Here is a 72,089-nt window from a genome sequence, read left to right on the forward strand (position 1 = left end):
CCCCTTTGCCCTGCCCTTTCTTCATTTTGGGCCCTTTTCCTATGGCCTTTGTTGGGGGAGTGCTACCTTACAAACCTTCAGTGTTGAAATCCTTAGAGGTCTTGCCCATTTCAGGGGGATGCTCAGTGGGTTGATCTGTAGGGGATGCCCAAAGCTTTCTCTGGATTGACTGTGCTGTTGATGAGTGGTCCACTCCCTAGGCCTGGGGGGCCCATGGAGGCAGGGAGAACCAGGATCTGGGTTATACTCAAACAATGTGCGCTGAGCCCTCTAATTAGATAGTTAATCTACTTAATCCTCAATCAGTTGAGGGAGATCTGTTGCCCAGAGCTGAAGTTTGGGGCAAAGGACAAACACCAGGGTGGGTGTGCTCACCCACAGGAATGGAAGTGGGGGAAGGTGACTCTGCTGAAAACACAGGGCTCATGCTCAGGTCTTCCAGACCAGACAATCTGACCAGATAGATGTCTAGTTCTCTTGCTATAACTTTCCCCACCTGTCATGCACATAGCAAATGCTTCCAAGTTGTTCTCAGATTAGTTCCCTGGTCTCTTCTTCCTCCCCTACCCCAACACACACCCCTGCATTAGGTCTTTGCTCTCTGGCCCTGCACACCCTATGAGAGACCTTATTGGTAGATGTTCTCTCCAGTTCTTGTCTGAGTTCTGTGGTTCCAAAATCTGTTGAATTATATTTGTTCTAATGGCAAGTCAGGAGAGCTCAAGAGTGACTGGTGTCTCTGCCATCTTGGCCTTAAGTTTCACATGTCATTTCTTACAGTACTGTAATAGTCTATTGTATTCATGTAGCACAATTAGTTTAATCAATCAATTTGTCTCTATTTTGATTCCAATTCTTTACTATCACAAAAATGCCCCTATAAATCTTTTGGTGTATGTTGTGTGTGCATTTTTTTGCTTTTTTATCAATAGCCTACTTAGGAATAGAGTGTTTAGCTGAAAGGATATAGACAATTCAATCACTTTATTTGGATAATGCCAAATTGCTTATCAAAATGGTTATATGATTTCACAGTATCACTGAAAATCTATGAGTGTACGAATTAGTCCACATTCACTTCATCATTAAATATTGCCATTTTCACCATCTTTGCTTGTTTTCATGGTATGAGGTGAAAATTAAGGGATTATATGATTTTCATTTGCCTTATTACAGATTTGGAACGTTTTTTTCATGTACTGTGAATTCTTAGCAATTCTTTTCTTTTTTTTCTATTGATAGTTTCTTTTTTTCCAAATATGTTTTATGAAAGTTTTTCAACATTCATCCATATGCCTATGAATATTTTTAAGTTACAAAATTTCCTTCTACCTCCTCTTCCCACCCCCTTCCCCTCAGCATTGAACAGTCAGGTTAATATTGTACATGCACATTTGTGTTAAGGATATTTACAGATTAGTTATTTTTGGTATGCAGAATTAGGATTAAGGGAATGAAATACATGAGATATTTTTTTTAATTGAATGTAGTGTTCATTAGATTCTGAAGGATTTTTTTATATAAATATTTTATTTGTTTTGTTTTTCTTTCTCTGGATGGAGAATCCTTTTCATATTAAAACTTAATTTCCTATGCAGAAATGATATTGGCCTTACTAAGAAGAGCCAATACTGGTTCTACAGGATTTACTAACTCATTCATTGAAGTTTGCATTCAACTTTTCCCAAATGAAATATCTGTTTAGGAATGTGAAGAGTAGAGACAGCATCTGGATATTTGACCATTTTAGGAAGAGATGATATCCCTATGTGTCTCACCTGGATTAAGTGCTGTCCTCTGTACATGCAGGAGGATGGATGATATACCAGGCCTGGCTCTTGTTCCTGAAACTACAGAAAACAAGAGGTGACCTTGAGGACATCCAGGCTACTGGGGAGTTAGAAAAAGCATACATTCTGACCCTTATGATGGAGAGTAAAATTTATAATATTCTGTACTGGAGACCTTGATTTTGTTATTATTAGCTGTATGACTTGGTCAAGTTACTTGATATCACATCCTCATATTCCTTCTTGATAAAACTAGGAGCATGTACTGATTTTTGTGTCCTATTCCAAATTTAAAACATTGATGCTGTGAATTATGAAGTGACTCCTCTGCAGATGGAGTTAAGACTTGGAAACAGTTAAAAGTCTTACAAAGCTAACACTGTTAAGTAAATCTAGAGGATAGCAATTTGGGTAAGAAATGCAGTAAAGCTACAATGCCATGAGAATAATTTTCCTGGGTGATCTTTCAGGATAATATTCACAGAATAACATGATCAATGAATATACAAAGATTGATTGTTCTTTGGGTATAGATCCAAATTGCTCTCCAGAATGGTTGGATCAGTTCACAACTACCTCAACAATGCATTAGTATTCCACATTTCCAACATTCCCTCTAATATTAGTCATTTTTTATGCTCATGTGAAATCTCTCAGCTTCTTCTTCATCTGCTTTTCCTTCCTTCCAGTACTTTCCCCCATTGCCCACTGACTTTACCACATTATGCCATTATATTCCACTCCTTCCTTTGTCCTGTCTATATATGCTCCTTCTAACTGTTCTTATAAATGAGAAAGTTCATATGAGTTATCAATAACTTCTTTCTGTGCAGGAATACAAACAGTTCAACATCATCAAGGTCCTCATAGTCAGTCCCTCTCTTCCACTCCCTTTATTGTTCACCAGAGTCCTGTACTTGGAGATCAAACTTTCTGTTCAGCTCTGGTCATCTCGTTAGGAAAGTTTGAAATTCCCATTTCATTGAAAATCAATCTTTTCCCCTGAAAGAGGATGTTCAGTTTTGCTGGGTAATTGATTCCCGGTTGTAAACAAAGATCTTCTGCCTTCTGCAATATCATATTCCAATCCCTACAAGCCCTTAATGTAGATGCTGCCAGATCCTGTGTAATCCTGACTATGGAGCCTTGATAGTTGAATTGTCTATTTCTGGCAGCTTTTAGAATTTTCTCTTTGATTTGGGAGATTTGGAATTTGGCTATAATATTCCTGGAAGTTTTTCTTTTGGGATCCCTTTCAGGTGGTGATGGGTGAATTCTCTTAATTTCTATTTTACCCTCAGCTTCTAGGATCTCTGGGCAATTTTGCTGTATTATTTCTTGAAAAATGAAGTTTAGGCTCTTTTCCTGGTCTTGGCTTTCAGATAGTCCAATAATTTTGAAATTATTTCTTCTGGGTCTGTTTTCAAGGTCAGTTGTTTTTCCAATGAGATATTTCACATTTTCTTCCAATGTTTGTTTTTTGGGGGAAGAGTCTTATTTCTTCCTGATTTCTTGCAAAGTCATCAGCTTCCTTTAGTTTCATTTTGCATTTGAAGGAGTTACTTTCTTCAGAGAGCTTTTTTATCTCTTTTTCCAGCTAGCCAATTCTGCTTTTTAAGGCATTCTTCTCCTCATTTGCCTTTTGTTTTATTTTTTTCCATTAGGCCTAAACTGGTTTTTAACATATTATTTTCTTCAGTATTTTTTTGTATTTCTTTCACCAAGCTTTTGATTTGGTTTTCATGATTTTTCTGCATTGCTCTCATTTCTCCTCCCAATTTTTCCTCCACCTCCCTGAATTGCTTTTCAAAGTCTTTTTTGAGCTCATCCACAGTCTGAGCCCATTTTCTATTTCTCTTGGAGGTTTTGGATACAGAAGCTTCGATTTTGTCATCATCATTGTATGTGTTTTGATCTTCCATATGACTGAAGTAATTCTCTATGGTCAGGTCCTTCTTTTTCTGTTGTTTACTCATTTCCTCAGCCCAAGCAAAATTTACAGCACTTCCAAGACTTTGGGGTTGTTTTGGGGGGACACCCCACTGGGACCTTTATTCTTTCAAGGTCTTAAGCTCTCTAGCCTGTGCTTTGATATGTAGATGACCACATCACAGCCCTCTGCCCTGAGGCTATAAGGCAGGATCCAGCTATCTTAGTAAGGAAACCTAAACTGCACCCTGAGTCTGAGTGTAGGCAAACAGCAGATTCCTGCCCCAGGAAGAGCAGAGAGACCTCTGCAGACTTCCCTTCCCTTCTCTTGGGGTGCAGGATGCTTTCTCCTGATTCTCACTGCAGGTTCTGTGGTGGTGCTTCTCATGCCACACTCACCCAGGTGCAGCAGAGTTCTCTCCTCTCCCCTTCAAGCTGTTGCTGGTGATCATTGGGCTGGACTGGGCTTTGCTGAGCTGGGCTGGGCTGAGCAGTGGCTTTTTTTCCCCACCCCAGGTCCTGGTGAAGTACACCCTTCCTGTGGAGGTTCTAAGTTATCTTGGACTGGGAAAATGTATCACTTAGTCTTTCTGTGGGTTCTGCCCCTCTAAATTTTGGCTACAGCCCTCATTTGTTTGTTTTTGGGGGGTTTAGAGGCAGAGTTTTGGGGAATGGTGCCTTCCCCACCACCATGGCTCCGCCCCCCAATTCTGCTTTTTAAAGCATTCTTTTCCTCAGTAACTTTTTTGAGCTGTTTTATCCATTTGACCTAAATTGGCTTTTAATATGTTATTTTCTTTACCACTTTTTTGGATCTCTTTGACTAAACTGTTGACTTTATTTTCATGTTTTTCCTGCATCTATCTCATTTCTTTTCCCAATTTTTCTTCTACCTCCCTTACTTTTCAAAATCTTTTTTGAGCTCTATCATAGCCTGAGCCCAACTTTTATATTTCTTGAAGTCTTTAAATACAGAACCTTGGACTTTCTCATCTTCAAATTGTATATTTTGGTCCTCCATGGGACCAAAGTAATTGTCTATGGTCAGGTTCTTTTTTTTTTTTTTTTTTCTGTTTAATTCATTTCCCCAGCTTGTGCCTGGTTTGGGGGTGCTTCCTGAGCTTTTGAAATCCCTGCAAGGACTTCAGTATGGGAGGCTCTGACTGTTCTCCTGGTCTGTTGAATGGCCACAAGCTCAACCCTCTGGGGCCCCAGACTGCAACCAGGGTCTGAAAGTGGTCAGAGCCCCAGAGTCCTGTCCCAGGGACAGAGGACAGACCTCGGCAGTCTCCCTCCACTCCTTTACCTTCCATGGGCTGAGCAATCAGGGAGCAGCTTGCAGGTGGCTCCCACTGGGCAGCTCCACATGCCTGCTTCCATTCCCTGGGACCTGGGCTGCGCTGAGGGCTGCAGCCGTGCTGAGGAGGACTCCTGAGAAAGCAATTTTGATCAGAAATATATGATTAAAGAAATATGAAACTTTGACATTCCCCTATTTTGATCAAAGGTGATACTTGTAGTGTTAACTGGAGATCAATGAAATATTAAGGCAGATGATAGGCATATTGGAGAGAGAATAACAGATCTTTGGACCTAGAGTTGTCAAGAAATATGGGTGGGCAATATAAGGTTCTAAAATAAAAGGAATATTCAGATCCATGTCTTCTGGAGTCCTTTGATGCAGTTCTGTGTCTTTAGATATTGTTCCAGAGGTTCTGTTCAGTTCAGGTTACCTGTAGATATCTTCCTTTCTAATAAAAGAATTTCTTACTTCAAATTTTAAACAGATCAAAATTCATATTTTCATCACTAGAAAAAACTCAAAAACTTCTTAGATCACAACAATTTACAATTTGATATGCCCATTATCATGCTGATATTCACAGAAAATTCAGTTACAAATAGAAATTAATCTAATTTCATTTTTACATAATATTATTCATTTATTTATTTATTCCCCCATGTGTAGAATGCTATTCCACTTAACAAAATAAACTTTCATAAAAAACAGAATTCTACTACAAAAGAAAATTCTTTAAAGATTGACAAATTAAGGGGAAGCTAGGTGGCACAGTCAATAAGCACCAGCTCTGGGGTCAAGAGGACCTAAGTTCAAATCCAGCCTCAGACACTTCATACTTAGTTGTGTGACCTTGGCAAGTCACTTAACCTCACTGCCATGCAAAAAAAAAAATTGGTGAATTAAATTGAACTTGTAATATACACATTTGATAATCAGTTTAGCACAGAGTGTATCCAGTGACTGACAAATGCAGAAATTTTAATCTTTTCATAATATTTCAAAATGAGTTTAAAAAAATCATCAACTGAAAATGTATTTTCTCTTTAAAATATTTTTAAAATAGACCACAGATCATCCTTTTCTTATAAACTGAGGCTGTTATAACAAAAAATCATATCTGGATGTTACAAAACTCATTAATTTGTTTAAAATATCCCTTTAGTAGTGGTATTGCTGGGTCAAAGGGTATGCACATTTTTGTTGCCCTTTGGGCATAGTTCCAAATAGCTCTCCAGAAGGGTTGGATGAGTTCACAGCTCCACCAACAGTGTAATAGTGTCCCAGATTTCCCACATCCCTTCCAACAATGATCATTATCCTTCCTGGTCATACTGGCCAATCTGAGGAGGTGTGAGGTGGTACCTCAGAGAAGCTTTAATTTGCATTTCTCTAATAATTAATGATTTAGAGCATTTTTTCATATGGCTATGGATTACTTTGATCTCCTCATCTGTAAATTGCCTTTTCATATCCTTTGGCCATTTGTCAATTGGGGAATGGCTTTTTGTTTTAAAAATATGACTCAGTTCTCTGTATAGTTTAGAAATGAGTCCTTTGTCAGAATCATTAGTTGTAAAGATTGTTTTCCAATTTACTACATTTCTTTTGATCTTGGTTACATCTTAAAAGAAATCCCAACCAGGAAACCCAGAAAGAAAAGCCAGGAGAGGAACATTTACCTCAGGATTTGTCTCCCGCAGCAGCCTTGGCTGAGTACCGTCGGGTGAGTCTGGTCTCCGGATCAACCAGATTAACAGCTGAACTGGAACCGGGAGTCTGAGGGCCCGAAAGCCAGACCTGCTGGATCAGCAGTGGGGCTGGACGAAAGGGGCTTGGGTCTGCAGGGAAGCAGAGATGCTGGTGTTGGTGCTGTCCCCCTGGAGCTTGGGTAAGGGGCTGCGGGGAGAGGTCTGGTGCAGGAGAGCTGCAGACACCATCCCTGGGCTCCTCAGGTCTGAGAAACTCTGAGTCCACGCCTCCATTGCACTGAATCCAAAACAAAAAATTGCAAACTACTTCTGCCTCAGGCCCAGGTGTGTGAGCAAAAGAACATTGAAGAGAAAAAAAGCCTGGACTTAATATTACAGGATCTAGTGATGGAAAACTGCCCTGATATCATGGAATCGGAGGGCAAAGTAGTTATTGAAAGAGTACATCGATCCCCACCAGAAAAAGATCCTAAAATGAAAACACCAAGGAATGTTGTGGCCAAACTCCAGAACTATCAGATAAAAGAGAAAATCCTGCAAGCAGCCAGAAAGAAACAAAATACAGCATCCATTCCTATTAAAAACACTAGAGTGTAGGAATTAATGGACTGTTCCTTAAAATAATTAGCAGTATCTATCTGAAACCATCAACTAGCATTATACTCAATGGGGAGAGGCTAGAGGCATTCCCAATAAGATCAGGGGTGAAACAAGGGTGCCCATTATCACCACTACTATTCAATATTTTATTAGAAATGTTAGCATCAGCAATTAGAGAAGAAAAAGAAATTGAAGGAATTAGAATTGGGAAGGAAGAGACAAAACTCTCATTCTTTGCAGATGACATGATGGTCTACCTAGAGAATCCCAAGAAATCATCTAAAAAACTACTGGAAACAATTAGCAATTTTAGCAAAGTTGCAGGTTATAAAATAAACCCTCATAAATCCTCAACTTTTCTATATATATCTAGCAAGAAACAGCAGGAAGAGCTAGAAAGAGAAATCCCATTCAAAGTAACCTCAGACAGTGTAAAATATTTGGGAGTCTATTTGCCAAGACAGACTCAGAATGTTTTTGAAAACAATTATAAAACACTTCTCACACAAATTAAATCAGATTTAAATAACTGGGAAAATATCAACTGCTCATGGATAGGTAGAGCTAATATAATAAAAATGACAATTCTACCAAAACTAAACTATCTGTTTAGTGCCCTACCAATCAAAATTCCAAAAAATTACTTTAATGAGTTAGAAAAAAATGTAAGTAAATCCATATGGAGAAATAAAAAGTCAAGAATTGCCAGGAGCTTAATGAAAAAAAGTGCAAACGAAGGTGGTTTAGCACTACTCGATCTAAAATTACATTATAAAGCATCAGTCATCAAAACTGTTTGGTATTGGCTAAGAAAGAGTGGTGGACCAGTGGAATAGACTAGGTGTAAAAGCAGGAGAGCATTATAGTAATCTGCTGTTTCATAAACCCAAAGAGTCCGGCCACTGGGATAAAAACTCCCTCTTTGATAAAAACTGCTGGGATAATTAGAAGTTAGTATGGAAGAAACTTAGATTAGACCAACACCTCACACCCTTTACCAAAATAAGATCCAAATGGTTACAGGACATAGACACAAAAAACAATACTATAAGCAAATTAGAAGATCAAGGACTAGTCTACCTGTCAGATCTATGGAAAGGGGAACAGTTTATGACTAAGGAAGAGTTAGAGAACATCACCAAAAACCAATTAGATGATTTCAATTACATTAAATTAAAAAGCTTTTGCACAGATAAAACCAATGTAATTAAGATCAAAAGAAATGTAGGAAATTGGGAAACAATCTTTACAACTAATGATTCTGACAAAGGACTCATTTCTAAACTATACAGAGAACTGAGTCATATTTTTAAAACAAAAAGCCATTCCCCAATTGACAAATGGTCAAAGAATATGCAAAGGCAATTTACAGATGAGATCAAAGCAATCCATAGCCATATGAAAAAATGATCTAAATCATTATTAGAGAAATGCAAATTAAAGCTTCTCTGAGGTACCACCTCACACCTCTCAGATTGGCCAGTATGACCAGGAAGGATAATGATCATTGTTGGAAGGGATGTGGGAAATCTGGGACACTATTACACTGTTGGTGGAGCTGTGAACTCATCCAACCCTTCTGGAGAGCTATTTGGAACTATGCCCAAAGGGCAACAAAAATGTGCATACCCTTTGAAGCAGAAATACCAGTACTGGGTCTATATCCTGAAGAGATGATAAAAAAGGGTAAAAACATTACTTGTACAAAAATATTTATAACAGCCCTGTTTCTGGTGGCAAAGAATTGGAAATCAAGTAAATGCCCTTCACTTGGGGAATGCCTTAGCAAACTGTGGTATATGTATGTCATGGAACACCATTGTTCTATTAGAAATCAGGAGGGACAGGATTTCAGGGAAGCGTGGAGGGATTTGCATGAACTGAGGCTGAGTGAGATGAGCAGAACCAGAGAAACACTGTATACCCTAACAGCAACATGGGGGTGATGATCAACCTTGAAGGCTTGCTCATTCCATTAGTGCAACAATGTGGAACAATTTTAGGCTGTCTGCAAAGGAGAGTACCATCTGTATCCAGATAAGGAGCTGTGGAGTTTGAACAAAGTTCAAGGACTATTCCCTTTAATTTAGAAAAAAAACAGGTATCTTATTGTCTGATCTTGTTACCTCTGAGAATTCTGTTCTCTTTAAGGATATGATTTCTCTCTCATCACACCCAATTTGGATCAAGGTACAAATATGGAAACAAAGTAAAGACTGACAGAGTGCTATCTGTGGGGTGGGGTGGGGGGAGGGAAGCAAGATTGGGGGAAAAATTGTAAAACCCAAATAATCTTTAATAAAAATAAAAAAAATGACACCCCCAATGCATTTCTTGATCCGTCCATCAGTGCTGAACAGGACCTGATGATACTGCCTGTGGTTCTCCTCTGTATTCTCCACCCCAATCCGGCTCAGCCGCCTGGCCATGCTACCTATGGACTCATCAGCTGCCAAGATGCCCTTGCCCCGAGTCATAATATGAAGAGCAATGTCCAACAGTTCCTTCTTTTGCTCAGCCATCTGGGCTGGGTATAACTGAGGCATGGTGGTGGTCTTCCCTCCACTTGGTTAGATGAAATAAAATGGTTTCTTTCTCTGCTGTGTGATGCATGGGATGTGGGCATCTCGAAAATAATTTATACAGTAGCAATATTACAATATATACAACCAAAAATGGTATATATTTTATGGTCAATGCATTCCAGAAGATTAATTATGAGACATTGCTACCCACCTCATAAGACTCAAAGAACAGAGCAAGATAAATATTTTATGACATGGCCAATGTGGAATTTTGACATGACAATGCATTTTTTTTTTTAGGTTTTTGCAAGGCAAACAGGGGAGTTAAGTGGCTTGCCCAAGGCCACACAGCTAGGTCATTATTAAGTGTCTGAGACTGGATTTGAACCCAGGTACTCCTGACTCCAAGGCCAGTGCTTTATCCACTTCACCACCTAGCCGCCCCAGACAATGCATTTTTGATTATAGAATTTAGTTTTCCTTTTAATTGTGGCAGAGGGGTGGCTAGGTGGCGTAGTGGATAAAGCACTGGCCTTGGAGTCAGGAGTACCTGGGTTCAAATCCAGTCTCAGACACTTAATAATGACCTAGCTGTGTGGCCTTGGGCAAGCCACTTAACTCCCCTGTTTGCCTTGCAAAAACCTAAAAAAAAAATTAATTGTGGTGGAAAAGGATACAAACCATAGAATTACCAAACTAAAAAGGAAAGTTTAAAAAGAGGATCATAATTATTGGTTGCTTAACAAAATGTTTTATTTTTATTGTGACAAATTTAAAAAGTCACTTTTTTAGAAATTAAAATGTGTAACCCTGAAATGCTGAGGTTCTCTTTTGATTCACTTTAAAAATGTAATTTAAAAAAATGTAAAAAAAGGAAAGAAAAAATCAACCCACAAAACTTCTAAAAAACGTATTTTTTCTTGGTAGAAAGCTCTAAAAGTTAGCCTGCTGCAAGTTGACTTATTGTGAAGAAATTCAGAGATCACTGGAGAAATGTTTAATCATTTCATTTTTATTTGGGTTTCAAAAACATCCTTGGTGATAATGCTGACTTCAGGGCTTCTGATACTAGTTAACTCTGCTGTCACGGATCAGAGTCCCGAGATTGATTTTTGTAGCCATGCTTATTTCCTTGGTCTCTATAGTTCTGGTTCTAGTTCCCCCTGCTGGGCATTCCACGTCTGTTGCAGTTGCCTCTGAATAACCCACATCCGCTGACAAGACCAAAGGGATCAATTCTTTCATTTCCTCCTTCACCACACTGTGGCATATTTTCCCTCCTATTACAACCATTCATGATTTCCAGGAGCACTGCACTTCCTCTAAAGTTTCCACCACACATGTTAAACTTTCCAAGATTTGTATGACAACTTCCTCTAAACTGTTTTTTGCCACTTAAAAAGAGGGTCATTAAAACTTTTTTAAATACTCAGAATAGGAAGAAAGTCAGCAGGAAACAGACAAGTGGGACTGCTTTGAAAAGGGCATGCTAACTATAACATCTATGTTATAAGAAAAGTAACCTATATACTATATAGAGTTGCAGTTTCCCATACAATTCTCATTTTATTTGGGGTTAAATCAGAAATAAAAATAAAAACATAAACTAAGTACAGTATATTTGGAAATGAATGTGATTTAAATAAGTTATAAATAAAAATAAAGGTTTTTCTAAATCAAGTAAAATAATTTACAAACGAATTGTATTGTAGTAGTTACTTTCATTGCTTATTTTAAATCCAAGGATCTCCATATACTGAAACTGTACTTGATATAGAATAAACTGATGTGGGGCAACCTGGAGTCAGGACCTGAATTCAAAATTGGCCTTAAACACATACTAGCTAGATGTCCCTGGACAAGTCACTGAACTTTGTTTGCCTTAGTTTCCCTCATCTATAAAATAAGTTGGAGAAAGAAACATCAAATCATGCTAGGATCTTTGTTAAAAAAACTCAAATAGGGACATGAAGAGTTGGACACAACTGAACAAAAGCAGTTGCATTTTAGTCAAATCTGTTATATACATTTTTATTAATATACAAGTATTCTGCTTGAAGAGAGAACAAGAATTACACTTGCTAATCAGAAAATCCTGTCTAAGAAATTTCCAAATCATATTTTGTAGTAAACACGGTGAAAATGATGCAGTTAGATAACACTTTTCATAATAGAATCTGCATTATTTCCACAAGGGGAACAATAGTAATGTGTGACTACCTTCAGGTGAACATCAGCCTAGAAATCAGCCTAGAAAACAAAGCAATTCATCCTTAGTTTGACCAAAAAGAGAACACTCTCAACCATAATAATAGCATTCTCCCATTCACAGTTTGGTAAAAAAATAAAGCCCTTTTCCCATTTTATTAGTCATCAATAAATTCCCTCTGTTGCTCTAGTCACAGGGTTCCAAGTTCTGACTTCTCCTAGAATTAAAAATACTCCCAAAATTGAAAAAGTCGTGTTCTCAAGGAAGACTGCTTAGATCTTCCAATTCAGTAAGACTAAAGACTTTAAACCAAGGATGCTGTCACACCAATAATTCTTAATTTTTAAAACATGGTGGAAGCTGTGTGGTAAGCACTAAAGGAGGCAATAAAAGGCAATATTATCCTCTTAAACACCATTCACCATATTAAGATCATCCTTGATTCCTATTCAAATTCACCCCACTTGGCCAATTGAAGTCTAATCATAGTGATCTTCACAATATCTCTTTCTCTGCATTCAAACAGCCATTCTTCCAGGGCAGACTGTAATCAGCTCACATGTGGACCGGTGCAGTAGCCTTCTGATCCATTTCCCTGATTTGTCTGTTCCCACTCTAGTTCATCCTTCACTCTGCTGCCAAATTGATCTTCCTAAAGTTTAGGTCTAACCATATCATTCTCTACTCAATAAATTCCAGTTGCTCCATATTATCTCCAGGTTCAAATCCTTTTGCAACTCTAGTTCTTTTTTATGTACTCTATAACCTAGCAATACTGACCTGCTTGCTGCTCTTTACATATAAGGCTCAACTCCTGAGTGCCTTTTCAATAGCTATCCCCCATTTGTAGAATGAGCATTCTCACCTCTATTTCCAGCTTTCCTGAAGGCTCAGTTCAAATCTTACCTTCTGCAAGAAGCCTTCTTGATCCTCTACCAATACTGCTTGTGTCTTCTGAGATCGCTTCTCATTTATGATATACTGTATTAAACTATACATAATATATTTTAAAATTAGATATTTATGTTTATATAAAAATTAGTTCAATTGGCAATAATTCTTAGAGGGGAGACAGCATGTAAATAACTAGATTTAACTGACCTAATTTCAGAATCTACTACCTATATGTTAGAAGAGTCAATAACCTCCCTGGGCCCAAATTTCCTCATCTGAAAACTTTGAGAGTTATCTTTTAGGGTCTCAGGTACCTTTAAGCTCTAGACCTATGATTCTATGGCTTCCACATCTCTCCCTCAATTTGTGCTTAGAAATATAACATATATTTTTTTAATCCTAGAATCTTACTTTTGCATATCCTTCTGTCCCTTGGGTTGCATATAACTAGCAAGAAGATACATTATTTTAGTTGATATATTATAAATATGGAGTACAAGATCAATGGATGGGGTCTTTGATGTTAAATTGCTTTCTACAAAAACTGGTACTCCCAGCTGATCCAGTGAAAATGGTGGTCCAATAAAAACCAGACATGAAGTAGCTAGGACTAGCCTAAAGAGCTTAATTGATTATTAGCACTGAGGTTATGACCTTAGGGCATAGCAAATACAGTTAACTGTGGTGTGGTTAGTAACACCTGACACATTCCTTTCTAGCAAAGTTCTAAAGTTGACTTTCTTTGATGGATTTTAAGGTAGACCCTATTTTCAGGTTGTATTTATGTCCAGTGAGCTCTGGGCAGTGCCTCCAGAATCTATGAAAGCAAAACCTTAAAACACCTCATCTAAGTCCAGCAATAATTCAGATTGTCATCAGTCAAATGAACACTAGGGACGCTGGACTTCTTAAGGGTCTTTCCATGACTACTTCATGTTCACGTAGATTAAGGTCAGTTTTTCTGTTTAGGCCCCAAAAAGGAGTTAAAAGCACCATCCATTTCAGACTGCTTTTGGTATCTAGTCTGGTCAGGTAATTTTTCAGAATACCAATAAAACTTGCTGTTGCTCTTCCTGAATAAGGGTAGCAAGAGCTGTGAGGGGATTATTGGTTTTGGAAAGCTTTAGATTCCCTTTGTTACCTGGCTTGTGAAATGACACCCTGGGTCACTGTTAATGACAAATACAATCCAAATTATGGGACAAATTGTCCTGATCATCTTTCTCTAAGTCAGGAAATCTACCAGCAGATCCACCACATAGGGAAATCTGACAAGATTATTAGTAATTACAACATGTAGTGATTTGAATGCTCAACTTGAAAGACAACAAAGGAGCCCCATAGGGTTGAGTGTTCTGATTAATTTCCCAACATCAGGCTGACAAATGGGCTTAGTAAAACAAAATTACTGGGAAATAAACTTGAAACATAGTGACACTACAGTATTGATATGATCAACCAGTCAGTCACACTGTAACTTGACTCTAACAGTGATTTCAAGAATAAAGGACAACAACCAAATGCACTTTTAAAAAATATTATTTCATTTGATCTAATTAGATTACTACAACTCTGAGAGGTAGGTCCTATTATTTTCCCCATCTACAATTGTATAAACAGTAACAGAGGTTAAATAACTTGGCCAAGGGAACACAGCAGAGGTGTGTCTGAGACTGGGCCATCAGTTGCTTCACATTCATAAATCTCTCCTAAAGGGGCAAAGGATGTAGAAATAAAGACAAAATCTCAAATTAATGTGACATTTCTTGAAAATAAGAGCAATATTTTGGATTTGATCAGTGAGATGTCTGACATATATTGGGAATCTGATGTTCACATGAGCAATCACAGAGTGATTGCTTTACATTCATACTCCAACTAATTTGACTACTGATCTAGGATATTCTCAAGGATTAAATATCACTCTCTATAGTTTAAGGATTTTATTCTTTTCCCACTTTTGAAATCAAGTTTTTTTTCTTCCTCTCCATCTTCTATTAGCTGATTCTATTTTACTGTTCTATAGAATCCTCAAAATTATCATGAATTTAGTTAGAAACTAATACATTTTGTGCTTTCTAACTTTTATGTTACTAAGTGGGAAGAAAGGGACTGAACTCCAGAGAAAACAAGATTATGTTCAGAAGCAGAGTCATACAGCACTGCTCTTAAGTTTTTCTTGATAAAGAAAAAAAAATCAACTACCAGGAATAAGGGGAAAGTCACAGACCACTTTCCAGTCTACCCCACCCTAACCATAATCATTATACAGGAAACTCTGACCTTTGACTCAAAAAACTAAATGATGAGTAACAGAATTTCTTTAAAAATAAATACTTTATATACTATATATATATATACTAATAATACACACACATGTACAAGTAGCTCTGAAGGCCAGGGCTGTTGTGGCTAAAGTCAGTATCTTAGCTTCCAGCCAGACAACTGATTCTGAGACAACAGTTTGGTTGAGCTTGAACTTAACTATGAGACTGAGTATTTATGTGGGATGTTCTTGGAAACATGTTGGTGTTGACAAAGAAAACTAGATGTTTCGATTTGGAGTGACAGGATTTAGAACTCCAGGGCTGATGAATAAGAAATTGAACAAGTAAGGGAGAAAACTGTGGAATTCTATGGTTCTCATGGAATCAAGAACTGGAAGTTGGGGGAAGAATGCAGTCTCTGAGTCATTCATCATCTCACACATTATAATTTGACAGAGAATGAAGTCCCACAAGAACATCCCTGCTCTGCTTGAGGATTATTCAACACCTGGAATGAACTTCGGATTAATTCTTGGCTGAAGTCCACCATGGCACCTTTCACAAAGGTCAAGCTATCAGGGTCAACTACCACTCGGGCCCCACCCTGTTCAAACACCCTGAGGAAAGAAGAAAGAGCAATTAACAGTAGTCACCAAAAACATCTCAGAGTTCACTCATAGCCAGATATATATTCATTCCAAGTTCCTTGAAATACAGCCAGCCCTTCCTACCCCCTACCTACCTGCTTATCCTGTGTATAAACATACATACATATAACAGTTATTCTGAATATTATAATCTCTAATATTCCCTACTCTACCATTCCAGTTGAATGAAATTACATAATGTACTTTGTAAATCTTTACACATTGCAGAAATCTGAATAATTATTGAGTACTCTACTGAATAAAGACCTTATTCAGTCTAAAAATATCATCATTCCATATACCCAACCCTAAAAAGATATTGTTTTTGCAGGTGTATCTTGGAATCCTATTTTTAGAGCTGAATGAGACCTTAAAGGTGTCCAACCTCATTTTTACATCAGTTTTCTGCTTCAGTTAGTAAATGTCTGAGAAAGATTTCTAACTTGGGTCCTTCCTGACTCCAAGTCCATGGCCCTCTTCACTATGCCACCAAGCTGCCTTTTTGACTTGCCTGTCATCAGGATTGATAACTGTGTCCAGAGAGAATTTGTATTGGAATCCGGAGCATCCACCTCCCTCCACCTGCAGCCTGAGGAACTCTGCACCTTCTGTGATCTCCAGAAGTCGCTGGTGGGGAAAAAGACAAAAAAATAGGAATCTGTGACCGTTCAGTCTAAGCTCCTAGAGGAGAAAGATTGGGTTTTTTCTCCTCTTTCTTTGTATTCTCGTCACCTGATGCGGTGGCTGACGTATAGCAGGCGCTTAATAAATGCTCCTAGGCTTGAAGGCTTTGGTGGATGGGCATTTATTGGGCGCCTAATACTTTGTGCCAGCCGGGGCAAGCAGCGCGCCGCTTTGGGGAGAAGTCCTCGGGGAGCCCGGGCAGTGGACGTGACCGTGGGAGGGCGGCTCGGACGGGGCGCGGGGAGCCCGGACGCCCGGCCCTACCTTAACGCAGCTGTCCGTGAGGCGGAGCTGACCTTCATCCGACTCGGGGCGCGGGCCCTGGGGGCGGGAGGAGGAGGAGGAGGAGGCGGCAGCCGGCGGCTCGCAGCCCCAGGGGAGGCGCACTCGCGGGGGCGCCCCGGGCGGGCTCAGGGGTGGGCGCCGGGAGGCCTGGAGGAGCCTGCGGGGTGGGGGCAGAGGAGGCGCTCAGTGCGGAGAACGGGGACGTGCGGGGCCTCCCGCGTCCCTCCCTGCGCAGCCGCCCCGTCCTCCTCCTCCCGGCCCGGTACCTGCCCCGCCGCCCGGAGGTCGCCGTCCGCAGAGCCAGGAAGCTCAGAGCGCGCGCCCAGGGCCCCGCCGCCCACGCCGCCATTTTCCCCGCCTTCGCTAGGGAGAGGAGACACCGCCTCGCGAGAGCCTATTGGAGCAGGGACGGAGTGCCGAGAATCCGATTGGCCGGCGGGCCGGAAGCGAGGAGGGACGAAACGAATCCGGTTGGCGGAACGTCTTCAAAACTCGAGCAACTTTATTAGGGAAGAGGAGGAGTCGGAGAGGACGGGGCCGGGGCGGGGCCAGGCCCGTGACCCCGGGGCATTGGGGGCGGGGGGAGATCCGGCCTCCGGGAGTCACCTCTGGCCCCGGATCTTCCTCCTCCTGACCCTCGGGTCGCCGCCCTGCCCGAGCCGGTTCCCTTTCCGGACGGTGGTGAGCGCTGGGCCGGGCTCGGAGACCAGGCCCACAGCGGGCGCTTTGCCGCGCCGGACCCCCTGGCCCGAGCTGCCGGAGCCGGCCTCGGGGGCCCGGGGGGCGCCGATGCCCGACAGGCATGCCCAGGCCTCGAGGCCGGGCCCCGGGCACCGACGGAACACGTGCAGCATGGTGCTGGCCCCGGCCCAGGCGCAGGCCGATAAGCCCCCTGGTGAGTAGCCGGAGTCGGGCCAGGCTGCGCTCTGCCAGGGGGTGAGACCGTGCAAAGGAGCAGGCGCTGCCAAGCTCAGGGCGCAGCCCTCTTGGAGCTCCTTAGCTCCGGAAAAGTGTCTCCTGAATATTTTGACAAGATCAGTCCCGTCCGGGGATTAAAGTTGCCTCATCTTGAATAAAAGAGGCTGAGGCAGCGCTCTGAGCCAATGGCACTTTATTCAAGCGTCCATGGTCCCCCTAAGGAAGTGGATCTTGGGCCTTCCGCACAGTCTGAGATGCCTTCTCCTGTTCCCCATTCTGATATCGTAATATACAAAAAAAGACTATCTCAAATAGAAAATAATTCCATTGGTTGACATAGGAAACAGCGTAGAACACAGGGAATATCTTCTCTAGGTGGCCTCAGGATAAATGGGCTTCTCATTGGTTAAGCAGGAAATGGTATAAACTATACATACTGACAGTGTGGTCCCAGAATAAATGGGCTCTTGGGGGTGGAGCCAAGATAATGGAGAGAAGCCAGGAACTTCCCTGAGCTCTTACCAGCTTCCCTCAGAAGCAATTAAATCAAGACTGGAAACAGACTCAGGAGCCACAAAATCCACAAAAAGACGGAGTGGAGCAATTTTCCAACCTAAAACATGTTATAAAAACTTCAGCAAGGGTTTGCCTCACTTGGGCAGAGGGGGGGAACACAGCCCAGCCCAGACAGGATGTGGGAAAATTAGTGGGAGATTTTAACCACAGCAAAGATCAGCAACTCAGCCCTGCAATCCAGGCTTATCAGGACAGTGGCATAGCAGACCAACTGTGAGGGTTGCTGTTCCAGCACAGAAAGCAAATTGTGAACCCTAGAACCCCTATGCAGCTGGTGCAACTGACTTACACCACCCCAGTGCATTGAGCAAGTGTCTGAGGCCCCAGCATGTAAAGTCAGTGTGCAAGGCCCCAGAACCCCAGCACAAGGAGCTTGGGAAAGTGGAACCTTTCCCAAGGGAGCAGAGATTAACTTTAAAAACCATGAACTAGACTAAAAAATAAGTAAGAAATAAACTAAAAAACTTCTAAACATAGAAAGCTACTGTGGTAACAAGGAAGATCAAAACACTAACTCAAAAGAGAACAGTGGGAAAAGGCCTATATATGAAACCCCAGAAGGGAATATAAATTGATCTCAAGCCCGGAAAGTCCTCTTGGAGGCAGCTAGGTGGCACAATGGATAGAGCACCAGCCCTGGAGTCAGGAGTACCTGAGTTCAAATACAGACACTTAATAATTACCTAGCTGTGTGGCCTTGGGCAAGCCACTTAACCCCATTACCTTGCAAAAACCTAAAAATAAAGTCCTCTTGGAAGAGCTCCTAAGGTATTTTTAAAAATCAAGTATGTACCTCTGTACAAGAAAAATTGAGAAAAGAAATGCAAATGTATTCAAAGAGTGCCAACAGCTTGGAAAAAGAAGCACAAAAAAATGTGCAAAGAAAACAATTCCTTTAAAATATAATTGAGTGAGTGAAAAAAGAAAACAACTTCTTTTAAAAAAAAATACAGTGGACCAAAATAGAGGAAAAATAGAACTAGCCAAATGGAAAAGGAGATACAAAAACTTAAGGAAATAATTCCTTAAAAATTAGAATTGAGGAAGTGGAAGCAAATGATTCTATGAGACTTCAAGAATCAGTCAAATAAAATCAAACAAAATGAAAAAATAGAAGAAAATGTAAAATAACTCATGGAAAAACAACCTAGAAAAATAGATCCAGGAGAGATGATTTAAGAATTATTGGACTACTTAAAAACCTTAAAAAAAAAAGCTTAGGCAGCATCTTTCACAAATTTATCAAGTAGAACTGCCCAGATATCATAGAGCCAGAGGATAAAATAGTCATTGAAAGAAACCTCGGATCATCTCCTGAAAGGTGGTGAAAATGAAAACTCCAAGGAATATTGTAACGAAATTCCAGAATTATTAGATCAAGGAGAAAATAATTCAGGCAGAAACAGAAAGAATTAAAATATCAAGGAGCCACAGTCAGAATTGCATAGGACTTAAAAGGTTCAACATTAAAGAATCAGCAGGCCTGAAATATGATATTGGAGAGGGTAAAGGAGCTTGGATTATAACCAGAATCAACCACTCAAAAAACTGAGCATATTCTATTGATGAAAAAATGAATATTCCATGAAATAGGTAACTTTCAAACTTTCCTGATGAAAAGATCAGAGCTAAATAGAAAATTTGATCTTCAAATGTAAGACTCAAGAGCTTCCCTACTTAGGAAGATGATACTTGTAATTCTTACAAACTGTATCTCTATTAGAAGGAGTATACCTAGAATTTATGGGCATAAGTTGATTTTGATGTGATGATATGAAAAAATTAAGGCATAAAAAAGGATTGTGTGAGAAAAGAGGAAAAGCAGAGTCAGAATAGGTCAAATTATAACATATGAAGAGGTGCAATTACTCTATTACAGTAGAGGGAAAGAAGGGAGGAGGGTGAGCATTCTTTAAACTTTACACTTGGCTACAAGAACGGATCCTGTCTTAGGCACTCTCTCATAAATCTTCAAAATGAAGGACTCCAACTAAATTTTTGAGAGACAGCACCCACAGAGGGACCCAGTGAGGCAGTACTCCTACTCAAGGTAACCTGGAAAAGAGCAGAAAGTCTCTGCTCCCTGGGGTTGGAGGGGCGGCTTGTCAGAGGGGTGGCCCGCCAGGGCGAAAGAACTTCAGCCTCCTGGAGGCAGCCCCAGGGCACTGGGAGCCATGGCTCACAGCAGTGGGGGAGTTTCCTTACCTATGCCCCAGGGAGCACCAGGAACAAATTTGGGGAACAGCAGGGGGACCTCTGCCAGAGCAAGCACATGAAACCCAGCCCTTAGGGCACACAGCAAACAGCTTAGCCAAAGCAGTCCAGATCCAGGAAACAGAAGCAGGTGGAGCCAGTAAGCAGGAAGTCCCAGGGCATGAGCCCATTGAACCTAGGGAGGGGAGTGAAGAGAGAGACTGCAGAGCTCTGCCCCTGGAACAGGACTCTGAAGCTCTGAACATATTCAGATCCTGATCACAGTCTAGGCCCCCCATAGAACAGCAGGGCTCCCCACACCTCAGCCCCGTAGCAGATGGGGGCACATATGCTCATTCACAGACCAGGAGGGAGGACAGAGCCTCACACACTGAGATCCTTGTGGGAGTGTCCCAAAAGCTCAGGAAGCACCCCCAAAACAGGCTTAGGCTGGGAAATGAGCAAGCAGAGAAAAAAAGAGGAACACCATTGAGAAACACATTATCTATGATCCCAAGAAGGATCAAAACACTCAGTCTTAAGATGAAGAAGCACAAGCTCCTGCATCTAAAGACTCCAAGAAAAACAGAAACTGGGATCAGGCTATGACAGAGCTCAAAAAAGACTTTGACAATCAAATCAGGGAGTTAGAAGAAAAACTGGGAAAAGAAATGAGAGAGATGCAGGAAAAACATGAAAATGAAGTCAGCAGCCTAGTCAAGGAAATCCAAAAAAATGCTGAAGAAAATAGCATGCTAAAAACCAGCTTAGGTCAAATGGATAAAACAGTTCAAAAAGTTATTGAGGAGAAGAATGCCTTAAAAAGCAAAATTAGCCAGATGGAAAAAGAGATAAGAAAACTCTGAGGAGAACACATCCTTCAAACAAAGAATAGAAGTCAGGGAGATTGATGAGTTTACGAGAAATCAGGACTCGATACTTCAAAACCAAAAGAATGAAAAGTCACAAGAAAATGTGAAACATCTCACTGAAAAAACAACTGATATGGAAAACAGATTCAAGAAAGATAATTTAAAAATTATTGGAATACCTGAAAGTCATGATCAGGAAAAGAGCCTTGACATCATTTTCAAAGATTTGCTACAGGAAAATTGCCCTATCTTAAAAGCAGAAGGCAAAATAGAAATGGAGAGAATCCAACAATCCCCCCAAGAAAAAGATCCCAAAAAACTAACCCCCTAGGAATATTATAGCCAAGTTCCAGAACTCCCAAGTCAAAGAGAAAATATTACAAGCAGCCAGAAGGACACAATTCAAATATCGTGGAGCTGCAGTCAGGATCACATAGGACTTAGCAGCAACTACATTGGAAGCTCGTAGGGCTTGGAATACAATATACCGGAAGGCAAAAGAGCTTAGAATGCAACCAAGAATCAACTACCCAGCAAAACAGAATACTCTTCCAGGGAAAAAAGATGGACTTTCAATGAACCAGGGGAATTTCCAGTGTTCCTGTTGGAATGGCCAGAGCTGAACAGAAGGTTTGATCTTCAGGTACAGGACTCAGGTGAAGCATAGAGAGTGGAGGAGAAGGGGAAAATATGAGGGACTTAATGATGATGAACTGCATGTATTCCTGCATAGAAAAATGACACTGATAATACTCATGAACCTTTTCAGTTAATAGAGCAGGTAGAAGGAGCTTTTATGGTTGAAGCACAGGAGAGAGCTAAATTTGAAGATAAAATATGGTGTAAAAATGGAGTCAATAGAAAAAAAGGGAAATGTAATGGGAGAAAGAAAAAGGAGAGGGGGAATAGACCAAGATATTTCCGTTTTTGTTGTTGTTGTTGTTGTTTTGCAAGGCAACGGGGTTAAGTGGCTTGCCCAAGGCCACATGGCTAGGTAATTATTAAGTGTCTGAGGCCAGATTTGAACTCAAGTATTCCTGACTCCAAGGCCAGTGCTCTATCCACTGTGCCACCTAGCCGCCCCGATATTTCATATAATAAGATTTTTCTTTATTACAATGAGCTATTGCAATATGGAAGGGGGGAAGGTGAGGGGGAATGAGGGAATCTTCGCTCTCATCAGAGGTGGCTAGGAGAGGAAACAGCATATATACTCAATGGGGTATAGGCATCTGGAGTAAGAAGGAGGGGGACAGGGGGAAGGGGTGGATGTGAGTGATGGAGGAGAGGGTGTACTATGGGGGGAGAGTAATTAGATATAACACATTTTCTTTTTTACTTTTTGCAAGGGGCTGGGATTGGAAGGCCTGTCCAGGACCATAGGGCCAGGTGGATGCTGGGCCTGAGGGGTGGTATGGGGGCTCAGGGCCTCTTGGCCCCAGGACCAGGGATCTGTCTGCTGCACCACTCAGCTACCCTACAGCAGAGTCAGAGTGAAAGGAGAGAGAAAATATAGTACATAGTAGTGGAGAAATACAAAAGGAGGGAGTTGCAATCAGCAATAGCAACTGTGGAAAAATATGGAAGTAACTTTTTGCCCCGACCCGCGGGACAGCAAAGTGGGGTGTCGAGGAGGACCCAGCCTGAAAAGGAATGGGTGAGAGTAAGGAGAGTGAGACCCAAGGATGGTGGATAAGGTCTGAGTTTATTTGAAAAAAGTACATGCTTATATATTGTAGAGAAGGAACAAGGGGATTAGCTTAGGGGTGGAGTTGGTATACCTTGGCCTGAGAGAAGGGATAGTCTGTGGTCAGTTTGTTCTTGATAATGGAGGGTGAGGCCTCTTTCCTTTATCTTGGCCCTTGGTATGCCTGGAATTTTGTTTGCTTGTTTTATCTTATCTGCCATGGGGCTTCTTGGCTCCTGGTATGTCTGGAATTTTGTTTGCTCTTTTCTTATGGGGCTTCTTGGCCCCTGGCATGTCCCCCTTTTTTGTTTTAAATTTATGGGCAGGATCCCTGTCTTAGTCTGTGCAACTTGTTTTTCATGCTTGGTATCCATGACCAGGAGGGGACCTTAGCGAGGTCCTTGTTATCTCTGTAGGATCTGATGTTCCCAAGTCATGGAGTCGCACTAAATCCCGTCATTGGGTATCACTGCAGCCCTTAGGGGGTGCCTTTCCTTGAGCAGATGCGCGCATACCAAGGTGGGCGAGGTGTAAGAGCAGCGAACCTCAAGGGTTCCATTTGGAGGTCCTCACAGGATCCTTGGCTTTTCAATTGGTGGTATAAGACTGAAACTGGTTTTCCAAGGGCTGAGTCAATTTGGGATTTGATAAAGTTGGTCAGTCTCCTGAAGGCCCATGGTCCAAAAGAAATTAGAATTAGGAAGCCAATTAATGGGCCTAGAAGGCTTGGGAGCAGAGTAGAGAGCCAGGGGGATGTGGAAAACCAATTTTTATACCATGCCTCACCTTTCTCTCTCTCCCTTTTTCTTTTTTCCAGGCTATCCTTAACCCTTTGCAGACTGTCTTCTACCAGGCCAAGTTTATCCTTAAAAAAACAGCATTCTTCCTTTAGTGCCGCGCAGAGTCCCCCCTGTTGTAAAAATAACAAATCAAGACCACGTCTATTTTGTAATGCTACTTCAGCTAGAGAGGCAACAGAATCTTTTAGGTGTTCTAACCCTGCTTGAAGTTCTGAGAGATCCTTATCAATAGTGGAGCTAAGCTGGGTGTACTGTGCATTGGAGGAGACTAAGGAGGCAATACCTGTACCAGAGCCAACAAACCCAAGTCCAATCAGGACCACGAGTGTAACTGCTGTCAGGGGTTCTCTTTTGTCTCTGATAAGGGTACCCCTTCCATGTTCCCAAAATTGGAGGAATTCCTCCGGGTAGTGGACAGTTAGGTGAGGAAAAAAGGGAGAAAAGGACACAATAGTCCTTTTTCTCAAGGAATTGTTTGGTGTCCGCAAAGGTGGTTAGTCCTGACGAGCAGGCAAGATAGGTATTAGGAGGGGCTACAGCATATCTATAGGAAGTATTAATAAGGGTACTTTGGTTACATACTGTGTCTAGCTGAAGAGGGGGGAGCATTTGCGGGCCAAGGAGACAATTTCCCTGACCGGAGATTTTTGCAAGAGTGAGGCCTTGGGATTCCCCAGTGCCCCATCTGAGATCATCTGTTCTGTTGGAGTGTGTGATGTTCCCGAATTGAGCAATACCTTCATAGAAGGGCGAGGAAGAGGAATAGCAGATCCAGCATTCTTCCAATGAAGAATTCTGTATCTGGGTCAAAGCTTGCACAGAGGCATTAATGAGTATGATATGGGCAGTAGAGGGATCGCTAGCAGGGAGGGTGGGTCTATAAGGGACGGTGTCGAGGGAGACAGGGGTGCTGGGAGTAGGTTGGTCCAAGGGTCTGGTATTATAGATGTTAGCATTAGGCCCAATGGCCACTGGTTGGGGGGGTATGGGGATGGTTTGAGTGAGCTTTATGGTAAATATTAGACCGTCATCGTATCTTTCCTTGTAGAGCCTTAAACCCCAGGTTAGACCCCGATCCCAATTCAGGTGTTGCTTGCCCCTCCCTGTCCGTGAACTGGATCTTTAAGGGATGACATCAGCTGTTGCATTCTGGTTTGTTGGTCCACTGCTCAGACCCGGGCTCATGGCGTGTATAGTTGGTGGTGACAGTGATGAAATCCCAATCTGAGTCCGTGATCCAGTACCCGGTTCCGGTCGTCTCACATACCCCCAAGACCGGCAATAGTAGTCCCCGATGCCCCCGCAAGTAGTCTGCCAGGAACTTGGTCTATGGTCTCCGGGGCACACATAGAAGGTGAGGGTGCGAAGCATACTTAGCCAGGACATGTGACCGCAGCCCCCCCAGGGATCCAAGCCTAGCCTTCTCGGAGGAGAGGGCGCCTGGGGGGCGTCAGCCTGGTAAGAGTAGCCCTCCAGGTCCCAATTGGCTGGGGCCCCTATGGCCAATTTACACAGATCGGGGTACAGAGTCAGCCAGGGGGTCTGGGAGTCAACCCGTGACGTACTCCAAATGGTGTGTCCTCTGAGGTTACTGACCGACCATGTATAGTTAAGCAGCTGGTATGAGCAGGATAGCGGAAAGAGCAGGCATAAGACAAGGGCCTTCATGCTGGATCTTTTATCTACAAGAGAGCACAGAGGGAGATTCCTCAGGGGGTTCCCTGGGTGGATTATGTAATTTTACTAGACGCTCCGGTAGCCATCTAGCATTTTGAGCTGATGAATCATAAATACAGGCATGTCCTTTACCCCAGATAAGGACTGGGTCAGGTCCTTGCCATTTGTTGGAGATGGGATCTCTCCACATGGCCTGTGCATAGTTGTGTTCAGTAGTGGGATGCCAAAGGCGATCTGCTGCAGATTTGGCATTAGCATCAAGGGAGAGGAAATTGAGGACAAAGAGGGCATGGTTAAGAATAGTTTTAGCATTGTTAATCTTGGGGTAGAGTGTCTCTGACCCTTTCTGTAATTTAGTAATCATGTTTTTGAGCGTTTGGTGGGCTCTTTCTACAATGCCCTGTCCTTGAGGGTTATAAGGAATTCCTGTAATATGTTTGATACCTAAACTCTGACAGAAGTTACGGAAGGAGGCGCTTGCATATCCGGGGCCATTGTCTGTTTTAATGATCTTAGGGTTGGGGAGTGTAGCCAAGGCGGCCAGAACATGGTTAATAACATGGCGGGTAGCTTCACCGCTCTGGGGGGTGGCAAAAATAAACCCACTGAAGGTGTCGATAGAAACATGGATGTACTTAAGCTTTCCAAAAGGTGCATAGTGGGTGACATCCATCTGCCAGACTTCACCAGGAACCAACCCCCAGGGATTGACGCCGAGGTGTGGCTCTGGGAGCAGGACAAGACACCCTGGGCACTGTTTGACAATTTGTCTTGCTTGTTCCCTGGTTATGCCAAATTTAAGCCTGAGTGTGTGTGAGTTTAGGTGGTGCAGCTTGTGGGCCCGCGTGGCAGCCTCTAGGGGACACAGCAACACAGGCTCATAAGCTACCCCACAGAAACCTGTTCTTTTTCCTAAAAATGGATCTTGAAAGTTGCCCGGTCCACTTGTGCATTCCCTTCTGTCAGGGGACCTGGGAGGTCAGAATGGGCACGAATATGACCAATGAAAAAGGGTTGACTTCTGGAAAGTATGAGTGACTGTAACTTGGCAAAGAGAGGGGAGGCACTGGTAGATGGTCGTATATAAGGGACAGTTTCTAAAAGGGGTACCGAGTGGGCAACGTAGGCACTATCTGTGTACAGATTTAAAGGATCAGGGACTGCCTCAAAAGCCCAGATGATTGCAGCAAGCTCTACAAGTTGTGCAGAGGTGTATGGGAAGGTGAGGGAGGTGATCTTCCCATTTACGCTCACTGCGGCTTTCCCAGTGCTGAGCCATCTGTGAAGATGAGATGGGCCTCCTTGAGGGGTGTCCTTTTAGTTATTTTGGGGAGACTACAGGTGTTATTTGCAGGAACTGAATAAGTTTGTCAGGGGGGTAGTGATTGTCTATGACCCCCGGGAATGAGATACAGCTCACAGCCCAGTCATCATCGTTTAATAGGAGCCAATTTATTTATGATGCTGTGTATGGGCAAATGATGCGATCAGGTTCTTTGCCAAAGAGTCTTACTGCAGCTTCTCTTCCTCCTTTAAGGAGGTCAGCGGTGAGGTGTGGGTATGATGGGAGAATTTTGGTGGGGGTGGCTGGCATGTGTATCCAGAAAAGTGGATGATTTTGCCAAAGCAGGCCAGTGGGAGAGAGATTTGTGGGAAAGAGCAAAAGCCAGAGAGGCTTTTCAGGGCTGTAATATCCTATGTGTTGTTTTTTTATGGCTTGCTCGACTAGCATCAGGGCTGAGTGGGCTTCTGGTGTCAAGGAGCGTGGGGAGGTGGGCTCTGGGTCTCCCTTTAAGATGTCAAATAATGGCTTTAATTCCCCTGTTGTTAGTTTTAAATAGGGTGGGAGCCAATTGATGTCTCCTAATAATTTCTGAAAATCATTGAGGGAATTCAAATGATCAATACGAATATGGGCTTTCTGGGTCAAGATTTTGTTAGTGAAAAGTTCAAATCCAAGAAATAACTGGGGGGGGTCGGGTCTGAACTTTTTCCGGGGAGATCCGGAGTCCTCTTTTTTCTAGTGCCTCTATAAGTTTCTGAGAGATAGTTACCAATTCTTTTTCTGTAGGTCCCGCAAGGAGGATATTGTCCATATAATGGATGATATAGAGTGAGGGATATTGCATCCTAAAGGGGTCAATAGTCTGGGCTATGTACTTTTGGCAGAGTGTAGGGCTATTGGTCATGCCCTGGGGTAAGACTTTCCATTGAAAGCGTGGGAATGGGCCACGGCAATTGGTGATGGGTAGGCTAAAGGCAAAGCGTTTGCAGTCAGCAGGATGGAGAGGGATTGAGAAAAAACAATCTTTGAGGTCAATAACTACCTTGGTAAAACCTTCAGGGATGGCTACAGGCGAGGGAAGACCAGGTTGCATTGCCCCCATGGGGATCATTGTTTTATTAACCGCTCTGAGGTCATGTAAAAGTCGCCATTTACCTGAGCGTTTTCGGATGACAAAAATGGGAGTGTTCCAGGGGGACACAGAAGGTTCGATGTGTCCTGCATCTAATTGTTCCTGCACTAATTTAAAGGCTGCATCCAATTTAGCCTTAGGAAGGGGCCACTGGTCAATCCAGACGGGATGGTCATCTTTCCATGATATTTTTTCCGCCTGTAGTGCAGGGGGACCAGTGGCCCTTATAAAAAATGGTTTTCAAACCCTAATCCCGAGCGCCCTGTTTTTCCTGTAATTTGCAAAGGGAGCGATTGGCCTTGCTTTTCTTTTCCAAGGCCTTGTCCAGGGAGAAATCCTTGAGCAAGCATCTGGCTGGTTACTGTAAAATTAGGGCTGAACATAATGACTCCCATTTGGGAGAGAATGTCTCTTCCCCAGAGGTTAACAGGGAGGCCAGGGACTACATAGGGTCGAACAGTACCTACATTTCCTTCCTCATCTTTCCAGGGGAGCCATTGAGAACTTTGTAGGGCATTTTGAGATTGTCCTATTCCTTGTAGGTGGGTCATAGAGGGCTGAAGAGGCCAGGAGGGCGGCCAACTTTCTTTGGAGAGGACTGTGGAGTCCGCCCCAGAATCTAGTATGCCGGAAAAGATCTGGCCGTGAATGGCCAATTTAAGTGTAGGGCGTTCCTGTGAAATGGTTTGAGCCCAAAAAACATCTGAAGACCCTGGGTTGGAAGCTCCCCTCCTTTGTGTAACTGTTGAATATTGGGTTTGCAGGGGGAGCGGGAGTGCTTGGGCAAGGCGTTGTCCTTTCTGAATAGTGATGGAGTTATTAAGAGTGGACGCCATTATTCTAATTTCTCCCGTATAATCATTGTCTACAAGAGAGGGGTGGACAATAAGGTCACCCAAGGTGGAGGAGGCGGGAAAAAGGAATCCCTGAGGGGGGGGGCATAGATGCCAGTGGGGATCATACTGGGACCATCCTCGGGGTTTAATATTGTACAGGAGGAGGAACGCAAGTCCACCCCCTGCGCTCCCTGTGGTGGCTCTGCGTAATGGTAGGTGGGCAAGCTGTTCCCCGAGGCTTGCGGGTTGGGGGTTGTTTGAGGGGCCCGGGGCTGGCCCCTCTTGCCGTTTCCCGGAAATGGGACAATGGGTTGGCCTTCAGCGTTGGTGGTGGATCGACAGGTGTTGGCCCAGTGCTTTCCTTTCCTGCATCTGGGGCAGAAGGTCTGTGGTTGATTAGGTCTTTGGTAAGAACCTCCTGTGTTGGTGTTGGTAATTGGGGATTGGTGGGCAAAGTGGCCTTCCTGGCCACACCTGAAACAGGTCTTAGATTGGTCAGAGTGCTGAAGGGCTGCCCCAACAGCTAAATGAACTGCCTGCATAAGGGGGTCTATGTCTCTACAGAGCCTTATCATTTCATCTAAGGTTTTGTCTCTCCATTTTCCCCGTAAAATGGAGCGGCAAGTGGCATTGGCATTCTCGTAGGCTAAGCGTCTAACAAGCTGGTCATCAGCCGCTTCCTGCCCTAGGGTCCTCTCTGTGGCTTCCAGGAGCCTGCTTACATATTCTGAGAATTCCTCCTGGTTTCCTTGGACGATTTTATTGAGGGGTGCAAAAGGGGAGCCAGTGTTGGGAAGGGCCCGCCAGGCAGAAATGGCAGCACTAGCTGCCTGAGCAAGCAATCCAATCGGGAGATGGGACTGCCGGGTTTCACTAGCGTACTTGCCCTGCCCTGTGAGTTTTTCATAAGCTCCCTTAGAAGTTTTATAGGTAGTTGAAGCAATGGTTTGACAACGATCAAAAAATCAGCCTTCCAGGTGAGGAACTGTCCTCGTGTAAGTACTGCCTGGACGACCCTGAGCCACTCGGAGGGGAGAAGATATCCCCCACGGGAGATGGCTTCTAGTGTGGAGAGAGTAAAGGGGGCATTAGGCCCATAGGTCTTAACAGCTGTATGTAAGTCTTTCAAACTTTTGAAGTGGATTTTTCTATAATTTAGTAATTTTTGTTCCCCTAGACTATCTGCCACTTCCCTTTCATCTTCCCTGTTCCTATTCTCCTCTTCCTCTTCTCCTTCGCTATGGGAAGACTCGGGGGGCTCAGCCTCTCCTGCATCAGGGTCACTATCATCTTGGCGGGATCTTGTCATGACAGGGAACGCCATCTGTTTTTTATAATTCATGGCAGCTCCTGCCTTAGAGTGTCTTTGTTTTGTTTTGCTTTCACTTCTGGTTTTTGAATTAAACTGGTTTTTTTAAGAGGGGGATTTTAAGGGACCTTTGTAATGAATCCTGTAGGGCAGACAACTCACCGGAGAGCTGCGCATATTGTGTTTGGAGATCTAAGACCTCACGGAGTTCTTTTACTTGCGCAGATAGTTGCTCCCGTGCCTTATTGAGTGTGGTCATATTAGGCCCCAGGGGCAGGAAGGCAGGGGCGGTTAGGTATGGAGGGGGAGCGGAGGCTAGGGGCCAGTCTGGGTTATTATATCTAGTGGCCTCTTCCTCAAGTTCTGCCTCATCGCCTGGGTCTAGAGGCTCTGAATCTGGGTCCGTTTCTGGACTGGACCGGAGATTCTTATTTCTTGTAAACACTGGGCAGGTTATGGGCTCCTCTGCTGGTGTTATCTCAGAAGGGAGAGGAGGATAGAGGGATTTGCTTGGGGGGATTTCAATAGCTGCTGAGGGAGATCTAGCTGGAGTTTTAGGGGGTTTCGCTTCCTTTTCTTTCAAAGACTTTATAGAGGCTGTACGCGAAAGAGGGCGAAGGCAGGACTCCGCAACTGAAAGAAGCTGTTGTTTTGTGGGGTCCCTGGTGGCGCTTTCCACTATGTCTCTTATAAGACCCCAGTAAGAAAGGGCTGAAACAGGGACCGCATCAGGTCCTTCTATTTTCAATTTCTGATTAAGAACTCTTCCTACTTTCTGCCATTTGCCTGGGTGGATCTCAGGTCCTGTTACCAGAAACCACGGGCATACTTCATCTATAAAAAGGAAGAATCTAACAAGATCCTTTTTCTTTACTTTAACTCCCCTGTCTTTAAGTGCCAGTTTGAGGTCCCATATAAAGACCTGTTCTTTAGACAGCTTGGAACCCATGAGAAAAGAATGAGGCAGACGTCACTTACCTGTTCGTGGGGCTCTCCGGAGCGATCAGAGGGGGTCGTGACGATTCTTCTTTACGGGGTCTGCCTGGCGAGAGTCCGTGCCTCCAGCCGCACATTGGGCGCCACGTGCCCCGACCCACGGGACAGCAAAGTGGGGTGTCGAGGAGGACCCAGCCTGAAAAGGAATGGGTGAGAGTAAGGAGAGTGAGACCCAAGGATGGTGGATAAGGTCTGAGTTTATTTGAAAAAAGTACATGCTTATATATTGTAGAGAAGCAACAAGGGGATTAGCTTAGGGGTGGAGTTGGTATGCCTTGGCCTGAGAGAAGGGATAGTCTGTGGTCAGTTTGTTCTTGATAACGGAGGGTGAGGCCTCCTTCCTTTATCTTGGCCCTTGGTATGCCTGGAATTTTGTTTGCTCGTTTTATCTTATCTGCCATGGGGCTTCTTGGCTCCTGGTATATCTGGAATTTTGTTTGCTCTTTTCTTATGGGGCTTCTTGGCCCCTGGCAACTTTTGTGATGGATTTATCATAAAGAATGTGATCTACCCGCGACAGCCACCCGCGACAGAGTTGTTGGTGTTGGAACAAAGACTGAAGCACATTTTTTATTATTATTTTGGGGGGGGGTGCAGGGCAAATGGGGCTGGGTGGCCTGCCTGGGGCCACATAGCAGGGTGATCGTTGGGTGTCTGAGGCCAGATTGGGACCTGGGTGCTCCTGGCTCAAGGGCCAATGCTGTGTCTGCCAGCCAGCCGCCCCTAGTATTGTTACTATTTTATTTTATTTGGGGTCTTTTTTTTCTTTTCTTTTTTGGTTTTTGCAGGGCAGTAGGGTTCCGGAGGCTTGCATGTCACATGGTTGGGTGATTGTTGGGTGTATGGGGCCAGATGTGGGCTTGGGTGCTCATGGCTCCAGGGCTGGTGCTCCGTACATTGCGCCACCTGGCCATACCTACAATTATTACTATTATTTTTTATTTTAATTTTTTTCTCTCCCCTTTACTTTATTGCTCAAGCGAGTCTATATTTTTAGAGGGAGGGGATATTTTGGTTACCCTTTAACGAGAATATTTTGTTAATGTATAAAAAAACATTTATACAAAATGAGAATAAATAAATAAATATTAAATATAAAAACAAAAAAAAACCTTTACACTCATTGGATTTGGCTCAAAGAAGGAATCATATACACTCAGTTGTATTTAGAAATTAGAAGGGGAAAAATTAAGAAAGGGAAGAAGGAACTGATAGAAGGAAGGATTGAAGTAGGAAGGGAAAGGGTAAAGAAAAGGAAGGAGAGGCTAATAGGAAGGGTAAATTAAGGGAGGTAGTAGTCAAAAGCATAACACTGGTGAGGAGGGATAAGAGTGAAAGGAGAGAAAAGAACAAATGGTTCTGAAGTTGGAAAAATTAAGGAGGTAGAAGTGATCCCCTACTCGAGTCAGCCCTGCAAATTACATAGAGGAATATCTTACAGTGTCAATGTTACCTTTATCAGTGGTAAGTCAAAACAGTATTTGGCCTAACTCACTTGAAACTTGAAATCTTTAGTACTTTATTCACTTTATCTAGTCCCTTACCATAACAAACTGCTTTCATACTTAATTAATTCTCCAAAGAATCTCATGAGTTAGGTGGTACAAATTTTATCATCATCTATTTTGTAGATGAAGAAACTGAAGGTTCAGACTTCAAGATCCTAGGGTCACTTTGAATTCAACTTGAATCTGCATCCAAATGAATGCCCGCCACCCCTTGTTTCTCTTCATTTATCAATTTCCTTTTAGGTATCTTAAGAGAAAAGAATTGGATCACATCTAATTTTTTTTTTGCAAGGCAATGGAGTTAAGTGGCTTGCCCAAGGCCACATAGCTAGGTAATTATTAAGTGTCTCAGGCCAGATTTGAAGTTGGGTACTCCTGACTCCAGGGCTAGGGCTCTATCCATTGTGCCATCTAGCCACCCCTACATCTAATTTTTAAATTTAATCTATTTAATTCTTAGTCTCTCACTGTATACATTAAGATCATTCAGCTAAGGAAAATCTCCAAAACCTAGTATTCTTATCATGAATTGATGGGGGGGAAATGAACCATACCTATTAATGTTGACCAGGTCATATCCAAGCCTGATGGATTTTGTTGTCAGCCTTAAAGAGTCTGCCCTTAATAAAGAACAAAAAGTATAAGCTAATATCTTAGCTCCAGAGTTTGGTTTTAAGAAAGAATAAATGGAATTAGGTTAACATACATGTGTATTAGTTTTCTAGGTTTATAGTCATACATGTACTAACCTTACTAGAAACTGGACTCAACAGAATTTTGGAGAAGCATAATTATGGAATTGTTCAAAAGGCCAGATCTAATCACTTAATATGGTTCATTCAGAGGAGCTCCCCTTACCTTGGATGATGCTCCAGTTACATTCTTTAAGGGAGAAAAGGGATTTCATAAGGTCAGGAGGAGTGTTTCCTGCAGGACCTTTGTGCCTTATCAGCAATGCTAAAGACCTCCAAAAAGCACAGGAATCTTCCCCCTCTAGAATATCAGCACCATCCTGGGGCAGCAGATGAAACCCAGAAAGACAAACAGGCAAGTCTTTTGTTTTTTAGAGATAAAATTTGATAAAATTTTAGAGATAAAAATTTCCCAGTATCTATGTAATTACATGGTTGTGGTCTGTGTATACTATTTTGGTTCTGTTTTTTTGATATTGAATAATTTAATATGCTTTACCATATCTATTTGAATTCTTCATATGTGTCATTTCCATTACTTTTGAGTACTATAATTTATTCAGTCATTGTACTTGGTCATACATAGCTTATTTCCAAGTTTTACTTTTCAATTGAAATCCTTTAACACAACACTATTCTGCCTCTCCTTACAAGAACAAGCTTGGAAAATGGAGAGAAACAATATAATTAACTCAATCATACAGTGGCACTTCCCAGTCTTATCAGGGCTTCTTCTTCCAAAATATTCATGTTTGTTTGTTTTTTAATTTAGTTACTGAGAGAAAGAATCTCCCCAAAATGAGGAATGGTCCTTACTGAGTTTTATCTGTTGAAAATCAATATGTGTTAACTTTACCAGAGTTTGTCCTAATCACAGCAAATATTACCAAAAGTTTTGACCTTAAGGACGAGCAAAACACGATTAAGTAAACAAACATATTTATTGATATTTCTCTGAGTCATAGATTTCACCATTATGGGGGGGGCCTAGGAAGAGAACCAGACTCCCCAAAATGGAGACCCACTATAGTCTTTAAGTAGCCTTATCCATCAGATTATGTGATCTGAAATGTCACCACAGACTTGTCCAAAGAAGGGTATAGCCCTCCAGTCTAGGATGGGGGTGGAGTATGAGGCAGAAAAGGCAGAATAAAGTAACATCAGCTAAAAGACCTTCAAGGCAAGGTATATCTGGAGATGCTCTTGATGTGATTAAAAAGGCAAGCCTTTTCCATTAAAGAAGTATTCTCTAAGCACTTTTTTTTAGGGTTTTTTTTTTTTGCAAGGCAAATGGGGTTAAGTGGCTTGCCCAAGGCCACACAGCTAGGAAATTATTAAGTGTCTGAGACCCGTATTTGAACCCAGGTACTCCTGACTCCAAGGTGGGTGCTTTATCCACTACCCACCTAGCTGCCCCTTAAGCACTCTTTTCAATTGTTAAATTGACCTGATTAAAGGTTTCCTAAATGAAACTTGGACTTTGCCCACCAAAGCTTTGTTGTCTAAATTGAGCTGATTAAAAAAAGAAGTTTTATGTCAAAAGTGAATTTCCAGCTACTTGTGACTGGAAATACATATAAATATATAAATATCTATGTATGCATGTATATGTATATATACATATACACATACATATATACATATATGTGTGTGTGTGTGTGTATATATATATATATATATATATATATATATATTTCAATTGTTCACAACCTGGTTGTTACAGCATCTCTGACCAGTGATCATCTACCCCCTTGAACTCTTCTAGTTATGTCTTAGGGACCAGGCAGGGTATATACCATTTTATGACACTAAGTAGAGTGGGCTAAAACCTGCTTCTCTCTAACTTTTGCCAATTCTTCCCAGTTTTACCTTCTAGAATCTGATAGAGGGCGGCTAGGTGGTGTAGTGGATAAAGCACCAGTCTTGGAGTCAGGAGTACCTGGGTTCAAATCTGGTCTCAGACACTTAATAATTACCTAGCCGTGTGGCCTTGGGCAAGCCACTTAACCCTGTTTGCCTTGCAAAAACCTAAAAAAAAATAGAATCTGATAGAATAAGTCTTATCCCCCCCTTCTACAACCCTTCAAGACTTGAAGACAGGTATTGCATATATTATGTTGATTGGATGAATAAATCAAAGAATAAATGAAAAAAGCATTTATTAATGCCATACTATGTGCAAAGCACTGGGGATACAAATAGAAGAATAAAACAATCTGCCCCCAAAAAGATCATATTTGAATAGGAGATTTCCTATGTAAAACAAATGGAAAAATTCTGAATCCTTAGTATTCTTTGGCATTTAATGTCAGCCCACTGAAAATCATGGTAGTGATGACCCATTGAATAGTGCCAGGGTCTGTGCTGGTGAGACTTTTCTTCTCTGAGTATTTCGGAGCTGTGACTTCAGAGCCTGGATCAGAAGCAGTGTAAACCAATCCCCTTCTGGCCCTCAGTTTCCTAATCAGTGAAAGGAGTGTGTTAGATGACCTAAAATTCATTCCAGCTCTAAAATTGTGATAGCAATATAGACTAAAGATTCCAATTCTGTAGAAATCTCCCAGAAATCTGACTTCTCTGAACCTAAATTCCTTGAGGGCAAGACTTTATTTTTTAAAATTTGGGCTCCTGGAACTAGGACTAGAAGGACTTCCAAGAGTCATCTAGGCTAATCCCTTCATTTTATAGTTGAAAAGACTGATGGCCAAACATGAAGTGATCATACATGTAGGAAGGTGCATGGGGGAATATTTGAATTGTCCTCCTGATATTCCCCAGCGAGAGTGCCTTTCCCATAGCAGATACTTAATGAATGTTGGCTTGAATTTTTGTTCTAACAGTGACCTGTTTTGCTTTGGCAGTCTTAACAAGACTTAAAAATTCAAAGATTTTAGAATATTGGAATTGGCAAAAACTCAGCAGAATTAAGAAAAGGTTATTTACTGAACTTTATAAGAGACCTCTTGGGGTTTGCCCAAGGCCGCACGGCTAGGTAATCATTAAGTGTCTGAGACCGAATTTGAACCCAAGTACTCCTGACTCCAGGGCAGGTGCTTTATCCACTGCGCCACCTAGCTGCCACCTAGCTGCCCCCTTGGGGCTCTTTTAAAAACCATCTATACATATCCCCAATTCAGTTAAATCCTCTGAGCTTTGGGGATGTATCTAGAATTGCTGATTAGCTACTCAATTTAAAGGTTAATTAATTGTGCCTCTAGTCTTTTCTGGGACAATGCATCTTTGTAACAAATAGCAAGCTACAAGCAAAGCACAAAGTACCCAAGTAGTTTATACTGCTTGCTCTTGTGTTTTGCAGCTCCCCCATAAATGCAATTTTCCCCCATTTGGAGGGATGCTATAGTTTTAATAAAGAACATGAAAATTCCCTCCTTAGCCGGGTTTAGGAAGATGGGAAAGCATAGTCTCAACAAAATATATCATTCTACTGATTCCCTCAGGCTACTGTGATAATCAGTGGGATCTTGTGACTCAGAATGATTTTGTTTCCTCTACAGATACCCAGTCTCAGAACCTCAAAGCATCAGTGAATAGCATAATTTTCGGGACCCTAAAACCTTTCCCTTTCTCTGAGCCTGATGGGTTTAAGTGCAGCATTAAATGCCCCATTGAAAAAGGCAAGACCTATAACTACTTGAACAAATTGTCAGTGGAGAAAATACTTGGCAAAGTAAGTGGCATTCTCGTCCTTGGCCTTAGAGAGATTGATTCTGTTGTGGCAGTGGTGAGGGTTTTTTTTTTAATGTGTATTGTAAACAGTGAATTTTGCCCTTTTTAAAACATATATATATATATATATATATATATATGTTTTAACTAAAATTTATGTAAGATAAATGGAAGGAAAGTCACCTTTCACATAAAATCTCCTTTTCAATCAGATCAAATTAGAGAAATTGAATTGTCTTTAAAGAGTCTTCTCTTAACAAATTATTATTTTATTTATTAAAGGTTTTTGAGTTTTGCAATTTTTCTCCTAATCTTACTTCTCTCCTGTCCCACCCCCCCCACCCCCACTCCCACAGAAGGCAGTTTGTCAGTCTTTACATTGTTTCCATGGTAAACATTGATCCAAATTGAGTGTGATGAGAGAGAAATGATATCCTTAAGGAAGAAACAGAGATAGCAAGATCAGACAATAAGATATCAGGGGTTTTTTTTTTCTACATTTAAGGTAATAGTCCTCCACAGTTCTTTCTCTGGATACAGATGGTATTCTCCATTGCAGACAGCCCCAAATTCTCTCTGATGCACTGATGGAATGAGCAAGTCCATCAAAGTTGATCATTGCCCCCATGTTGCTGTTTGGATGTACAGTGTTTTTCTGGTTCTGCTCATCTCACTCAGCATCAGTTCATGCAAATCCTTCCAGGCTTCCCTGAATTCCCATCCCTCCTGGTTTCTAATAGAACAATAGTGTTCCATACATATACCACAGTTTGCTAAGCCATTCCCCAATTGAAGGACATTTACTTGATTTCCAATTCTTTGCCACCACAAACAGGGCTGCTATGAATATTTTTGTACAAGTGATGTTTTTACCCTTTTTCATCATCTCTTCAGAGTATAGACGGAGGAGTGGTATGCTGGATCAAAGGGTATGCATTTTTTTTACAAATAATGTTTTTTATACATTAATAAAATATTCTTGTTTAAGAGTAAACAAAATACCTCCTCCCCCCCAAAAGTATAGACTTGCTTGAGCAATAAAGGGGAGAGAAAAAAATTAAGATAAAAAAATAGTAATAATTGTAGGTATGGCCAGGTGGCACAATGGACGGAGCACCAGCCCTAGAGCCAGGAGCACCCAAGCCCACATCCAGCCCCGTAGACCCAAGAATCACCCAGCTGTGTGACATGCAAGCCACTGATCCCTACTGCCCTGCAAAAACTGAAAAGAAGAAAAAAAAAGACCCAAAATAAAATAAAATAGTAATAATAGTAGGGGTGGCTGGGTGGTGGACAGAGCATTGGCCCTTGAGCCAGGAGCACCCAGGTCCCAATCTGGCCTCAGACACCCAACGATCACCCTGCTATGCGGCCCCAGGCAGGCCACCCAGCCCCATTTGCCCTGCACCCCCCCAAAAAATAATAATAATAAAAAATGTGCTTCAGTCTTTGTTCCAACACCAACAACTCTGTCGTGGGTGGCTGTCATGGATGGATAACATTCTTTATGATAAGTCCATTGCAAAAGTTACTTCCATATTTTTCCACCCTTGCCATTGCTGATTGGAACTCTGTCCTTTCATATTTCTCCACTACCATGTACTATATTTTCTCTCTCCTTTCACTCTGACTCTGCTGTAGGGTAGCTGAGTGGTGCAGCAGACAGATCCCTGGTCCTGGGGCCAAGAGACCCCGAGCCCTCCTACCACCCCTTAGGCCCAGCATCTACTTGGAATAGCTCATTGTAATAAAGAAAAATCTTATTATATGAAATATCTTGGCCTATTCCCCCTCTCCTTTTTCTTTATCCCATTACATTTCCCTTTTTCCTGTTGACTCCATTTTTTTTAAGGTGAGGAAAAGAAACCTTTATTCCAATAAATAAATCCATTAAGTATGGCCAATCAAAGATTAGTTGGTAAGAGTAATAAGAGCTTCTACTACATTGCCCATGTGGTCCCACAAACTCTGTACTGCTGCTGCCCGTGAAATTTCTATCTCCGACATTATAAGTTCCAGATCTTCTTTCTTTATTGTGATTTTGCCAGTTCCTTCTCCCACTCCTGCTTGGCCTTCTGCTCCCAGGACCGTCTATCTCCAACCACCAACATGGCCATCTCCAGGTTGGAGCTCTGGATCTCCTTCACTTCTGCATAGTCCATCACTCGTTCAAGGTCGGCCGCTCCACTGTCATGTTTCCGCAGCTTCTCTGGTGGCCGCTCAGGGCCACCTGGCTTAGTTTCCAGTTCCAGCTCAACATCGCCCTCAGTCACCATCCATCCCCCTATTGACTCCATTTTTATACCATATTTTATCTTCAAATTCAGCTTTCTCCTGTGCTTCAACTATACAAGCTCCTTCTACCTGCTTTGTTAACTGAGAAGGTTCATATGAGTATTATCAGTGTCATTTTTCTATGTAGGAATACATGCAGTTCATCATCATTAAATCCCTCATATTTTCCCCTTCTCCTCCAATCTCTATGCTTCATCTGAGTCCTGTTATCTAAAGATCAAACCTGTTCTGCTCTGGCCATTCCAAAAGGAAAATTTGAAATTCCCCTGGTTCATTGAATGTCCATCTTTTTTCCTGGAAGAGTATATTCGGTTTTGCTGGGTAGTTGATTCTTGGTTGCATTCCAGGCTCTTTTGCCTTCTGGTATATTATATTCCAAGCCCTATGGGCTTTTAATGTAGTTGGTGCTAAGTCCTGTGTGATCCTGACTGCAGCTCCACGATATTTGAACTGTTTCCTTCTGGCTGCTTGTAATATTTTCTCTTTGACTTGGGAGTTCTGGAACTTGGCTATAATACTCCTAGGGGTTGGTTTTTTGGGATCTCTTTCTTGGGGGGATTGGTGGATTCTCTCCATTTCTATTTTGCCCTCTGCTTCTAGGATATCAGGGCAATTTTCCTGTAGTAATTCTTTGAAAATGATGTCAAAGCTCTTTTCCTGATCATGACTTTCAGGTATTCCAATAATTTTTAGATTATCTTTCCTAAGTCTGTTTTCCATATCAGTTGTTTTTGCAATGAGATATTTCACATTTTCTTCTAATTTTTCATGTTTTTGGTTTTGAAGTATTGATTCCTGATTTCTGGCAAATTCATCAATCTCCCTGAATTCTATTCTTTGTCTGAAGGATTTGTTCTACTCAGAGAGTTTTCTTATTTCTTTTTCCATCTGGCCCATTCTGCTTTTTAAAGCATTCTTCTCCTCCATAACTTTTTGAACTGTTTTATCCATTTGACCTAAGCTGGTTTTTAGCATGCTATTTTCTTCAGCATTTTTTTTGGATTTCCTTGACTAGGCTGCTGACTTCATTTTCATGTTTTTCCTGCATCTCTCTCATTTCTTTTCCCAGTTTTTCTTCTAACTCCCTCATTTGATTGTCAAAGTCTTTTTTGAGCTCTGTCATAGCCTGATCCCAGTTTCTGTTTTTCTTGGAGTCTTTAGATGCAGGAGCTTGTGCTTCTTCATCTTCAGACTGAGTGTTTTGATCCTTCTTGGGATCATAGATAATGTGTTTCTTAATGGTGTTCCTCTTTTTCTCTGCTTGCTCATTTCCCAGCCTAAGCCTGTTTTGGGGGTGCTTCCTGAGCTTTTGGGACACTCCCACAAGGGTCTCAGTGTGTGAGGCTCTGTCCTTCCTCCTGGTCTGTGAATGATCATATGTGCCCCCCTCTGCTATGGGGCTGAGGTGGGGGGGGCTGCTGTTCTATGGGGGGGCCTAGACTGTGATCAGGATCTGAATGTGGTCAGAGCCCCAGAGTCCTGTTCCAGGGATAGAGGACAGAGCTCTGCAGTCTCTCTTCACTCCCCTCCCTCAGCTCAATGGGCTCATGCCCTGGGGGCTACTGCTTACTGGCTCTGCCTGCTTATGTTTCCTGGGTCTGGACTGCCTTGGCCAGGCTACTAGCCCTGAGGGCTGGACTTCAAGTGCTTGCTCTGGCAGAGGTCCCCTGCTGTTCCCCAAATTTGTGCCCAGTGCTTCTCCAGGGCATAGCTCAGGAAACTCCCCTGCTGCTGTGAGCCATGGCTCCCAGCGCCCTGGGGCTGCCTCTGGGAGGCTGAAGTTCTTTTGCTCTGGCGGGCCACCCCTCTGGTAGACTGCCCCTCCAACCCTGGGGAGCAGAGACTGTCTGCTCTTTTCCAAGTTACCTTGAGTAGAACTGCCTCACTGGGTCCCTCTGTGGGTTCTGTCTCTCGAATTTGAAGATTTATGAGAGAGCACCTAAGACAAGATCAGCTCTTGTCACCATCCTGGCTCCGCCCCCCCAAATTATCATTTTCAAGGAATCACTTCAAGATAAGTTTTCTGACTTGAAAGGGGGACATTCTTTGTGAAGATCATTTAACATCAACATCTGGAGTAAAAGAGAGGTCTTTTCTGCAGCTAATGAGATTGTTGATTAATGATTCTTCTGCCCTGGATGAACATTACTGAAACATCAGGTAACTTCTTTGATGGACAAGTACCCCACCTCTGAAGACTCTGCTTCTGAATGTGCCAATGTATAAATATATTTCCTCAAAAAGCCCCCATAAACTCAGTTTTCTGAGCTCCTAATCATGCATCATTGACTGCAGACTTAACGAACAATAAACATATTATTATTATGATTTTTGTAAAATCCAAACTCTAGATAACCAGTATGTATAGTGATGCTGAAGCAAAACCCTAAAGAAGATGAGATTTTCTGATAATCAGTGATGATGGTGATGGGTATGAGTAAGTCTTCATTTAACCATTTACACAACATCCTGGTGAGAAGACAGACTAATGATACTTCCTTGTTTTTGTTTTTGGGAAAATTCTGCTGTAACCTCTACAACTTGGTAGTTAGTTTAAGAATTTGATGTGGTCAAAATATTCATCATCACTCTACCCCAAGCTAGTGGTGAACCTCTCTGAACTTATCTAGGTCAATGCTCAGAAGCCAGCTACATGGCCCAAACATTATTCTGTATTATGGGCACAGATTGCATAGACCCCAACCCCTAGATATACCATTGGGCATATATCAAACTAAGTGAGACTGTGCATCTCCCAGTCCAAATTCCATTGACCCTTTTGCAAAACCACTTGAAACAAATCACATCTTCTCCTCACAGTTAATCTTGCATCTTTGTGTATAGATGCTCAATTCAGAAATGAAAGGGTGGGAACAGGTAGGCTGTTTCCTATGAAACCAGCTTCAGGTTGATTTGGAGCTAGTGGGTGGTGTAGTATATAAAGCACAAGAAGACTGATGTTCAAATCTGCTTCTGACACTTATTAGTTGTGTGACCCTGGGTGAGTCACTTAACCTGTTTGCCTCAGTTTTTTTATCTGTAAAATGGGAGTGACAATAATAATAGCACTTCCCAGGGTTGTTGTGAGAATCAAGAGAGGTAATAATTATAAAGTGCCAGGCACATAGAGTTATCAAAATGCTAGCTATTGTTTGGAGTATAGGGTGGAATACAGAGAAAACTATGCTGGTATGAGGGTTGCTGAGCCTTTGGTATCCTCCTGATTCCCCCAATTCTCACCAGAGACTCCCAAGAAGCTATAGCCTGAAACCTGGAAAGACTTCCATGTACTGATGCTGATTGAAGTGAATAGAACTATTAACAGCAATATTGTGTGATGATCAGTTATGATGTTCTTAGCTCCTCTAAGCTGTTTGATGATCAAAGACAATTATAAAAGACTTGGGATGGAAAATGCCTACTACATCCAGAGAAAGAACTATGGAGTCAGACTGTAGACCAAAACATACTATTTTTAGTTTTTAAATTAATTTTACATTTTTCTTTCTCATGGGTTTTCCCCCTGTTGTTCTAATTCTTTTTTCACAACGTGACTAGTATGAAAATATGATAAACATGATTGTGCATGTATAACCTATATCAGATTACTCATTGTCATAGGGAGGAGGGAAGAAAGGGAGTGAGATAGAACATGAATGTTGAAAAACTATCCTTACATATTACAGAAAACAAAACAAAAAAGCAGAAGAAACTAGAGCATGCAAAGCAGCAACACCCTAGTAAATTGTTTCAGCAGACAGGCTTAACTAGGTAGCTGGAGGTTAGGGAGTGGGGAGTGTCTCAAAGCCATCAATGGATTGGTGGGTGTTTGTCCCAAATATGTGAAAACTTTCCCTGGTGGAATAGGCAGATGAGAACAGTTTACTTCAATGGGCATGAAAGCATCTTAAACAGGCACAGTGAAACACTTGAACATGGTTAAGACATCAAAAATTCCAAGGTCATCCCATGCCTCCCTGGCTATCTCAAGTCTTAACTCTCTCCTGCTACTGGACAATAACAGAGAGTGAGGCTGACAACTTTTTGAAACTCTGCCTCATCCAGAGATGCCTTATCCAATTTACACATGTATCAAAGGACATCACTCATACTATTTTACTATTTTTTTTACCTTTCTGAAAGCCCTATGGTTAAGGGCAAGTGATGAAGCATCAGGTGCAGATACACAGGGAGCTATAGTCAAAACTGTACACAGGTGACCCAGGCCCTAGGTTTGTGACCTTACTGAAAGTAGCAGTGGAATTTGGCAGCCCCCTAGGTGGCTAAGCAACCTTTTAAGCTTCTCTCAAGTGTGAGGAAGGGGCTGGAAAAGGTGCCCTAAAAATTGTCTGCTTACCCAACCCTGGCTTCAATACTGTGACTGGTAGAGGTCCCACCCTTATGATTCCAAATGATTTTAATGCTAGACAAGGCTCTTACATGGCAGGGAGTCCTTGGGAGGAATAGAGTTGGAAACAGCAATAGCAATGGACACTTACTACTGAAGACTTGTACTGATGGTAAATTCTTCAACTTGAAAAGGTTACAGACCAAAACCAAAGTGCAGGGAGTGTTGCTGCATGATCTTCTGTTGCACATGATTGTACACTCAATGCAGCCTTTGAAGCTGAGATGCAACAAAGTATGGATCGATTCTCTGCTGCTTGTGCTAATGTAGGCCTAACAATGAACACCAAGAAAACACAGCTGCTTCATCAACCAGCACCATACCATACATATGTGGCGCCATCAGTTACAGCAAATGTAGAAGTTATGAATACTGTGGATAAGTTCACTTATGTTGGTAGTATACTTTCTAAGGATGTACACATTGATAATGAGGTTGATAGACAATGCCAGAGGTAACTCAGCGTTTGAGAAGCTTTGAAGAAAAGTGTGGGAGAGAAGTATTAGACTGACAACCAAAGTGAAGGTCTGCAGACCTCTTGTTGTATAAGGTTGCAGAGACACACCTGTCTGTTGACCTCACTGTTGTATGCTTGTGAAACCTAGCTAGTCTACTAGTACCATGCTTGGAAACTAAATTGCTTTCATTTGAATTTTCTTAGGAAGATTATATAAATCACTTGATAGGATAAGATACCAGACATAGAGGTCCTTTTTTGAACTAAACTGCCAAGCATTCTAACTGCTACTGAGAGCACAATTCCAATGGGCTAACCATTAGAATGCCAAACGTATGCTTGCTAAAAAGATTATTTTATGGAGAACTTATACAGGGCAAGTGGCTCACATGGTGGTCAGAAAAAATTAAAAAAGAACACTTTCAAGGTCTCTCTTAAAAACTTCAGAATTGGGGCAACTAGGTGGCGTAGTGGATAAAGCACCGGCCCTGGAGTCAAGAGTACCTGGGTTCAAATCCGGTCTCAGACACTTAATAATTACCTAGCTGTGTGGCCTTGGGCAAGCCACTTAACTCCGTTTGCCTTGCAAAAAACCTTTAAAAAAAGGACTTCAGAATTGATTATGCAGCATGGTATACCCTCATTAGAAAAGGTGCTGTGTAGGGGCAGCTAGGTGGCACAGTGGATAGAGTACTGGTCCTGGAGTCAGGAGGACCTGAGTTCAAATCCATCCTCAGACACTTAAAATTACCTAGTTGTGTGACTTTGGGCAAGTCACTTAACCCATTGCCTTGCAAAAACAAAACAAAAGGTGCTATGCTCTATGAGCAAAGCAGAATTGAAGTTGCTCAAAAGAATCTACCCCAAATGATCACATGGACTATATGTTATTCTGAGCTCGTATTAGTCTTGTCGGCCACAGTCAGATATACTATAATTTTATTATAACATATTAAATATCATTTTAATTCTCTTCAAGAATGAAGGACAACAACTAACCAACCAAACAGCTATTATCATCATTGCTTTCATCATCATCCTCATGAGCCTCATTTCCAAAGTTGGAGGGGGAGCAAAGGCTGAGTTCTGAGTTTCATTTCCTTTATTCTATTCTTTTTCCAGATACAAATGGATATAATGTGGAAGCTTCAGGATGACAAGTTAAATCTTCTGTTCTGCTGGATTATTCCAATAAAACTTGTGTACATTGATGAGTAAAGTCTATCAGTTGTTTGTGTGAGGATGATGGGGGTGTGGGTAGGAGTTGGGTTATTGGGAAAGAATGAAATCTGAAACAAGCTCAGTGTCATAAGAAGAGGATTTCCAGTGTGTGGCTTTATACATCCAGATCTCACTCACTACAAGATCAAAAACTGTGTAGCTCCACCATGTGAACCCAGAGAGTGAAAGTATGGACTATCATCTGAATTTTCTGCAGTTGGCATGGGGAGGACCTAAGAAGAGGCTCACTTAAGAGAAAGCTATTTTTGAGATGTCTAGGAAGTTAGTATTATTAGGTCATGGGCTTCAGTTCCAAATGTGGTGATGTAGGGTGGGATATTAAATCTCTAAGCTTTTCAACCTAAGTGCCTCATTTTGAATCTTAACATTCCTGCCTAATATCTTGTGCAACCATTCCCTGATTCCAGTTCCTACATCTGTCAGTGTTTGAGTGTCATCTGCCTCCTTCTACCAAAGAGCTCAGTTTCCAGGAGCTCTGCATGGATGAATGACTATTGGTCTTAGTTGGTGTTAAATGTTTCTACTTGAATTCTGCCTTGCATGATGGCTTTTACTGAACAAATAAGATGATTTTTTTTGCACTAGTTTATGGTGGATATGAAGCAGCATATATCAGCTAAATGTCTTTTTTTAATCTCATTAACTTGCAAACTCTTAATGTACCTGGAAATTCTTTTGAATAAACTCTTTATGAATCTTGTCTCTTCTGTTTAGCATCTTGCCAACTGCTACTTTTCAGATAATATGCCATCTGGAGGCTTAAAACCTCCAGAGAAAAAATAACTAGGGTGGTGGGAACATGTCATATAAGGACTAGTTAGGAACAATGAGTTTTTCTGCTAGACAAGTGGGGAAACATGATAGCTATCTTTAAATGTTTGAAGGGTTATTTTGTGGAAGAAAGATTAGACTTGCTTTATTTAACCCTAGAGAGAAGAACCAAGGACAGTTAGTAAGTTTACTTTTCTTACTTTTTTTTTTAGGTTTTTGCAAGGCAAACGGGGTTAAGTGGCTTGCCCAAGGCCACACAGCTAGGTAATTATTAAGTGTCTGAGACCAGATTTGAACCCAGGTACTCCTGACTCCAAGGCAGGGGTTTTATCCACTACGCCACCTAGCCGCCCCAGTTAGTAAGTTTAAAAGAGGAAAATTTTCTTGACAATTAAAACTGTCCCACAAGGGACAGTCCCTAATTTATGGTTTGGTTGTTTGTCTGTTTTTTTGTAAGACAGTGGGGTTAAGTGCCCAGATCAAAAAGCTAGGTAATTATTAAGTCTGAAGCCAAATTTGAACTCAGATCCTCCTGATTCCAGATCAATGCTCTGTCCACTGCACCACCTAGGTGCCCCTTACCCTAATTTATGGTTGAGGATATTGAGGCAAATAAAAGTTAAGTGATTGGCCTAGGGTAATACCACAAGGCAGTGTCTGAGACTGGATTTGACTTCCTGATTCCAGAGCCAGAGTTTTATCTACTGTACCACTAGATCCTCAAAAATATTCTAGAAATCCTATAGAAGTTATTGTCCTTTTTTTCCAAATGAGAAAATTGAGACTGTTGACCACTGCACATTTGTTAGGTACCTACTATTTGCCAGGCTCTGTCCTAAGAGTTGGGAATATAGAGAAAGGCCATCTATTCTGCCCTGGAGGAGCTTACATTGAACAAATTAATAAGTAGCAACAAGTAGGAAATAATTAACAGAGAGAAGGCACTAGACTTAAAGTATTGGAAGAGGCTTCCTGTAGAAAGTGGGATTTTAGGTGGACCTGGAAGAAGCCAGGGAAGTCAGAAATTGGGGACAGCCAGAGAACATGCCCAGGTGGGAGACAGTGTGCCTTATTAAAGAAAGGTCAATGTTAACTAAATCAAAGGCTACTGGGAGAGAGGGAGTTGTAAGGTATAAGAGGTTTGGCCTATCTTTTGAAAGTTAATCCCAATAGGGACAGCTAGGTGGCACAGTGGATAAAGCACCAGGCTCTGGAGTCAGGAGTACCTGAGTTCAAATTTGACCTCAGACACTTAATAATTACCTAGCTGTGTGGCCTTGGGCAAGCCACTTAACCCCAATTGCATTGCAAAAATCTAAAAAAAAAAAAATTTGGAAAAAAATTGGAAAAAAAGTTAATCACAGTAATCCATCTAATTTGCTCCATCAGGGCCTGAAAAGGAAGTTTCATTGACCCTCTTCCTTTCATCTCAGTGAATCCCAGCCTTTGCTTTTGGATACCCTCTAAGAGAGAATCCAGTTAAGACCGTCAAGGGACATGTCAAGAGTAGAGATTTAAAAGCAGGAGAAGGGGGTCTTTACCAGGAATTCCTTTAGCCCCTTAAGAGATTAAAAGAAGGCTTTTGATGCTATTGGTTCTAGACTCACTCTCAACTGTAGTTGTACTTACATGTAGATACCATCCCATTTATTCCATCTGAAAACAAAGCAAGAAAACCATCAGTTCCAAATTGTGTTCCACAAGTATCCAGGCTCAAAACATAAAGGCTCAGGAGAGGCAGAATGTTAAGAATTTTTGGAAGACTGAGACATCAGACTACTCTAGAAGAAGAAGTTACAGTGACTTAGTCTTATTAGGAACACCCCCCCCCCTCACCCCAAGCATTTTTGTGCTTTGTCAAAAGACTTTTATTTATTTTTAAATTTATTTTTATTAAAGATATTATTTGAGTTTTACATTTTCCCCCAATCTTGCTTCCCTCCCCCCTCCCCCCCCCCACAGAAAGCACTCTGTCAGTCTTTACTTTGTTTCCATGTTGTACCTTTGTTCCAAATTGGGTGTGATGAGAGAGAAATCATATCCTTAAAGAGAAGAGAAGTCTAAGAGGTAACAAGATCAGACAATAAGCTATCTGTTTTTTTTTCTAAATTAAAGGGAATAGTCCTTGCACTTTGTTCAAACTCCACAGCTCCTTATCTGGATACAGATGGTACTCTCCTTTGCAGACAGCCCAAAATTGTTCCCAATTGTTGCACTGATGGAATGAGCAAGTCATTCAAGGTTGAACATCACTCCCATGTTGCTGTTAGGGTGTACAGTGTTTTTCTGGTTCTGCTCATCTCACTCAGCATCAGTTCATGCAAATCCCTCCAGGTTTCCCTGAAATCCTGTCCCTCCTGGTTTCTAATAGAACAATAGTGTTCCATGACATACATATACCACAGTTTGCTAAGCCATTCCCCAATTGAAGGACATTTACTGGATTTCCAATTCTTTGCCACCACAAACTGGGCTGCTATAAATATTTTTGTACAAGTAATGTTTTTACCCTTTTTCCTCATCTCTTCAGGGTATAGACCCAGTAGTGGTATTGTTGGGTCAAAGGGTATGCACATTTTTGTTGCCCTTTGGGCATAGTTCCAAATAGCTCTCCAGAAGGGTTGGATGAGTTCACAGCTCCACCAACAGTATAATAGTGTCCCAGATTTCCCACATCCATTCCAACAATGATCATTATCCTTCCTGGTCATACTGACCAATCTGAGAGGTGTGAGGTGGTACCTCAGAGAAGCTTTAATTTGCATTTCTCTAATAATTAATGATTTAGAGCATTTTTTCATATGGCTATGGATTACTTTGATCTCCTCATCTGTAAATTGCCTTTGCATATCCTTTGGCCATTTGTCAATTGGGGAATGGCTTTTTGTTTTAAAAATATGACTCAGTTCTCTATATATTTTAGAAGTGAGTACTTTGTCAGAATCATTAGTTGTAAAGATTGTTTCCCAATTTACTACATTTCTTTTGATCTTGGTTACGTTGGTTTTATCTGTGCAAAAGCTTTTTAATTTAATGTAATCAAAATCATCTAATTGTTTTTTGGTGATATTCTCCAACTCTTCCTTAGTCATAAACTGTTCCCCTTTCCATAGATCTGACAGGTAGACTAGTCCTTGATCTTCTAATTTGCTTATAGTATTGTTTTTTATGTCTATGTCCTGTAACCATTTGGATCTTATCTTGGTAAAGGGTGTGAGGTGTTGGTCTAATCTAAGTTTCTTCCATACTAACTTCCAATTTTCCCAGCAATTTTTATCAAAGAGGGAGTTTTTATCCCAATGGCCAGACTCTTTGGGTTTATGAAACAGCAGATTACTATAATGCTCTCCTGCTTTTACACCTAGTCTATTCCACTGGTCCACCACTCTATTTCTTAGGCAATACCAAACAGTTTTCATGACTGATGCTTTATAATATAATTTTAGATCGGGTAGGGCTAAGCCACCTTCTTTTGCACTTTTTTTTCATTAAGCTCCTGGCAATTCTTGACTTTTTATTGCTCCATAGGAATTTACTTACAATTTTTTCTAACTCGTTAAAGTAATTTTTTGGAATTTTGATTGGTAGGGCACTAAACAGATAGTTTAGTTTTGGTAGAATTGTCATTTTTATTATATTAGCTCTACCTATCCATGAGCAGTTGATATTTTCCCAGTTATTTAAATCTGATTTAATTTGTGTGAGAAGTGTTTTATAATTGTTTTCAAAAAAGATTCTGAGTCTGTCTTGGCAAATAGACTCCCAAATATTTTATATTGTCTGAGGTTACTTTGAATGGGATTTTTCTTTCTAGCTCTTCCTGCTGTTTCTTGCTAGACATATACAGAAAAGTTGAGGATTTATGAGGGTTTATTTTATAACCTGCAACTTTGCTAAAATTGCTAATTGTTTCCAGTAGTTTCTTAGATGATTTCTTGGGATTCTCTAGGTAGATCATCATGTCATCTGCAAAGAGTGAGAATTTTGTCTCTTCCTTCCCAATTCTAATTCCTTTAATTTCTTTTTCTTCTCTAATTGCTGATGCTAACATTTCTAATACAATATTGAATAGTAGTGGTGATAATGGGCACCCTTGTTTCACCCCTGATCTTATTGGGAATGCCTCTAGCCTCTCCCCATTGAGTATAATTCTAGTTGATGGTTTCAGTTAGATACTGCTAATTATTTTAAGGAACAGTCCAGTTATTCCTACACTCTCTAGTGTTTTTAATAGGAATGGATGCTGTATTTTGTCATAAGCTTTTTCAGCATCTATTGATATGATCATATGATTTCTGACAGGTTTTTGTTGATATAATTGAGGATACTAACAGTTTTCCTAATATTGAACCAACCCTGCATTCCTGGAATAAATCCTACTTGATCATAATGTATTATCCTAGTGATGATTTGTTGTAATCATTTTGCTAAGATTTTATTTAGGATTTTCGCATCTATCTTCATCAGGGAGATAGGTCTATAATTTTCTTTCTCTGTTTTACCTCTTCCTGGTTTAGGTAACAGTACCATATTGGTTTCATAGAAAGAGTTAGGCAGAGTTCCATCTTTCCCTATTTTTCCAAAGAGTTTATATAGGATTGGAACCAATTGTTCCTTAAATGTTTGGTAGAATTCACTTGTGAATCCATCAGGCACTGGAGATTTTTTTTTAGGGAGTTCAGTAATGGCTTGTTGAATTTCTTTTTCTGAGATAGGGTTGTTTAGGTATTTAATCTCTTCTTCATTTAACCTGGGCAACTTATATTTTTGTAAATATTCATCTATTTCACTTACATTATCATATTTATTGGCATAGAGTTGGGCAAAATAATTTCAAATTATTACTTTAATTTCCTCCTTATTGGTGGTGAGTTCACCTTTTTCATTTATGATACTAGCTATTTGTTTTTCTTCTTTCTTTTTTTTTAATCAAATTGACCAGAGGTTTGTCAATTTTATTGGTTTTTTCATAATACCAACTTTCGGTTTTATTTATTAATTCAATAGGTATTTTTGCTTTTGCTTTTATTAATTTCTCCTTTAATTTTTAGAATTTCTAATTTGGTATTTGATTGGGGATTTTTGATTTGTTCTTTCTCTAATTTTTTTAGTTGCATGTTTAGTTCATTGATTTCCTCTTTCTCCAATTTATTCATACAAGCATTTAGAGCTATAATATATTCCCTGAGAGTTGCTTTAAATGAATCCCAGAGGTTTTGGTATGTTGTTTCATTATTATCATTATCCGTGATAAAATGGTTATTTCTATAATTTGTTTTTTGGTCTACTCATTTTTTAAAATGAGATTATTCAGTTTCCAATTTGTTCTGGCTCTATATCTCCTTGGCCCAGTATTGCATATGACTTTTATTCCATTGTGATCTGAGAAAGATGTATTCACTATTTCTGCCTTTCTGCAGTTGATCATTAGGTTTTTATGTCCTAGTATATGGTCAATTTTTGTATAAGTTCCATGTACTGCAGAGAAAAAGGTATATTCCTTTCTACCCCATTCAGTTTCCTCCACAAATCTACCATATCTAATTTTTCTAACAATCTATTTACCTCCCTAATTTCTTTCTTGTTTGTTTTATGATTCGATTTATCTAGATCTGAGAGCAGGAGGTTGAGGTCTCCCACTAGTAGAGTTTTGCTGTCTATGTCTTCCTGTAGTTCTTTCAGCTTCTCTTCTAAGAATTTGGGTGCTGTCCCACTGGGTGCATATATATTCAATATTGAAATGACTTTATTGTCTATGGTACCTTTTAGGAGGATATAGTTTCCTTCCTTATCTCTTTTAATGCTATCTATTTTTGCTGCTGCTTTGTCTGAGATAAGAATTGCTACCCCTGCTTTTTTTACTTCAGCTGAAGCAAAATATATTTTGCTCCAACCTTTTACTTTTACTCTATATGTATCTCTCTGCTTCAAATGAGTTTCTTGTAAGCAGCATATTGTAGGATTCTGGTGTTTAATCCACTCTGCTATTTGCTTACGCTTTAAGGGAGAGTTTGTCCCATTCACATTTAAGGTTATGATTACTAATTCTTTATTGCCCTCTGTGCTATCTTCCCTCTGTTTGTATTTCCCCCCTTCCCCCCCTTTTATCCATATTCCCCAGTCTTTTGATTCTGAAAACCACCCCCTTCAATGTGTTTGCCCTCCTATATCACACCCTCCCCTTTCTTTCCCCTTTCCCTTTTTCCCTTTTCCCTTCCCTTCCTTTTATTATTTCCCCTTATTTCCCCCACTCCCCTTCCTTTTCTCCATCCCCCCTCCCCTTTTCCCCTTTTAATACTTGAAGGGTTAGATGTTTTATAAATTAACTGAGTATGTGTAGGTTGACTTTAAGCCAAGTCTGATGAGAAGAAGATTCAGGTGTTTCTCCTCTGCTCCCTTCTTCCCCACTATTACCATAGGCTTTTTGTACCTCTTAGTGTAATGAAATTTGCCCCATTCAATCCCCTCCCTCCTCCCATCTCTTTCCTGTCCCCCTTTTTAGGGTGGTAGTGTTTTTTTTTTAGATCATTCTAAGTCATAGAAAATTCTGAGTGTCTGACCCTTCTAGTTCTGTATATTCTATTGAATAGAGTCAAAATTTTTGAGAGTTATTAGAGTCTTTCTCCCAAATGGGGTTAAAGCCAGTTACATCCCATTAGATAGTAGTCTCATGGATAGGTCATGAATGTCCATCATTTCTGGCAAGGTGTATTCTCTCTGTTAGAGTTACATTTCTCAAGGTTTATGAGAATCTTTTGTTTTTACCCCCATGCTGGGATATAGCCAGTTTCAACTAACTTACTAGATTGCATTTTTTTTCTTTTACCGCTCCCCCCTCCTTTTTTACCTTTTCATATGTCTCTTAAACCTCCTGTTTGATGTCCAAATTTTCTGTTTAGCTCTGGTCTTTTCATCAGAAATTTTTGGAATTCTTTCATTTCATTAAATGTCCATCTTTTTCCCTGGAAGAGAAGGCTCAGCTTTGTAGGAAAGTAGATTCTTGGCTGCATTCCAAGCTCCTGTGCTCTTCGAAGTATCTTGTTCCAGGACCTTCGATCCCTTAATGTTGATGTAGCCAGGTCCTGCGTGATCTTTACTGTGGCTCCTTGATATTTAAATTGTTTCTTTCTGGCTGTCTGCAGGATTTTCTATTTTATGTGATAGTTCTGCAGTTTGGCTACAACATTCTTTGGTGTTTTCATTTTAGGATCTTTTTCTGGTGGGGATCGATGTACTCTTTCAATAACTACTTTGCCCTCCGATTCCATGATATCAGGGCAGTTTTCCATCACTAGATCCTGTAATATTAAGTCCAGCCTTTTTTTCTCTTCAATGTTTTCAGGAAGTCCTATAATTTTCAGGTTGCCCCTTCTCGAGCTATTCTTGAGATCAGTGGTTTTGTTGATGAGGTATTTTACATTTGCTTCTATTTTTTCTATTTTTTTGATTTTGTTTAACTGACTCTTGCTGTCTCATGGAGTCATTAGTTTCTGTAGACTCCATTCTTTTTTGGGGGAAGGAGTTTTCTTCATAAACCTTTTGCAACTCCTTTTCCAAGTGGTCAATTCTACTTTTGAAAGAGCTTTCCATTTGACCAATTGAAGTTTTGAGAGAATTAATTTCTTTTTGCATTTGCTCATTTGAGGATCTGAGAGAATTATTCTCATTTTGTAATTGTCCAATTGATGATCTGAGAGATTTATTCTCCTTTTGTGTTTGTCCAATTGTATTTTCTAAGGTTTTGTTTTCCTGTTGCAAAGTATTAATTGTCTCTCCCAAATTTTTAAGCTCCTTCCTTATTTCTTCGAGGAAGTCTTTCTGTGCTGGAGACCAGATTGTATTCTCCTCAGAGGTTCCAGGTCTCTCTGAGTTGGGGTCTTTCCCTTCCAGGAATTTTTCTATGGATCCACCTTTCCGCTGACCCTTCTTCATTATGCTAAGACCTTGAGGGGGGGCGGGGCTGGTTCACCTGGGCTTGGGATCGCTAGAGGCTTTACTGAGTGCAGTTTCTCTGTCTGGCCAGTAGGAGGTGCTGGCTGCCCTCTCTAGAGTGTCTGTGACCTGGGTTGAGAGGCCTTCTCCCTTTGCTTGAAGGGAGGAGTTGGAACTATTGAATTCTTTTACCTTCAATCAATGGTGGGCTTTACCCTGGCCTGAGGTCATTCCTCAGCTGGGCTGGTTCTTTGGCTCACACACCTGGGCCTGAGGCAGAAGTAGTTTGCAATTGTTTGTTTGGAAGGAGGCATCAGTGCAATGGAGGTGTGGGCTCAGAGTTTCTCAGACCTGAGGAGCCCAGGGATGGCATCTGCAACTCTCGGGCACCAGACCTCTCCCCGCAGCCCTGTCCCCAAGCTCCAGGGGGACAGCACCAACACCAGTGCCTCTGCTTCCCCACGGACCCAAGCCCCTTTTGTCCAGCCCCACCACTGATCCAGCAGGTCCGCCTCTCCGGCCCTCAGACTCCAGGTTCCAATTCAGCTGTTAATCTGGCTGATCCGGAGTTGATCCTCCCTCCGAGCCCAGACTCACCCACCCGAATTCTACCAAAGCTGCAGTGGGAGACAAATCCTGAGGTAGATCCTCTTTCTCCTGGCTTTTCTCTCTGGCTTCCATGAGTCGAACTTCCTCTAAGAGGTTTGTTTCATGTGATAGATGGGGAAGAGATCAGGAGACTCTAGAACTGTGCCTGTCTTCTCTCCGCCATCTTGGCTGGAAGTCAAAAGAATTTTAAATATAGTCTGCATTGAACCAGTCTCTAACTTGGGAATGACCTGAACCAAACTGGGAATTGGGATTCAAGCAGTGGTTTAATTAATTTCAGAGTGAGGAAGGTGAGTTTGTAAACTCCGAAGTCCCTTTGAGCAAGTATTTTTTTTTTTGCTGAAGCAAAGGGAGCTTATGTACATTAAAAAAAAATCATAAGGTGGGTAGATTACAACACATTCTTAGGTCTTGAAACAGTTCCCTTGGTGGGTAGGCATTTTAAAGACAAAATAGGTATTCTTGAGTCCTATGGGAACAGTTCTTAAGTAGATTGCCTCAAGTTCTAGAGCTTTGTGATTACTCATTGGGGTCTAGAACTAGAATTAGCTTTGCAGAAAAAGGAGTCCAGGAATGTCTAATTCACTTCACTTGATGGTTACAAGCTCAGGAATTCATGAATTTAGCATATTAGGAGTTCTTGATTTGCTTGCAAGCTCTGATTTTCAAACCCAAATCTCCTGGGAATTATGGATGTTCCAACAAATTTCAATAGTATAAACATTACAATAAAATAATTTGAGAATCATCAATCCCCTAGCATACTTTCCTTTTAGTTAAAGGCTGAAACTGCCATGCAGACTGAGGGAGAATATCCTGAAATATGATTTTGATTTTATATAAGACAGAAGTGAATAGGTGAGATACAAAGTGAATGCCAAGGTAGACAGCAAGGCAAATGAAGGAAAACATCAGAACAGAGAGGGCAGAAAGGAAACTTCCACAAGGTTTCCAAGCAACCAAGAGAATAGGTCTAAGGAAGGTGAGAGATATGCTTCAGAATGTTTTGACCCCTATTCCATAGATCTCCTACTTGCCTTTTAAGCACTAAGATTCTCCTCTATAAGAGAGGACTGGTTGACATAGAAAATGACATTCCACCCAATGATGGTGCAGCTCTTCTTCCCACCAAGTGTTTTCTTGTCCAGAACTCATGATTTTGCAATACCATGAAGGCAAAGTTAATCAGTCTGCAATTGGAATCTTGTGACAAGTCTTCCAGTGCACTTCAGGTCTATGACTAACTTTACTGAGAGGTCCTCTTCAGTAGGGTACACAGGGTGCCAAAAGTGACTCCCAGTCAGTGATCTGATGGTTGCCAATAGAGCTGCAAAGGATAGGAAAGGAGCCTGTTTTGTTAGTAGAGGGATGACATTAACTGAAGAGGAACTTCAGCAAAGTGGTTTCCTGTAACAACCTTAAAGAATTTGGTATATTTATAAAAACAAATAGAATTAAATGTACATGTGTTATTTTGCAGTTTGTCCCAATAAGAAATAAACAGAATTAAGCTACCATGTCTTAGCTTCCAGATTTGGTCTTAAGAAAGAACAATGGAATTAGGTTAACATACATATTTATTAGATTTTCTAGACTTGCAGTTTTGCATGCATAGGGCCCAGTTAGGAACCAGACCTTAACACGAGATTTTTAGAGAAGCCTGTTTATATAATTGTACAAATCAGAAGGCAGGATCTGATAAAACTGCTTCTGTGCTTGTCCATCAAGGGAATGGCCCTCAGCTCAGAACAATGCTTCATGTTACATTTGATAGGGGCAGAAAGGACCTATCAATCAGGTGTTCTGATAGGTCAGGAGGAGTGCCTACACCCTCCTGACTCAGGACTTTTGTGCCTTATCAACAATGCTAAAGACTTCCACAAAGCATGGGAATCTTCCCCTTCCAGGATGTCAGTACCATTCTGGGACAGCAGACATGGTTCAGAGAAACAAACAGGCAAGTCTTTTGTTTCTTATCACCAGATTCCAAAGTTTTTATTTTATTTTTTCCAATTACATGCAATGATAATTTTCATCATCCTTTTGCAAGCTTTTGAGTTCTATATTTTTCTTCCACCCTCCCTTCTCTCCCCCTATAGATCAATCTGATAAAGTTTTGACCTGTGCAAATGTGTTCAACATTAGTCATGTTGTGAAAGAAGAATTAGAACTAATGGGGGGGGTATGAAAGAGGAAAAAAAACATAAAAGAAGTTTTAAAAGGTGAACATAGCATTCTTGCTTCTCCATTCAAACTTGAGTTTTTTCCTCTGGATGTCGATTTTCCAAAAATACTCATCCTTCTGGATTCTTCTGCTATGGTTGATATTGCTCATTCCCTCCTCCTAGCTCCTGGATTTTGATGAAACTGCTTTCCTGCTTTTCCTACCTAACAGCTACTTCTCAGTCTCTTTTACTGACTTACAATGCATATTAAAGCTTTTAACTTTGATTGCTTCCCAAGGTTCTAATGTAGTCCTTTTAGGGGCAGCAGTTAGAAAGAGTTGAACTTGATGATTTAGATTACATTAAATTAGAAAGCTTTTGCACCGATAAAACCATTGTAACCAAGATCAAAAGAAATGTAGTAAATTGGGAAACAATCTTTACAACCAATGATTCTGACAAAGGATTCATTTCTAAAATATGCAGAGAACTGAGTCATTTTTTTTTAAAAAAGCCATTCCCTAATTGACAAATGGTCAAAGGATATGCAAAGGCAATTTACAGATGAGGAGATCAAAGCAATCCATAGCCATATGAAAAAATGCTCTAAATCATTAATTATTAGAAAAATGCAAATCAAAGCTTCTCTGAGGTACCACCTCACACCTCTCAGATTGGCCAGTATGACCAGGAAGGATAATGATCATTGTTGCAAGGGATGTGGGAAATCTGGGACACCATTACACTGTTGGTGGAGCTGTGAACTCATCCAACCTTTCTGGAGAGAAATTTGGAACTATGCCCAAAGGGCAACAAAAATGAGCATACCCTTTGATCCAGCAATACCACTACTGGGTCTATACCCTGAAGAGATGATGAAAAATATTCATAGCAGCCCTGTTTGTAGTGGCAAAAAAATTGGAAATCAAGTAAATGTCCTTCAATTGGGGAATGGCTTAGCAAACTGTGGTATATGTATGTCATGGAACACTATTGTTCTATTAAAAACCAGGAGGGATGGGAATTCAGGGAAGCCTGGGGGGATTTGCATGAACTGATGCTCAGTGAGATGAGCAGAACCAGTAAAACACTGTACACCCTAACAGCAACATGGGGGTGATGATCAACCTTGATGGACTTGTTCATTCTATCCGTGCAACAATCAGGGTCAATTTTGGGCTGTCTGACATGGAGAATACTATCTGTATCCAGATAAAGAGCTGTGGAGTTTGAGCAAAGTCCAAGGACTATTCCTTTTTTTTTTAGTTTTTTTTTGCAAGGCAGTGGGGTTAAGTGGCTTGCCCAAGGCCACATGGCTAGGTAATTATTAAGTATCTGAGGCCAGATTTGAACTCAGGTACTCCTGACTCCAAGGCCAGTACTCTATCCACTGTGCCACCTAGCCGCCCCAACTATTCCCTTTAATTTAGAAAAAAAAACATATATCTTATTGTCTGATCTTGTTATCTCTTATACTTTTTGTTTCTTCCTTAAGGATGCGATTTCTCTCTCATCACACTCAATTTGGATCAATGTACAACATGGAAGCAAAGTAACTGACAGATTGCTTTCTGTGGGGGTGGGGGGGGGTGGGAGGAGGGAAGTAAGATTGGGGGAAAAATTGTAAAAACTCAAATAAAATCTTTAATAAAAGAAAAAAACAAAAAAGAGAAAGAGTTGAACTTGGAACCAGAAAGATCCCCAATTCAGATCTTGTCTCAGATACTGCCTAGCTATGTGATTCTGGCTAAGTCACTTAACCTTTGTCAGTGTCAGTTTCCTCCTCAGCAAAATGGGGATAATAATACTACCAACCTCCCAGGGTTGTGAGGATAAGATAAGATCATATTTTTAAAGTACTCTGCAAACCTTAGAGCATTATATAAATGCGATTAACATTATCAATACCATCATCTTTCCTTGTACACTACCTTTTGTGACCTCATCAGCTCCTATGTATTTAATTATCTTCTCCCAGATCCATATATTTAGTCTCTGTTAAACTCTGTTCCCTCATCAACAATTGGTTATTGAACATTTCAAACCAAATGTCCAGGAGATAGCTCTAACTCAACAGGATTCATTATCTTTCTCTCTAATTCCATCCTTTTTATACATGCCCCAGTGATGATTTGCCCTTCATTTTCTTTTTTTTGAAAAATTTTATTTCTTTTGAATTTTTTTTCAATTTTTATTATATTTATTTTATTTTTATACAAATATTTTTATACATTACTAAAATATTCTTGTTTAAGAGTAAATATAGGTGGAGCCAAGATGGGGACAATAAAGGATCGAGTCTTAGGCGCTCTCTGATAAAACTCATAAGCTAAGGACTCTAACTAAACTTTCCAGAGACAGAACCCACAAAGGGACCCAGTGAGGCAGTTCTCCTACTCAAGGTAACCTGGAAAAGAGCAGAAAGGCTCTGCTTCCCTGGGTCGGAGGGGCGGCCCACCAGAGGGGTGGCCCACCCAAGCGAAAGAACCTCAGCCTCCGGGAGGCAGCCCCAAGGCACTGGGAGCCACGGCTAACAGCAGCGGGGGAGTCTCCTGAGCTGCACCCCGAGGAGTACCGGGCACAAAGTGGGGGAACAGCGGGGGACCTCTGTCAGAGCGAGCACGTGGAGCCCAGCCTTCAGGGCACACAGCAAGCAACTTGGTCTTTCTGCAGCCCTGACCCACGAACAGAAGCAGGCAGAGCCAGTAAGCAGGAGCCCCCAGGGCATGAGCCCATTGAGCTGAGGGAGGGGAGTGAAGAGAGAGAGTGCAGAGCTTTGTCCTCTGCCCCTGGAACAGGACTCTGGGGCTCTGACCACATTCAGATCCTGATCAAAGTCTAGGCCCCCCATAGAACAGCAGGGACCCCCCCACCTCAGCCCTTTGGCAGAAGGGGGAGCATATGGTCATTCACAGACCAGGAGGGAGGACAGAGCCTCACACACTGAGACCCTTGTGGAAGTCTCCCAAAAGATCAGGAAGCACCCCAAAACAGGCACAGACTGGGAAATGAGCAAGCAGAGAAAAAAGAGGAACACAATTGAGAAATATTTTGCAAATGAGCCCAAGAAGGATCAAAACACTCAGTCTGAAGATGAGGAAGCACAAGCTCCTGCATCTAAAGACTCCAAGAAAAACAGAAATTGGGTTCAGGCTATGACAGAGATTAAAAAAGACTGAAAATCAAATGAGGGAGTTAGAAGAAAAACTGGGAAAAGAAATGAGAGAGATGCAGGAAAAACATGAAAATGAAGTCAGCAGCCTAGTCAAGGAAATCCAAAAAAAATGCTGAAGAAAATAGCATGCTAAAAACCAGCTTAGGTCAAATGGATAAAACAGTTCAAAAAGTTATGGAGGAGAAGAATGCTTTAAAAAGCAGAATGGGCCAGATGGGAAAAGAGATAAGAAAACTCTCTGAGTAGAACAAATCCTTCAGACAAAGAATAGAATTCAGGGAGATTGATGAATTTGCCAGAAATCAGGAATCAATACTTCAAAACCAAAAAAAAAAATGAAAAATTAGAAGAAAATGTGAAATATCTCATGGAAAAAACAACTGATATGGAAAACAGACTTAGGAAAGATAATTTAAAAATTATTGGAATACTTGAAAGTCGTGATCAGGAAAAGAGCTTTGACATCATTTTCAAAGAATTACTACAGGAAAATTGCCCTGATATCCTAGAAGCAGAGGGCAAAATAGAAATGGAGAGAATCCACCAATCCCCCCAAGAAAGAGATCCCAAAAAACCAACCCCTAGGAATATCATAGCCAAGTTCCAGAACTCCCAAGTGAAGGAGAAAATATTACAAGCAGCCAGAAGGACACAATTCAAATACCATGGAGCTGCAGTCAGGATCACACAGGACTTAGCAGCAACTACATTGGAAGCTCGTAGGGCTTGGAATAGAATATACTGAAAGGCAAAAGAGCTTGGAATGCAACCAAGAATCAACTACCCAGCAAGGCTGAATGTCCTCTTCCAGGGAAAAAGATGGACTTTCAATGAACCAGGGGAATTTCAAATTTTCCTTTTGGAATGGCCAGAGCAGAACAGGTTTGATCTTTAGATAACAGGACTCAGATGAAGCATAGAGATTGGAGGAGAAGGGGAAAATATGAGGGACTTAATGATGATGAACTGCATATATTCCTGTATAGAAAAATGACACTGATAATACTCATATGAACCTTCTCAGCTAATAGAGCAGGTAGAGGGAGCTTTTATAGTTGAAGCACAGGAGAAAGCTGAATTCGAAGATGAAATATGGTGTAAAAATGGAGTTAATAGAAAAAAAGGAAATGTAATGGGAGAAAGAAAAAGGAGAGGGAGAATAGGCCAAGATATTTCATATAATAAGACTTTTCTTTATTATAATGAGCTATTGCAGTGATATGGAAGGGGGGAAATCAAGGGGGAATGAGGGAAACTTCGCTCTCATCAGAAGTGGCTAGGAGGGGAAACAGCATATATACTCAGTGGGGTATAGGCATTTGGAGTAAGGAGAGGGGGCGACAGGGGGAAGGGGGGGATGTGAATGATGGAGGAGAGGATGGACCATGGGGGGAGAGTGGTCAGATATAACACATTTTCTTTTTTACTTATTGCAAGGGGCTGGGATTGGATGGCCTGTCCAGGACCACAGGGCCAGGTGGATTCTGGGCCTAAGGGGTGGTATGGGGACTCAGGGCTTCTTGGCCCCAGGGCCAGGGATCTGTCTACTGTGCCACTCAGCTACCCTACAGCAGAGTCAGAGTGAAAGGAGAAAATATAGTACATGGTAGTGGAGAAATACCAAAGGAGGGAGTTGCGATCAGCAATGGCAACGTTGGAAAAATATGGAAGTAACTTTTGCCATGGACTAATCATAAAGAATGTGATCCACGCTCAACAGTTATTGGTGTTAGAACAAAGACTGAAGCACATTTTTTAATATTATTATTATTTTTGGGGGGGAGTGCAGGGCAAATGGGACTGGGTGGCCTGCCTGGGGCCGCACAGCAGGGTGATCCTTGGGTGTCTGAGACCGGATTGGGACCCGGGTGCTCCTGGCTCAAGGGCCAATGCTCTGTCCACCACCCAGCCACCCCTACTATTATTACTATTTTATTTTATTTTGGGTCTTTTTTTTCTTTTTTCTTTTTGTTTCTGCAGGGCAATGGGGATCGGGTAGCTTGCATGTCACATGGCTGGGTGATTGTTGGGTGTATGGGGCCGGATGTGGGCTCTGGTGCTCGTGGTTCCAGGGCTGGTGCTCCGTTCATTGTGCCACCTGGCCATACCTACAATTATTACTATTATTTTTTTAATTTTAATTTTTTTTCTCTCCCCTTTATTTTATCGCTGAAGCAAGTCTATATTTATGGGGGGAGGGGGTGTCTCATTTACTCTTAAACAAGAATATTTTACTAATGTAAAAATAACATTAATTGTACAAAATGAGAATAAATATTAAATTAAAAAAAGAGAAAAAAAAGTGACTTGCCCAAGGTTACAGCTAGGCAATTATTGAGTGTTTGAGGATGGATTTGAACTCAGATCCTCCTGACTCCAGGGTTGGTGCCCTATCCACTGCACCACCTAGGTGGCCCCAACAAGCAATATTTTTAGAGAAGAAAGAAGTCTCACAAGTGACTTACACACTGAAAAAGTCTAAAAGCATGTGCAAAGTCTAACCACTGTGACCTTTCTACCTTCACCTTAAGGTAGGCTAGGAAAGTTATTTTATCTCTTTTCATTCAAGTTCTGTCTGATCCTGATAATTTTGCTACATTTATTTTTGATTTTTGATGTGTAGATTTTCTTCCCACTCACATTGTTATAGTCACAGTATATATATACTCTTCTTGCGCCTGTTTCCTCCACTCTGTATCTATATTAATCACTACATGTCATTACTTATATTACAGTAAAATTTCATTGCATTCATGTATAACAATATGTTTGGCCATTCCCCAATTGATGGGCATCTACTTTATTTACAATTCTTGGAGATCACAAAAAATTGTGCAATAAATAATTTGGCATATAAAAAAAATAAATAAAAATGAATGTTGAAACCAGGGACAATTTGGGGATATCTGCAATGGAAAATATCATCTGTATCCAGAGAAAGAATTATGGACTTTGAACAAAGACCAAAGACTATTACCGTCAAATTAGAAAAAAAAGCATCATATTATTATATAATTTTACTATCTCATACTTTATTTTTCATCCTTAATGATATGATTTCTCTCTCATCACAAACAACTGAGATCAGTGTATAACATGGAATCAATGTAAACACTAACAGTATGCCTTCTGTGGGGGGTAAGGGGAGGCAAGCAAGAATGGGAGAAATTGTAAAACTCAAAAGAAATAAAATATTTCTTAAAAAATGAATGTTGAAAACTGTCTTTGCATGTAATTGGAATAATAAATAAATTCATTTTTAAAAATTAAAAAAAAACAAAATAAAAAAGAGTAAATATAATACCCCTCCCCAAAAAATATAGATCCTCATGAGTAATAAAGGAGAGAGGAAAAATTAAAATAATAATAATAATAATAGGGGCAGCTAGGTGGCACAGTGGATGGAGCACCAGCCCTGGAGTCAGGAGCACCTGAACTCAAATCCAGCCCCAGAAACCCAACAATCACCCAGCTGTGTGACCCTGAGCAAGCCACCCCAACCCCATTGACCTTCAAAAACCAAGATAAAAAACAAAATAAAATGTTGATAATAATAATAATAATAATAATAATAATGATAATGGGGGTGGCCAGGTGGCACAGTAGACAGAGCACTGGCCCCAGAGTCAGGAGCACCTGGGTCCAAATCCAAATCCAGACACCCAACAATTACCTAGCTATACGGCCTCGGGCAAGCCACCCAACCCTATCTGCCCTGCAACCCCCCCTAAATAATAACAATAATAATGATGATGATGATGATAATAATAATAATAATAAATGTACTTCAGTCTGTGTTCCAACACCACCAGCTCTGTCGCAGGTGGATCACATTCTTTAGGATAAGTGCATCACAAAAGCTACTCCATATCTTTCCATTGTTGCCATTGCTTGATTGCAATTCCTTCCATTCATACTTCCCCACTACCATACACAATATTTTCTCTCTCCTTTTACTCTGCCCCTGAGTGGTGCAGCAGACTGATCACCAGCCCTGGGGCCAAGAAGCCCTGAGCCCACATACCATCCCTAAGGCCCAGCAACTACCTGGCCCTGTGGTCCTGGATAGGCCATCCAATCCTAGCCCCTTGCAAGAAGTAAAAAAGAAAATGTGTTATATCTGACCACTCTCCCCCCATGGTCCATCATCTCCTCCATCATTCACATCACCCCTTCCTCCTGTCGCTCTTCTCTCCTTCTTACTCTAGATGTCTATACCCCATTGAGTATATATATATATATGCTGTTTCCTCTCCTAGCCAACTCTGATGAGAGTGAAGGTTCCCTCATTCCCCCTCGCCTTCCCCCTTCCATATCATTGCAATAGCTCATTGTAATAAAAAATCTTATTATATGAAATATCTTAGCCTGTTCCACCTTTCCTTTCTCTTACTCCTATTACATTTCCCTTTTAGCCATTGACTTCATTTTTACAATATATTATAACTTCAAATTCAGCTCTTTCCTGTGTTTCATCTACAAAAGCTCCTTCTACCTGCTCTATTAAATGAGAAAGTTCATATGAATATTATCAGTATCATTTTTCTATGCAGGAATACATGCAGTTCATCATCATTAAATCCCTCATATTTTCCCCCCAACCCAGAATGGGGGTTGGAACCAAACAGCAGACATTCCAGTAAAAGAAATGTCCTATCATGAGGCTAAAGACTTTTAACAGGGGGCAGCTAGGTGGTGCAGTGGATAGAGCACCAGCCCTGAAGTCAGGAGTACCTGAGTTCAAATCCCAGCTCAGACAATTAATAATTACCTAACGGTTGTGGCCTTGGGCAAGCCACTTAACCCCATTTGCCTTGAAAAAACCTAAAAAAAAGAGTATGTTGGGGAAGACATCCCTAACATGTCAGAAGACTTTTAAGAGAATAAAGGGCTTTCTTGATGGAATTAAGAAGGCAAGTCTTTATTCTCTTTACAATTGAGACTTTCTCAAAGCACCTTTTACAATTGTTAAATTGAACTGATTATATATGGTAAAATTCACTGTTCACAGATCCAATTTTCAAAAGGATACATTACATTTAAACTCTTTCTACAGTCTGACTATTGATCTAGGATCTTCTCAGGGAATTAATATCACTTCCTATAGTTTAAGGATTTTATCCTTTTCTCACTTTTGGCTGATTTATTTTATTGTTCTGTAGAGTATGCAAAAGTATCACGAACTTAAGTTAGATACTTAGTGACTGTGAACTAACACAGAAGTTGATAGTTCTAAGTTGAACTGTATTATTTCCACACAAAGGCAACTTTCATCATTAATGAACACAAAATTGTCAAAGGTTCAGTATCTAACTTAGTCCTATTTTATCTGGGTAGCTCCTTTTTGTGTGATCTACTTTTTCATTTGATTATGGAATCTAATACAACACCATAAGTAATTGGGAAGAAACCAATATCAAGTACTTTCTTTTTTTTTAATAGGTTTTTTTGCAAGGCAAATGGGGTTAGGTGGCTTGCCCAAGGCTACACAGCTAGGTATTTATTAAGTGTTTGAAGCCGAATTTGAACTCAGGTACTCCTGACTCCAGGGCCGGTGCTCTATCCACTGTGCCACCTAGCCGCCCCAATTAAGTACTTTCTTAACTTTTATTATGCTTCATGGGAAGAGAGGGAGGGACTGAACTCCAGAGAAAACAATAAGATTATGTCCAGAAAAAGAGTCATACAGTACTGATCCAAAATTTTTCTTGGCACAAAAAAAAAATTGGCTACCAAGAATGAGGGGAAAGAAGGAAGAAAGTCATAGGTCTCTCTCCAAACAGGTCTCTCTGACCTCCCAGTTCTCATAATAACTTACCTTTGATTCAGAGGACTGAATGATACGTAACAGACTTTCTTTAAAATAAATATTTTATATACCACATACTCTAACAATACACACATATATGTACAAGCAGCTCTGAAGGTCAGAGCTCTTATCTCTGTGACTACAGCTGTGACTACAGCTGAGGCAATAGTTTGATGAACTTGAAAAATTTCCGCTTAACTGTGAGATCAAGTGTTATGTGGGATGTTCTTGGAAACATGTTGATGTTAACAAAGGAAAGTAGATATTTTAGAACTCTAGAGCTGGTGAATAGGAAATTGAACAAGTAATTACAGCAAGGGAGAAAATGATTAAATTCTACAATTCTCATGGAATCAGGAATTGGAAGTTGGGGGGAAGAAGGCAGTCTTTGGGTCATTCATCATCTCACATCATAGACTGACAGAGAATGAAGTCCCACAGAAATATCCCAGCTCTGCAATGAACTTTGGATCAGTTCTTGGCTGAAGTCCACCATGGCATGGCCCCTTTCAGAAAGGTGAAGCAATCAGTGTCAATCAACACATGAGCTCTGCCCTGTTCAAGCACCCTGGGGAAAGAAGATGTGATTATTTGAAAAGTAGTGATCAAAAACGAAAGATATTTTCTCTCTGAGCTTACATAACCAGATACATATTCATCCCCAGTTCCCTAAAATAGACGGCCATTCCTACTTCCTGTGCTTATATAGCACATATAAGAGCTATTTTAAATGCTAGCCTCTAACTCTCCCTATTATACTATCCCAATTGAATTGAATGAAATAGGAAGTACTTTGAAAACTTTACAGAAATATGAATAATTATTGAGTACTCTATTGAAGAAAGATGTTATTGAAATTGAAAATATCATCATTCCATTTGCCCATCCCTGAAAAGATATTGATTTTGAAGGTGCATCTTGGAATCATAACTTTAGACCTGAATGAGACCTTAAAGGCTAAAGTGTCTAACCTTTTCATTTTTATAGATGAGAAAACTGAGGCACAGAAAGAGATGAAGTGACTTGTCCCACCGCCCTCTCCACTCTGCCACCGAGCTGCCCCTTTTTTCCTTGCCTGTCAATCAGTCTTGATAATTGGGTCAAAGAGAACTTTTGTATTGGAATTCTGAGCTCCCACTTGCATTTATAAGTCCCCCCCTTTGTATTCCCATCAGTTGCACACAGGCGCTTAATAAACCCTCCTTGACCTGAATGCTTTGGAGGCAGCTCGGGCTTAGCCTAGCCCCTCCTCACAGAGCCGGTTCCCACGCTCGTCAGGACACCAGCTCCCTCTCGTCTTTGAAAACCAAGAACAAAAACAATCTCCAGTCTGCGCCGGCCGCCGCGCCGGGCGATGAGGAAAAGCCCAAAGGAAAAGGAGCTGGCGGCCCGGTCCGGGAGGCAGAGGCGAACAGCCACGGCGGACGTAGGAGAGTCCTTCGGCGTGGGGGCCCGGGAGGGCAGAGTGGAGCTGAGGCTGGAAGGGAGCCGGCGTGGGGCGGGGCCGGGCGAGGAGGGGGAGGGGGAGGCCGGGCCTGCCTGGACCTGGGGTCCGGCCCGAAGGGCGGGCTCTGCGCCTGCGCCGCGCCGCGCCGCGCCCGTTGGAGCCCGCTCCCAACCGCCGCCGCGGCCCGCCTCTCCCCGGGAGCCCCCGCGTCTCCCCGGGAGCCCCCGCCTCCCGCGTGGGAAGGGACGGGGCAGATTCGATTGGCCGGCACGCCGGAAGTGAGCGTGGACAGCACGAAGCGGGGGAGGGGGGGCGTGTTTTCAAAACCTGATCAACTTTATTAGAGAAAATTTGGAGAGGGGAAAAGGAGAGGCGGCACATGACCCCGGGGCTGGGGGGAGGGGCAGGGCCCGGGCCGGGCCCACGTGGGCTGGCCCGCCGGCCGCCCCGCCCCGGACCCTTTATCAGGCGCCGGCCCGGCCCGGCCCGCAGTGGTCTCCTCGGGTCCCCGGAGCCGCCTCGCCTCCGCCATGGCCGCCTGCTCCGCCGCCGCGGCGCCGCTGCTGCTCCTGGCCCTCGGGGTCGCCGCCCTGGCCGAGCCGGTTCACTTTTTGGACTGTGGTGAGCACTGGGCCGGGCCGGAGACCCGCCCTCGCCCCGGACTTCCACCGTGCTCCCCCTGCGGGAGCTTGGATGGTCATCAGGGATCCGCATCCAAGCCCCTCTCCCTCCCCCCCCCTTCCACCCACTTATTGGTTGAATCTTCCTGACCCCGTGTGGGGATTTTCTCGGCAAAGCGGTCTCCCATCTTCTTCTTCTCCGGCTCCTTTTACAAACAAGGAAACTGAGGCACACCAGGTTAACCGCCTTCCCCGGAGCCACTCAGCCAGTAGTCTGGTGCCAAATGCGAGCCCGGGTCTTCCTGGCCCTCTTTCCTTTCTAACTGCCAGCTCGGCTTCCTCAAACGTAAAATGGGTATAATAGTCGCCACCGAAAGAAGAAGCCCTAGTTCTGGTGATGATGGCAGTGCCCCCAGGAGGTGGGCGCCGGGGCTTCCTGGCTGCACCGCGGAGGACCCGAGTCTGGCAGAGACTCGCCCAGGGCTACGCAGCCCGGAGCCTGGAAGCCTGGACTGCGGTTTTCTGTGGCCGCAGGTTAAACATTGTATCTCTCACCTGTCCTCGCGCCCTGCCCGGGGCTGGGCTGGGGAGGGAGGGAGGGAGGGAGGGATAGAGAGCGGGCGGCCTGTTTGCCCCCTTTTCTCTGGGATCTTGACTCACCCCCATTCTGTGCTGGGTCTGACCTCTAACCCCACCCACCTATACACAAACACTCGCACACTCTCCTCTCTTCTCAATCTCTCTCTCTCTCCCCCCCCAACCCCTCTCCCGAAATACACTCCGGCTTCCTTACTTTCCCTCCCAAGGCCGGCCGGTATTCCCGGCAGATCTTTGGTTTCTCATAGGACAATGGAAAGAAAGAACTCCTTCCTTAGTCTACTTTATCAAATGCCAATGTTGGAAATCTTTTCCAGGACTAAATATGATCATATGATCCTATGACTAATTTTACTTCTCCATTTATGCTTGGTTGTTTAAGCTCTTTTTAAATTTTGCTAGCAATGTGGAAGTAAAAGCTAAAAGCAGAATTCTTTCGATCTTACATGCCTTCTGGTTATTCATTTCCTTTCCCATATATTTTCCAACCTATTTAGTTGTTTCATTCTTGGCACTTAAGAGCTGACTCCAGTTCCTGATTGATTGATAGACTCCTTGAGGGCAGAGACTGCCTTTGGTGTCTTTTGGTATTCCCAGCTTTTAGCATCATGACTGGAACATAGTAGGTGCTTAATAAATGTAGACTGATTTATCTGGTAACTTAGTGAATCTGGACCTGGATTCAAGAATTCCCGCATTTGAATATAGCCTTTGAATAGACATTTAGTAATTGTGTGATTCCCAGGAGAGTTGGACCACTCTCTGCCTTATTTCCTCATCTATAAAATGGAGATTAATAATAGGTTTTTTGAGGAGGAATAAGAGAAGTTTGCTTTACAAATCTTAAATCGCCATAGAAATGCCACCTATTATTACTGTTACTAGTTTGGAATAGTCATTGCCACTAGTTTGTGGCAATATTCTAGGTACAATCTTGACTTAAAATTCAGGTCGGTTTTATTTAGTCAATTATCTGGTCTCTATTGATTAATCCTTTCCAAGGTAAAGAGCTGAAGGGTGAGAGGGGTTGAAACAAAAGGACACTAAAGAATAAACACTGAGATTAGAAGCTGTCTCTGACTAAATAGTTTTTATTTCATTTTCCATATTTTTATATGAAAGAGAATGTAGCTTTTAGACAGGGCCCTTGAACCCTATGTGATCTAGTTGCAAAACTACCATAACTTTGTTTCATTAGTATTATAAAGGAATTTGAAGAAAAATGTGTTGGGAAGTATTCAGACTTGGCTGAAGGGAGTCTGTAAATAAGATGAGGGCTTTTTCTCACAAATAGCTAACAATGGCTTAGGATTGTTCCTGGCTAGAGCCAATATTTATTGGGATTTACTTTAGAATTAGGAAATAGAATTCTTTTCCCACTCAACTTATTTGTATTCATTCAATTTAAGGCTTTCTTACCTTTGCTTTCCTACTTCTCCACTTTTTTTGTACTTCATTTTCTATTACTTATCTCCCTCTCCTGATATCAAAAGGATTTCTGAGGACACTTCTAACCTCCTGAGGTATTTTTTTTCCCTTTAAAAGGAAAAGTTAAGCAAACTATCTCAGTTTTGCAATATTTACATGTTCTATAAAGTTTCAGTATTGAAAAAACTCTTCAGAAGGAAGAGTTAACCCATTGTTAAATACTATTGCTTTTATAAGATTAAAATACTTCAGACATCTCTTCCCCCTTCCCTCTTTTCCTGCCCCCCCCCATCTCTGACATAACTATTTCAAGAAAATCAGATTAACAGGTAAAGGAATCTGAAACGGGGAATTTTGAGTTAATTTTACAGAATTTTTCAGTAATCAGTTTCCATTCCCTCTAGAACCACTCCCTCACTCTTAAATATATGGTATTCTTCATCCTCCTAGACCTCCATATCTTAATCCTTTCTCTGTGGAGGAGGTATACACTAACACCAGTCATTACAGATCTAGATATGAATGAGATAGCTTAATATCCTCAGTCCATTTCCTGAAGAATTATCACTCCTCTTTCACCTAGGGTTTTCCAGAAATATGGAAAGGGTTTTAAATAGTATTTAGCATTTTCTAGAAAAACTAAAAGGCATTTTCCTTAATATGTTTCCACAGTTATATATATCTCCTGTCCTAAACCATTAGTAGCCCTGTAAGAATAGGAACTGTAGGAACTGATCTTAGGCTTTATTTCTCTTTAGGTAGCACAAGTGCCATGAACTTTATATTTTTTTGAATAGGTTCACCAATTTATTCAGCAAGTATAATAGTGCTCTATAATGAATAAACCTTTTTTTAATTGCATTTTACTTAGACATTTCACCACATAAAGAACTAGAAAAAACTTTCTTTTATAAAGAAAATGTGTTTTCTCTGTAGAAATTTTTTTTTTCCATCTGTCAACTATACCTAGCTAGTCTCTAACCTTTGGATGACCTGAGCCAAACAGAGCAGGCTAGATAGAGGCAATAGAATCCAGAATCAAACATAAAATTGATTTCAAAATGAGGGAAATGGCTTGCAAGCAAGGAGGGAATCTAGACACATGTGCCAGGGCCTAGTGAGGGAGCTATAGACAGGCTGAACTTTGACTATCTAGTCACAAGTAGTATAAATCAATGTAGTACAGCAATAGTAGTGAGGCACAACAGCAAAGTGAGGTAAGACTGTCTAGTGAACCTGTCTAGTGTCTAGTTCATAGCATGTCTTCAATGTCTAGACCCATTGTTGCTTGTCAAAACTTAGAGGCCATCATTTCCAGTTAGTGAGTAAAGGATTGGTGTTATGCCAAGCTCAGGGCAGAGCTTGCTTGCTGGTCCTTAGCTTTGGAAAATAGGGTGTTCCCTAATAGCTCTCTCTGCTTTCCTAGTTGCCTTTCTAGGAATTCCCCATACCAATTAAAATCAAAGATCCATAATGGTAGAGCTAGTTCTTGAAAGGAAATTCTACCTTCCCTACCCCATCCCCCAACCTCATGTGGAAGAGATAAAACACTCCTATTAGACACATGCATACTGCCACAGTACTAAACAACTCTATTAAAGGACATCTTTTCCAAACTTCAATTTTGCTAACATTCTTTATAACTATCCTCTTCAGATGTCATAGCTCTTTTCTGTATCATTGGCTAGTTCTGTTTTAGAGATAGGTGATTATTTCTAGATTTGATTTCCTAAGGAAATTTACCTATGTTAATTATCTGTTATTTTTTGGAAACTGAATGACTCCTAAAATATTTTCCTTAACTTAAACTAGCTAAATACAAAGTCTCTATAGGGTCTACTTGTGTATAAATGGGCAATTTTGCAAAGATTGGCATGTCATTCCCTTCTGTTTCCTTAAGGGGTAATCAAGCTAATATTCATCAGAAACTTAGTTGTCTGCCCTTAGTTTCTTGCCCCAATGCCAGCGGGACAATTGATTTATACTTCTGGCTATGTCTCTATGCTCCCTCCTCTCCACTGACACATAAAATTATACTTTTGATTCTTTGGTAGTGCATTTTTTTCTTCCATGTAGATGTCATACATATTAGTGGTTAGCCAAAGACAACTAGGTGATGTTGGA

General features: G+C 41.4%; 2 protein-coding genes and 1 pseudogene across 3 annotated transcripts in view; 1 reads left to right on the forward strand and 2 right to left on the reverse strand.

Moving 5' to 3' along the window:
• Window positions 1-228: 228 nt before the first annotated feature.
• ISCA2 (iron-sulfur cluster assembly 2) lies at window positions 229-17,236 on the reverse strand. 2 transcript variants are annotated; one of them, XR_012478200.1, is made up of 5 exons: window positions 17,109-17,236; window positions 16,822-16,999; window positions 16,385-16,500; window positions 5,026-6,860; window positions 229-1,850 (listed from the first exon to the last, which is right to left on the reverse strand). XR_012478200.1 is itself a non-coding variant. In XM_074235727.1 (4 exons), exons 1-4 carry the CDS (start codon window positions 17,189-17,191, stop codon window positions 15,669-15,671), a joined length of 552 nt encoding a protein of 183 aa, XP_074091828.1. In that variant the 5' UTR covers window positions 17,192-17,222; the 3' UTR covers window positions 14,481-15,668. The 2 variants fall into 2 exon arrangements, 1 of the variants encoding a protein (XP_074091828.1); XM_074235727.1 differs by lacking the exons at window positions 229-1,850; window positions 5,026-6,860 and adding an exon at window positions 14,481-15,843 and having other exon boundaries at window positions 17,109-17,222.
• Window positions 17,237-38,921: 21,685 nt separating this feature from the next.
• LOC141522355 (huntingtin-interacting protein K-like) lies at window positions 38,922-39,286 on the reverse strand (annotated as a pseudogene).
• Window positions 39,287-67,670: 28,384 nt separating this feature from the next.
• The window catches only part of NPC2 (NPC intracellular cholesterol transporter 2), an 11,560-nt gene continuing 7,141 nt past the window's right edge, over window positions 67,671-72,089 (forward strand). The window contains exon 1 of the mRNA XM_074235728.1: window positions 67,671-67,941. Coding sequence (XP_074091829.1) covers window positions 67,851-67,941 — 91 coding nt within the window. The 5' untranslated portion in view covers window positions 67,671-67,850. The remainder of the gene's footprint in view (window positions 67,942-72,089) is intronic.

This window comes from Macrotis lagotis, chromosome 4, assembly GCF_037893015.1.
Source record: "Macrotis lagotis isolate mMagLag1 chromosome 4, bilby.v1.9.chrom.fasta, whole genome shotgun sequence".
Taxonomy (NCBI): Eukaryota; Metazoa; Chordata; class Mammalia; order Peramelemorphia; family Peramelidae; genus Macrotis; species Macrotis lagotis.

Excerpts from the sequence above, each read along its gene's own strand:
- ISCA2 (XM_074235727.1), bottom strand. The coding sequence starts at position 17,191 with ATGGCGGCGTGGGCGGCGGGGCCCTGGGCGCGCGCTCTGAGCTTCCTG. Across the intron at positions 16,501-16,821 it reads TCACGGACAGCTGCGTTAAG|CGACTTCTGGAGATCACAGA; the intron begins GTAGGGCCGGGC and ends TTTCCCCACCAG. Across the intron at positions 15,844-16,384 it reads GTTATCAATCCTGATGACAG|GGTGTTTGAACAGGGTGGGG; the intron begins GCAAGTCAAAAA and ends TTCTTTCCTCAG.